General features: G+C 37.0%; 3 protein-coding genes and 2 long non-coding RNA genes across 5 annotated transcripts; 2 read left to right on the plus strand and 3 right to left on the minus strand.

Moving 5' to 3' along the window:
- The first annotated feature begins 2045 nt into the window (after window positions 1-2045).
- Window positions 2046-3631, plus strand: LOC147497012 (uncharacterized). Its single transcript, XR_015194992.1, has 3 exons — window positions 2046-2219; window positions 2932-3011; window positions 3099-3631. It is a non-coding gene; the product is annotated as an uncharacterized LOC147497012 (long non-coding RNA).
- A 660-nt stretch (window positions 3632-4291) lies between these two features.
- LOC147497013 (uncharacterized) lies at window positions 4292-5982 on the minus strand. Its single transcript, XR_015194993.1, has 3 exons — window positions 5826-5982; window positions 5075-5170; window positions 4292-4991 (listed from the first exon to the last, which is right to left on the minus strand). It is a non-coding gene; the product is annotated as an uncharacterized LOC147497013 (long non-coding RNA).
- A 5610-nt stretch (window positions 5983-11592) lies between these two features.
- On the minus strand, window positions 11593-12141 carry LOC147497014 (zinc-finger homeodomain protein 8-like). Its single transcript, XM_086562731.1, has 2 exons — window positions 11740-12141; window positions 11593-11694 (listed from the first exon to the last, which is right to left on the minus strand). The coding sequence occupies exons 1-2, from the start codon at window positions 12139-12141 to the stop codon at window positions 11593-11595; spliced, it is 504 nt and encodes a 167-aa protein (XP_086418857.1).
- Window positions 12142-25668: 13527 nt separating this feature from the next.
- LOC147497015 (uncharacterized) lies at window positions 25669-29437 on the minus strand. The gene is made up of 4 exons (XM_086562732.1): window positions 28517-29437; window positions 28130-28415; window positions 25900-26141; window positions 25669-25797 (listed from the first exon to the last, which is right to left on the minus strand). Exons 1-4 carry the CDS (start codon window positions 29435-29437, stop codon window positions 25669-25671), a joined length of 1578 nt encoding a protein of 525 aa, XP_086418858.1.
- Window positions 29438-47568: 18131 nt separating this feature from the next.
- Window positions 47569-48036, plus strand: LOC147497016 (uncharacterized). Its single transcript, XM_086562733.1, has one exon. The coding sequence runs from the start codon at window positions 47569-47571 to the stop codon at window positions 48034-48036; it is 468 nt and encodes a 155-aa protein (XP_086418859.1).
- Window positions 48037-62976: the final 14940 nt, after the last annotated feature.

The following is a 62976-nucleotide window of genomic DNA, read 5'->3' on the forward strand; positions in this document are numbered from 1 at the left end:
CAATTTGATCATTACATCTATTGTTTAGTACCTCTACTTATAAAATAACCTTAGCACATTTTTGCTTTGATTATTCCACATCATTAGTCCGGACATTCGAGGGATGAGGCTCTTGATGTTTAAGTGTTTGGGGCCTAATTGAAAGTTAGCAAATATCAGGTCCATATCTTCGATCAAGCTACATTTTGTAGTAGTATAATTGTTTAGATATATATGAGAATATGAGATATGATTTATATGGGTCATCCATCGGATCTCTTAAAGTATTATATTGACATGTAAATATGTATATATTTTTTTTCTTATTATTATCTGAAGTTAATGATATGGACTCTCGAAGGTGAAGAAAATCATCGTGTAATGTATATGTATGGTTGTTTTCATAATGAGATTTGGAGCAATATAATCGCGGGCTTCGCCCCGCTCCTTTCAAAGATGTAGAAGATTGGCCTAGTTGCTTCACACATTTATTTCCAGCAGTTTTTATTGTGTTTGTAAAGGCAAAAGAGATGTTACAAGGATGGAAATTTTCTTGTCACTTGTTCATCCTGTTAGAACAAGCTATGAAGTGCAATTCGAGGAAGCATCCAAGGGTCCCGATACCAACAATATGATGGCACGAGAACACTTACCATCCAAACCTCGTGCACTGAATAGTATGGTTCGTGAGCTTAGTAGCTACCCTTTTATTGGACATGTTAGTGGGCTGGTATAATACGCCATGACAAACATAGGTTCGATCTGGTCATTCTAACCGGATTTTAGACTAACTTTGTCTTGGGATTGGGGACCTTTAGCTAGTGCAAAACTCCCCGAGACCTTGTGCAATGTGGCCCTAAGTGACCCCTCGAATATATATATATACTTAGAAGTGAAGTTGTTTCCTAGTCCGTTATCTGTTGTATTTCTATTGTTAATTATTTTTTTTTTGTCTTGTGGGCAATTTCAAGGGATAAGACCAAGTGGTGGTGGTGGAAGGAGATTTTTGTTAAACTCTTGGGTGAAAATATGTACTTTGAATTTGATCATTTGTGTTTCATAAATGTCGAATGTAAATGGAGAGTTTGGAGAGTATCTTATATACTTCAAAACAAAACCGATTGAATAGTAAGGAAAGCCAAACTGTAAACTATCTAATGAAGCCAAATTTATTTATCGAAAAAAAAGATGAATCCAAAATTTGAGAAACAAATATAAGGAAAGACAAACATAATGGGTATAGAACTGAGATCTGACTCAACGACTAATCCAATAAATTATTTTCTTTGAAAAGGAATACACTTAAACAAACATATGAAATACAACGGATCGCAAAATCTGGAAAGACCCAAAAGAGGTACTTCCCCAATGCTTGAGGAACACTTAACTCCCCGACATTATTCTCCAATATACTAAAGCATGTTCGACTACCCTCTCATTTTGACCATTTAACCATTAACCACGGAAAACCAAAAATTTCTTCTTCTTCTTCTTTGTAAGAACTTTTTTAGAAATTGCGCACCTCCAAGATAAAAGCAGACCATATTGTGATAGAGAGTATAGGTAGTCGTTTTGAGATGTCATCAACAAGGCCCAGAGGAGGTCACCGCCCAATCGTTGATTGACATTATTTGTTCTTCCGGAAAATATATCCTCTTCAAAGCGATGAATTTTTGTGGGATCTTAATTGATCAATTTGGATATAGATTGTGGAGTTTTGGAGTTTGGATGAATTTGGAGTTCTAAGTTTGAATATATATGTTAATTAATAAGAACACAAAATAGATTTGTTGGTTGTAAGATATGAACTTTTGGGGGCGTTGTTATAGGTAGAACAATATTTCTCATGATTATGTGGAGATAATCTCCATGGTGTGGATATATATATAAATCGTTTTAAATAAATATTGTATAAATTGTATCTAACCGATATATATATATATATATATGGGCCGGCTAGGTGGACATCAATCTAACATCAAAATTTCCACCATTGGATTACAAAAAAATCAAACGCCCAGATCTAAACACTAAAAAATAAAATTACGAAGGGTGTTCTCTAACTCGCTCCTCTCCCTCTCTCCAATCTCTCATGGGTTCCTCTTCTCCATTTCTCATCCAATCAAATTTCAGCACATCAGAATGTGGTTATAAATCGAGATTCGACCCAAGTGCCTTTCGAGCTTTTTTTTTTTCTCCAGATTTGTTTCTCAACGAGGGTGGTGTTAATTTATTGATGGGTATGTTGGTTTTTGTTTGATTAGTTGATATTTGAGGTTGTTTGTTGATTCAATGGTTCGCTAGGCCTATTTTAGTTGATTTGTTGAGAATATTTGAGGTTGTCGTGCTGTTTTGCTTGTTTCTGTAGTCTAATTAAGTAATTTAATGTTGTTGTGGTTGTTTAAAAGAAGGAAGTTGGATAGAATCTACCTAGGGGAATGCTTTATATTGAATTTAGGAAAGAACTAGCTAATGAAATTGTTCTTTGCATTTTGTTTGTCGATCAGATTTCAGTTTTTGCGAGTATGTTCTAGATTTCAAATTCCATATTTGAAATTAAAGATTTACACAAGGAAAAATTTAGAGCTTATAGATTCCAGGTCGTAAAACGCCCACACAATGCCATCTGTATTCATATTTTGGTCATCACTAGTTATAGTTTTTTACCTGCTGGCGCATCCTTTTGGCTTTGTGCAATTCTTAATCAAAGCCATTGGCTTTCTCTTCAGCCCAAGTTGATTCTCATTCATCTTATCGATCAAGTTCTGAGTTCAAACTTTCAATTGCTAGATCAATTAAAAACATGAGCAGGATTTCTACCCCTCCATTTCTGCTGGAGTACTTATCCTACACTATTACACTGTATAAAGGTCCAAATTTGTTTGTTTGTTTTTTTTTTCCTGGAGTCGTAGTTGCACTTTGAGTTCTTGTTAACTTAGCTGCGTGTTTCAGGGTGAGAAGCTATTGTGAAGTCTTGGTGGTATGTTTTCTAAAGCAGGGAAGCCTAAGAAGAAAACAATTAAAGGGCCAAGGTAATTATCAGATCACATTCAATCATTGGACTTTACTAACAGGAAAAGTTTCTCTTTGCTTACCTGAATACTTGTGTTGGGTTGCAGATGATTAATTTAAAAGAAGGGGAAATCACTTGGAGCAAAGGGAGAAGTTGGGAGTGGCACCAGCTCCTAAGGGAAGATCGAACCCTCAAAAATCGGCATCTGAACCACAAATGCACTACATAACTGATGATATACGTATTTGTATGTGAAATGTGAAGGTCTTGGCGAGAAGGAATTGTTTCAGCTAGGGAGGAATTCAATCAAGTATATCTTTGCAGATGATGTGGTGAAGAAGTCTCTGACACAGATGTTTGATTCTACTGATGAACCTCATGGAATAAATCATAAGTGATGGAAGTAAAATTATTGACTTGTTTAAGAAGTGAAATTATTGTATTCAGACAGGAACTTATCCATTTTAGTGAAAACTCTAGCTGATATCGATTATCACAAGCTGATATCGATTATTTCAAACCCTGGAGCTTTACCTTGTTTGTTGTCAGTAGAATATTCCCTCTCTGCAGCTTAGTTATGTCAGAAATTTTACTGATATCTTGTAGTTAATATGTCAGAAATCTAACTAACATTCGATTGCTTGCGTTGTCATCTAATATAGACCGATTTCCTCCATTTATGAAGCCTACACGTATCCTGTCAAAAAAGTTGATTTTGGCAAACTCAAGTTATAAAGGGGAGGAAAGAGCAAGCACTTGCACCAGCTTGTTGGAGCAATTTTTCACTGCGAATTTGAATTGAGAGTTAAAATGCAGAGTGCCATCTAGCCAGGACAGGTTTTATTATTATGATTTTTAATGCAAATGCCAACCTTGAGTTTGTCTGTTTTCTGTATCTTCAGAGCTATGAGTTTTAGTCCTTGTAACGTTTGTAAACATTTTGTAGATCTTGATTATTTAGAATGAGCAATATAAGGTAGAGATATATGTGACAATCCAGCCAGGGAATGTAAGAAGATTTCGCTTGCATAAGCTAAGATAAGATGGTATTTGGTTTTTCATTAAATTGAATTAAGGTCCTTCCATTGGAGCATGTTGCACAAACTGGGAATAGCAACGGAACTTCAGTAACCTAAGCATAGTCTCTGCTTTTAGTGAAAGAAGGAAAGATACTACACTACGTCCATGCCTGATAGCTGATGCCTCTATCGAATCTCCCCCGTCTTTTGAACTATTTTTATGCAAGAATTAATCTTGGAAAAAGTAGGGAATAAATATGCAAAATTTTCCAAACCATACTAAAACAACAGTGTTCCACACCATCTTTTATTACGTTATTATATCGAGAGCAAACCATCTTTTATACACTGGCAAAGGTACATCTTCCAGCTTGTTCAACTTTGTTTTTCTAGTAGAAGCAAGTTATAGTTTTTCCATAAACATGTGGAACGGGGCTTGGAACTTGTCCATCTCCTCGGAGGTAAGGGTGACTAAAACGTTTACTCCGTTGCTGCTGGGGTTATTCTCTGGGAACACTACGATGATGTCGTTCCACTCACTTACAGGTAGAGGTCCTGCCCACTTGGGTTTTCCCCATGGATATTCCACATCGCCGAAACCCATATTCAACCAAGATGTCACGACAACATCGCCATGTGGAACCCTTTAAGCCATTGCCCTGACTCAATAATTCCCTAATGTCATCTTCTTTGACATTTGATAATGCATTTGAGACCATTTCCACTAGTTCTGAGAATGGTTGCTCTTCAAGTTCCTGAAAAGTCACTGTGCATGTGGCAAATATGAAAGCATTGCCCGTGTATGACGGTCGCAGTTAAGGATGTTGTAGTTTTGGTCTAATATTAACAGGGCAATGCAATGTTGAATTTCTCTCTGGATCATTTCCTGCATTTCTTGCTAGAGCCTTGCACCTCCAAATGAGGGCTGTGATCACCTTGTTTCTGGTAATACGTGCACCGGTATAGTCTTTGCCATTTTCCTGTGGAATTGCCTTCTTTTTTAAGTTCAAAATGTCCTACCTGCCATTTAAACGACCATCATGCCATAGTCAGAGTGACCTACCTGCTGAGGTCCCAAATCATCAGCCTCCTGTCAGCAGCAGATGACGCTAAGACAGTTTCATGTTTAGGGCTCCACTCAACCTGGAATACCTCTTCCCTGTTGAAAGCAAAACAAAGAGCAATAGTAAGAGACCAAACTAAAAGTCCACACGGCACAACAGAAATAGAAGGGGTAGAAATCCTGCTCATGCATTTAATTGATCTAGCAATTGAAAGCTTGAACTCAGAACTTGATCGATAAGATGAATGAGAATCAACTTGGGCTGAAGAGAAAGCCAATGGATTTGATTAAGAATTGCACAAAGCGAAAAGGATGCGCCAGCAGGTAAAAAACTATAACTAGGAATGACCAAAATATGAATACAGATGGCATTGTGTGGGCGTTTTACGACCTGGAATCTATAAGCTCTAAATTTTTCCTTGTGTAAATCTTTAATTTCAAATATGGAATTTGAAATCTAGAACATAATCGCAAAAACTGAAATCTGATCGACAAACAAAATGCAAAGAAAAATTTCATTAGCTAGTTCTTTCCTAAATTCAATATAAAGCATTCCCCTAGGTAGATTCTATCCAACTTCCTTCTTTTAAACAACCACAACAACATAAAATTACTTAATTAGACTACAAAAACAAGCAAAACAGCACCACAACCTCAAATATTCTCAACAAATCAACTAAAATAGGCCTAGCGAACCATTGAATCAACAAAGAACCTCAAATATCAACTAATCAAACAAAAACCAACATACCCATCAATAAATTAACACCACCCTCGCTGAGAAACAAATCTGGAGAAAAAAAAAAAAGCTCGAAAGGCACTTGGGTCGAATCTCGATTTATAACCATATTTTGATGTGCTGAAATTTGATTGGATGAGAAATGGAGAAGAGGAACCCATGAGAGATTGGAGAGAGGAAGAGGAGCGAGTCAGAGAAAACCTTTCGTAATTTGATTTTTTGGTGTTTAGATCTGGGCGTTTGATTTTTTTGTAATCCAATGGTGGAAATTTTGCCGTAAGATTGATTTCCATGAAATTGCTGTCCACCTACCGTGTATATATATATATATATACACTAAGTATCACCCTTGCCTACCGCACGGTTTGTTATGAGATTTTTAATATGTTGTTTGTGATATTAATTTTGGTACACCAAAGTATTTTCAAATGTTTGTTATGAGGTGCTCATTATGCTACTAAATGTGATTTTGTTAGGCATACTTTAATATGGCATCATAGTTTAATTATCGAACCATAAACCATAGACCACGTCTAATGTTTAGGGCTTGAGGCATTATTGTTGGTCCCTTAGGTGTACTGGTGTTCCATTGTCATTGCAAAGGATATTGTCCAACATTTCCACATTGAAGGAGGTGTTTGTAAGTGTTGAGAGCCTATTAAACAAGCTTCCAATTTGAAGCCGTCCCTATTTTATAAAACCAAAAACACATTCTGTTCTCGAACATGTTAGCTGCTATGGTGAGAGAAATATAGTACTTTAGTAAAATTAAGAGTTAGCTGGTGAGAGTAGAATTTAGGAGTTGCATCATCTCAGAAATTTAACACTACAAAATTTGAAGTTGGCAAGATATTTGCACCCAGAATGAGAAAAAACACTTGCTGGTAGTTTGAACTTGAATTCAAAGGAGTAGTTTTAGAAATAGAAATTGATTGCACCTAGTGGTTAACTGAATTGCAATGAAATGTATATAAGGCATATTTGCTTGCTAAGTTTGGTCAGCATCCTCATTTGACACTTTCCTACGACAGCATGCATTTTCACCCAATGATTCAACTTTCTCTTATGCTGCTTTCGATCCCTGGGAAAACTTGTTGGTGCATGAGTTAAACCATTTCCTTCATGTCCTTCTTGCCTTTAAGCTCCATGTCTATGATATTGGCTGCTTCCAGGTCAATTGGTTTGTAGTACTCTTAATTAGTAGCTACTTTAATTCTAAGTTTTAACCAAATAATATACGTATAGCTGCATGCATGTTATATAAAATACAAAATGAGGGACGAAAATAACAACCATGAAGCTTGCACTAATAGACTGTCCCCTAACAGAAATATCAGTTTTATTTCTTAGCAAAATGGCCTGTTAAGTTGATTATAGTATCCAAACCAACTACTAACTTCCAAAATCTAAAAGTATAAGATTGAACAGAAGTTTATTACAATGAACATCCACAAAAATACAAACAATCATGATATCCCTACAACCCTATCTACTTGTATATGTTTACTGGTCACACTGGCGAGAAGACCAAAATGCTCAAAATCAGCAGAGTAGTAACCAAGTAAACCATCGAAACAACAATTAGTCCAAATGTAACCACATCTGGAGTCTGGACCAAGCATTTGGCCACGTTCCTTCCAACACGTCAATTTTCAATAACGTCTAAATAAGCTGTGAAAATAAAATGGAAACAAAATCAGGAACAATAATCATATGCAAATCATCAAGGTGAATGCAAGCACGAGGAAAAAGGTGTCAATATATTTAACATGATTCTTAAGCGACCAATGCCTGACTTGCATACATATATTATATTCTTTTTAGTCATTAATGTGAAGCCCAGATCCAATCCCTTCACACTGCGCTGCCGTCAGCTAAGAACAAATTTCACCAATGTTTATATTCAAAGAAATCATGCGATAATTGTGATTTCTAACGCCAAATAGGGATTTGACATTTCTGCTGATTCATAATTCCAAAAAGTAGCCACAAAATTTTCACCAAATCAATCTCTTCCAAGTTCTATTCCCTACCATTCTCTAAACCACATTACTTTGTTTCCAAAATTAATACATGAGGGTCAATGCTCATTACTATATACATATAAATGGCGGTATAAAATTTGTGTGAAAAAAGACCTAAGAGTCACACTGATTATTATGTTACTATGTTAGGCCACGGACAACACCTGATTAATGTATGGTCAGTTCTACTCTAACATCTTCATATGTTTCTTTGTTTAACATCTTCTGTTTTGTGATAACTAAAAGAGTGTACAAAAGATAAATACTAAATAAATAGAAGTACATAAGCAATCATTAGACTGAATAATACTAATAACAAACGTTATACATACCATCCACAGTAGTAAGGGATGATGGTTTAACTTGGATCATATTTTACTTGCAGCAAATCAAATACGACAAAGTTTAACTATAAACTTGTAACTCCACCTACACCATCTTCCCTAAATGCTAAAAGTGGATGCACCAACCTTAAAATTGACTTTTAGGAATACATATTGGTTAAAGGGCAGTGCCACCAATTCTCCTCTCGTTAATGGACTAAATTGCTATTTTGTATTTGTAGGCTCATATCACGTCACTATTATCTTGCACCACATCAAATGACATATTGTCGGTCCTTTCCATAATAGGTCCAAGCTCTTGTTTTCAAGGCAAGAACCAAAGTTTTATTTGTTCAGGTTCTCCTACACCTTTACCTTGATTTCCCTCCCCGTACCTCCAAGTTAACGCCATTTCAGGAGTGCAATTTAATACCCATATGCATACATTTAGTGGAAGCTAAATGGTTTTGTTTAATTAAATTTAAAAACTAAAACGCCTTAGCTTGTGCCTCACAATTTAAGGGATAGAAAAAATGATGAGAATAGCAATATTAAAAATAACCAACTTACTGTCCAACAAATATACTTGGTATTCAAGGTGATATATGTAATGTAAATTGGGGTTTGACCACGTCTATGAAATGAAATGTAATGAAAAGGTGTACAGGAGTAAAAATAATGACAAAAAAACCCCCAATTTTTAGCAATTAGGAAGTTATGTATAGTAAGATAACAAAATTATCCATTGAATGAGTAATAAACCAAGTCAGAAAGGGGTAGAACAAATTCATTTCTTACATGGTCTTCCTCACTGAGGAATAAACTAATTGATTTCAATAGACTATATATTCTCAACGGCTCAAAGAAGAATGTTATTGTAAGCAAAAGTTTTTGACAGTAGAAGATGAAGACTTCATACTGTAAATTCAATCATTAAAGAGACTATACACAATATGTAATAGAACAGGTGGTCATTGTTTGTTTAACACTCCAACTCGGTATTTAGAGCATAAATCTCAATTCTATAAAAAAAAAGTCCATTCTTAAGCACAACAACAACCAAAAAAAAAAAAACAAGACAACAAAACCAAACCAAGGTCTAAGAACTCAAGAAAAGGTTGGGCATTCAACAACTTACATACTGTTGTTATAGTTGCATAAAACCTATGTCAAACCATATCAAACTATGTCTCAGGTTAAATACAGTCAATGAATATTGAATAGAAATTTGCAATTCCATCCAAAACATCAATGAGTAAATACTCAAATTCATACCTATAAAAAAGCAGCTTAAGCATTACTAACATTTTAGCTAAAAGTAAATTGTAAATCAGAATATACTAACCTTTCAATTCATCAATATTCCCAAACCAAAATTAAGATTGAAGTTGCGGATTTAAACATCAAATCAAACAAAAACACATAATATACCTTGCTTGATCAATTGGAATCGAAGCGAGAGAGTGCTGCTGTGTGTTTGTAGAATCGGATCCTGGAAAAAAAAAATCACAAAAACAATACATAAACCGTCTGTGTTTTTGTTGAACACATTCGATAATAAACGAAGAAACAAATATGAAAAACTGTATAGGAAACGAAAATTAGAGAGGAGTATACAAATGAAACAGGCAAAAAAGATATAAAAGGAGAAAGAAATATACGAAAATTTCTCTTCAAACATCTTTTAGCCAAAAAAAATTAATCTTACTGTCTTACCAGTTGCAATTGAAAAGAGATTGAGAGGTTAACAACGATGTTTTACTTTTGATTTATGGAAAAGAGAAGAGGTGGGGAAGATGATCAGTTGGGATCGTCTCTTGCCCTTCAGTAAATGTATCATAATGAAGTTTGAACCTGATCTGCCCATTTAATACAATCGTTAAAAATCGAGTATTAATATGTGGGCCTTGGAAATGTTTTTGATGACCTCCAAGATACACTTCAAAAGTGTTCATTGGGATCTTAAGCGTTTTTTTACATCTTATTTGTTTGATTTAAGCCCATAGCCGAAAGCCCATATTCTTATCACACTCACTACAGATAAAATATTTACACATGCATTTTCCGCACCCTTAGAAAATGCCCCACAATTAAGTAAAGAAATCTTTTAATTTTAGAAATTTAATTCATTCAAACGCCAATCACAAATTATGCCATTGAACACAAATTATGTGGTCCCTATGCTTATATTATGGAAATCTCTATAGATGTTAGTTTAAATATGTATAAATGTGTATTAAATTTGTTTTAAATTACCATAAAAAAAAAAACATTTCAAAGCTCAAAAGACATCTACGCAAATCCCCACGCACATCTAACTTAGATCCCAAGACGATCCCCACCACCCTTTGTCTATCCATTTTGTTTTAGCTATATATATATAGCTAAAAGCACGTGTTATGCACGTAAGCAATAAAAGATTTTGAAATGTGTGGGGCCGCAGCGGGATACACTCTCTTTTTTCTTTCTATTTATTTATTTTTTCTAGTGGGGTCCACATAAGATAAAAAAAAAAAAAAAAAGAAACAACAAAAAAGAACAAAAAGCGTGCGGACACCATAACGGCTTGGCCCCACCGTTGGTTTTTTTTAAGACTTTAACAACCACTTAATTACCATTATGCCATCACTTTTGGTTTTTCTAAGACATTAAAAATCGCGTAATTACCGTTTTGCCATCTATTTTTTTCCAAACATGTAGGACCCATTAATTTTTAAAATAATTTAACAGATAGTGAAAGTACCATTTTACCCATACTAAAGACAAAAATTTTAAAAAATGTGAAATGACAAAACTGCCCTTGGGATGTACACCAAAATATTGTTCATCAGATCCCTCGTTTATATATATACTAGGTGTAACCCATGCCTTCAGCACGAAGTAATATAGTCATTTAAAGTATATCAATTTCAATTGAAGAATTTATACTAAATAAGGTAGTGGATATAGTTAATTGATCGTGAGATAGTTAAATTAGTCAAAATTAATTTGTCGTAATGTTGTTAGAGACAAACTATACGTTGAAGTTAGTGGATATAAGAGCTTGTTACTTATAAGTTTGTGTAAGTAAAGCCTTGCTACTTACGCTTGTCAGACTTATAAAGAGTAAACATATATATTAAAAAAGGGTCTATCATGAACTTTTAAGTTGCTGGGAAAAAACACAGAAATAGTAGTCAACCACTTACAATTACAATAAGTAATCAGCACTGACAAAAACTAATAATCAAAGACGCCCTAATCCTGCATGACCTAATCGCACTCAATAAAGCATTGGGCTGGAGTTGTTATATTTGATATGAAGATGTTTTAGAACAAATTCAATAATGACTCAGAATTTCATCAACTTACAGGGCGAGAAAAATGGGCCAACACAATAATAGCGTCTATTTTAACAATAACAGTAATGTAAGACGCAGGATCAGTTGTCAGTTATTTTTTGTTGTTGTACATCCATACTTTGAAAACATGTTTCTTAACTCCAATTTCCCTACAAAACTGACTAAGAGCAGTAGCATCAGATTTATGTGTTCTCTAACCTAACATATCAACAAACTGTGTCATTCTATTCTGCTGCACCTTGGTGAATTTTGTTCTAAACCGTTTGCTCTTCACGCTATTATAATCACCACCCCCACCGACTTCTTCTAACATTTGATCATCAGGTTCTTCTAATGGTGGTGCTTGATCACTTCCAGCTGGACCGAAGAGCTCTTGACGGTGGAAATTTCTATGGCACCCACATGCGGCACATTTAAGATAAAAATCTTTATTTTCAACAACACGACCACCATGACTTATAGGTATGTAGTGACCACATCCATCTTTAGCATGCCCTCCAATTGAAGCAGCATGATTTCTCATGCATTCTTTATAACTCACAACCTTGGGTTCTGATGTAACGAATGATCCACTGTTGTTTGACGCGGTTGTTGTATTCGTGAATGGAACTATGCTTAATTCTAAAACCCTTTCTTCCATAATCTTCAAAGATAAATGAAAATTTTTTTGTTGGGGAAAAAAATGTCTATGATAAAATGAAATTTCCTCAATTTATAGGCGTAACGTGCTAGGGTTTTGGTAGCTGTTTCCACATTACTTTATTATAGTTTTATACCTAACAACAATTCGATTTTTCTGTATACAGCAACGATATTATTTTTTTAGACAGAAACTTCAATCTGTTTAACAAAAATATTTTATTTTGACAGGGCACATAAAGGGAAACTTGTGTCTATAGCCTTTAAGTGATATGTATGAGTCCCACTTTGTTAATTTCTTGAGAGAATAACTTTATTGAGTGCTTTACTTTTTCCCTTATATGGGCCCCATTGTACTGTAACTCGAGCCCAATGCAATCCTAACTCTAGTGGAGCGGAATGAAGTTGAAGTTTCTTTCATTGCGTCAGCTAATATTGAAACCCAAATTGACGGACCCCATATTGTGTTGGGCAGACTCAAAAAAAAAAAAAAAAAAAAATTATTACAAGTGTGCCATTGGTCCCAAAAAGTAAAAAAGAAAAACAAATATTACAAGTGTGCCATTGGTCCCAAAAAGTTGAATTCGAAAACCCCAAGCTTAAACGACCTGGCTAGGTCGTTCATTGTGCAAACCCAACGATGTGGCCACACTGTTTCAGACTTAGTCCAAATGATGTGGCCACACCGTTTGGATTAAGTTTCAAACGGTGTGGCCACATCGTTTGGACTAAGTCCCAAACGACTTGGCCACATCATTTGAGACTTAGTCCAAACGGTGTGCCCACACCGGTCAAGAGGCCAAAAAATAGAACTTTATATTTTTTTCAAAGTTCAAATCCCAAACGGTGTGGCCATATCGTTGGGGACTTAGTCCAAACGGTGTGGCCATATCGTTGGAGACTTAGTCCAAACGCCACACCGTTTAAGATTTGAACTTTGAAAAAAATATAAAGTTTTGTTTCTTGGCCTCTTGACCGGTGTGGCCACATCGTTGGGGACTTAGTCCAAACGATGTGGCCATATCGTTGGGTTTACACAATGAACGACCTAGCCGGGTCGTTTAAGCTTAGGGTTTTCGAATTCAACTTTTTGGGACCAATGACACACTTGTAATATTTGTTTTTTTGGACTTTTTGAGACTAATGACACACTTGTAATAATTGTTTTTTTTTGGGTCTACCCAACACAATATGGGGTCTGTCAATAACAAATACCTTAAATAATAACAACATAAAATATCCTCTTCATTATGACATTTTTTTTTTTTGGGTTGGGTTTAATGTATAATTTGGACGTAGAGATTTGAATGTGTGCATCCATTAAAAAATGTCATGGGTCAGAGACTCATGGTTCCTTTTTTTGTCAAATATTTTGGTCCCGCGGGGTGACATAGTAGTCATAGGTATTAAATGCACTTTGACGCCGCAACCTTCTTAAATTCCACTAAAGGCAGTCAACATTATGCTGACCTTTAAAACAACTCTTCTACTATAGCAGCTGTCGAGTTCCATCTATTAGAACAATATTGTATTCTAACTAATCTACATAAATAAGTGTATTTTTTAAATTATTTTGATAAGTTAAAAAATCAGGTGTTTCTATATTATGTTTTGAAAGTCTTAATCCAAGAGACGGGATGATACACTATTTTGAAATGCTACTGTGATGTTGGCTAAGTTCAGTCAAACATGGGATATATCAAATTATGGAGAAAAATGATATAGCTATTCTGAGTGAGTCTCACCAATATCTTGATAAACTTTTTCTTCACAAACTTTTTTGTCTTCTTGGAAATGTAATTTGGAAAATAGAATGTGATAATTTGTTAGTTAGTTGAAAACTGAATCACATTGACGTAGAAATATGACGTGGTTTTATAGTAACTTACACGTACGATTCAATGAGAGTTTAATTATTTTTGACATGCGCTGTACGAATGGTTGTTAACACGTAACTTTTAAAGATGGGGTTAACATTATTTGCAATAAGTTAGTTAGCAAAATGTTTATATCAACAGAATAATATAAGAAAATTATCAATAACAAAAAAAAGATTTTTAACTAAATATATTAACATGATACAATTGATTTATTTTTAAAAAATTAAAACAAAACTCAGGTTCGTTGAATGTTCACATACATTTTTTTAGGTCTAAACACCTATTGCTACCTTCCATAATAGTAAAACAACACAAATAAATATAGTTAATATGACGACCCTCTTTGCATCTTCGATCTCCCGAGCATAAATATCAACTTCGTAGCACATGGTTGATGTTAACTGTTTATTTAAACAAATAGTTACCAATATAAAATCATTAATGTGTCTATTTGTTCACATTGAAATTTTTTTAAAAAAAACACACACACACAGAACAACAAAGAAAGGAACAACATAGTAATCTTGTGTAATAAGCATTCATGATTGTAATCAAAGGCATTAGTTTAAACAATTGGGGAAAAAAAATAAAACAACTTATAATTTTTTTAAGCAACTATTTAGACCTACAATATCAAAATTTGGTATATATATAGGTCTCTGAAGAGCGATATATACCAGAAATATTGTTTTTTATTGGAAACATCCATATTTATTGGTGACCAACACATATATTTTTTTTACCTGACATTTATTAGAAGCTATTTTATATATTACAACATTATATTGTGACAGTCTAAAATTATCATTAAGACTAAAAAAATGAAATTGTGAAAAATAGTGCAAGTTAAAGGGTATATATTGAAAACTTGGTATATATAATAGATTCGAAATGATTTAATATTTGACACTGATTTAACTCATTTATTCATATTTGGTAGACGTTTTTGCTATATATGCTAAGTATATTAATAAGTAGTTAAAGAAATTATATTAAACAGGTAGAACAAAGTAAGACATACGAGCCATTATTAATAATGTTGTTCATTTGTTTGTTTTGGTGTATGTTTTTTTTTAGAAATCGTTGTTGTAACTATAAAGGCTTACAATATCCAAGTTGAAATTGGCCCGAAATGGGAGATAAATAAATAAGACGAAAGAGCAAAAAGAATTATTCATACATTGAGGAAAAATCAGATCTGGAAGGAGAAATGAACAGTAACCTGATGAGGCTTACGGTTGCTTGTTGTTGAGGAGATGAGACAAATTAACGTAGTTGTTCAGGAGCCTCTGAAGAAAACCCGAAATTGGCGAGAGCTTCTGACCAGAGATGGGAGGGAGAGAGAAAGGCGTTGAAGACAAAGTAGATAATAAACTTTTCTTTCAATGTTTTTTGGGTCTTCTTATGTGCTGCCTATAATAAACTTAACTATTTTAGAATTAAATTTTGCAATTAGCTTAACCATTTGGAGAGTTTAAGGTAGTTTTTATTTTGAACAAAAAAAAACAACATTTGTTATTTTTCACTGCTAAATTCAATAAATATATGAAATGTTAGCTGTGTTTCATTGCATCGAATTTTTCTTAACATTAAGTTATTTATAACAACTAATGATATATGAAAATAATCAAGGTTTATGAAGTTGTTTTTGTAGGTTTATATTTTGTTGGAGAATAAACTAACTGCGGAAGATGTAATGGTCAAATGCACATCAACTGTCGTTGTAATGAATGCTCTGTAGATACCTAATAAACACCATCATGTCTTTTCCAATTGTGTAGAATTGAAGCAGAGAAATAAACTGTTTAAACCTCAACTTACCCTTTATTTAACGGATATAATCAATTGTTTTCAATAAGCTAACAAAATTAGAATTTTGGATAAGTAAAAAAAATGGTGGTGTAATGAAAAAGTGTAAAATAATAACATAATATACAATTTTGTCGATTAACTTATTACTATATTTTTTTTGTACATGGAAAAGAACATGCCAAAAAAGAAAAAGAAATTTAACTTATAAACTTAATAGGTTGCACAGGTGTTAATGGGGAATATTCTTTGAGCAATTACTGGTTGAAATTGGGTTTTTCTGAAAGGAATGATTTTCCAACTTTGATGTTCATTACCGTCTTAATGAGCAAAGGAACATAGTCCTTTGTCTGTTCAAAGCCGCTTTTCTTGGTGGCCACATTTGAAAGTCCAAACTCATGATTAAAAAAAAATGATAGTTTTTTAAAAGCTGAGTGTTCAATGAAGGGGTGGTGGGAATAATTATTGGGTTTGGGGGAAGGAGCCAAGGATACATGTGGGGTTGCTGTTAATAGTATCTGCTAACTATGATTCGAAAATTGAGAGTGTAAGTACATATGCATGTGCTTGGTTGTGAATGAATATAATAATGTTTTTTTTTTAAATTATTTGCTAAATTTGTATAGAGAGTAATGCAAGGAGACAGACATTTGTAACCGCGACCAACAGATAAGTTATGCAGCAACAATGTTTTCAGTTATATGTTGTGTATTCTATATACAACATAAAGTCACAGATAATAAAAACCACTTGCCACACTATTTTGTACAGGGCGTTGTTATTTAGGGGTTGTATTTTGTATATTAATTAAAATTTCACAAAGCGAAATTAATTAGTTAGTAGAAATGGTTGGTTGATTATAAAATGTTTAAGTGTATCGAGGGGCGGGTTTTTTAAAATAGAGGCATTTTTTTTTGTTTAATATGGGGTTAGATTTCCTTTCAGTTGGATGACGTGGGAAATTTGAGACCGCACGATAATATGTATTGAATTTTAAACGATCAACATATTTGGTGTGTTTGTGCTAAGGTAGTAGGGAGGCAGAATTAGTTAGGTGCCTAATTGATGTTAATGATAAAATATTTAAGGAAAAAAGAATTTTGAATAGTTGTTGGAATGAATTGGATATTATATTAAACATTGAATGTGAAAAGCGAACCTGATATATAGAAATGTTTTTTTAAGAAATGCTTTGGCCCAAACACTATTTGGTTATATTGTATTTTTTAATAACAACAAAGTTGGGTATACTTTTCATTCGAAACGTTGGTTTACATATTATTTATATGTGTTGTGCGTTGGGAAAATTGTTTTATTTTCCAGTTGCCTTGGTAGAGCTAAAATGGATCTTCCAGATGTTGTCAGGTCACTTTCTCCTTACAACGATGAAGTTATGGGTGACGTTGGTGCATTGTCTGATTGCACTGTCATTGTTCAATCCGAGGCAGTAACATTTGCTATTACGGAGAAAGGTAAGTGTGAAGATATTAAAGAGTCTAAGAAGCGAAAGGCCGTGGAAGAGGTCTTAACACGTTTTCAGCATCCATGTGTTGGTAGTAGGTGTGGTGGAAGTAGTGTATTTGCTGCGGAATCAAACATCAATCAAGAGAGGATGTTACTTACTGATGGAGTTGTTTTAGGATGTGGAGCAAGCGCTGATAATGTAATTGTGAAATTTGTTGATGCTCTTAGTGGATTAAGCCTTGTAAGTTTAATTTAAATTCCTATTTTTTAAAACAATCTATTTTTGATGAGAAATGGTTTTATTTTCCTTTCATTATCAATTTTATTTAGGTGCAGCTGATTCTTTATGGTGTGGGACGTTTTTATAAAGAATCGGCAGATTTTCAAAGTGACTGCCTTGTTAGTTTGAAGACTGAAAACCAAAAGGTGGATGTGAAAACCAATGTTTGTAGCACCATTATGAAAGAAACTGAAGAAACGGCCATGGAAGATACCGAAAAAGCACCAACATTGAGGGTTGAAGATGCTCATTTGGAGAAGATGAGTCGTCGCATGGCTAAGTTAGAGGAAGCACTAACTCATTATCACATGCGTATGGAGGAGATGGAAGAAGTTATAACCACTATGAAAGCTGAGACTGAGGCACATGAATATGATCTCAGATGTTATGGTGGGTATCGCTCACAGGGTGAAGAGCAGATTCATAAATTGGAGTCCGAGATATTGTGGTTAGAGGCTGAGGTAGTCCATCTTAAGGAACCGTATGATCTCTCAGTTGCTCGCCTGGGGAACAAAGATATCGAGGTTGTTACAGGCCTGAATCAATTGGAAAAAATAAAGGTAGGCAGGAATCGTACCATTGTTATATACAACCAGCTGTTTGAGTTGTACAGGAAAAATTTGGAAATGGATCCAAAAAGTTTTGCCCCAATTATTGTTAAAGGTAAGAATGATTAATGGTTATTTGTTAACAATTTACATTATGTTTTTGTACTAAGAGAATAACTGAACTAATATATATATATTATATGCTTATTGTTAATGACATGTTTTTATCATGTTGTAAGTTTGGAATTTTATTGTCTAAATCTTGGTTTCCATGTAGATTAAGTTATAACCAATGAATTTTTTATATATCAAGGACCACTTAATACGTCGAGATGTATGCCTTTGATCATTTTTTAGAGCATAATGTCCAAGGTTTGAAGTGGTTTTCGTTTGAAGACATATATTGTATAAGTCTGTAACATAATAATGTGTGTTGTTGTTTTAAAGTTGGGTAGCGTAACAGTCTTGTCTTGAACTATAGCTAATAAGGAAGATTCGCCAACTATCAAAGGAGAAAATAGTTGTTAAACTATTTTGTTTTAAAAAATATATTTTAATAATTTTTATCACAATACAACTTTGACAACATACTATTCATTTGGTTGCAAACTACTGTCACGTCGAGTTATGATGTGATGTTTGTAGAGTTGGTATTGTTAAACTTAACATTTACTTTATAGAAAGTGTTTTTTTATGTTATGAGGACTTTAGCTGTATTATAAATAGTTTGCTATTAAGATAATACTTAAGTATGACCAGTTTTTTAGATTATAAACAAAATTACATGATGAATTTTAACAAATTGGAGATAACTTTTATTTTTAAACAACTTATAATAGGACATAGTACAATTTAGCAGCAATGAAAATACAGTACATTGGAAAGATGATTTATTTTTGTGCAGCCAACAGCTGGCATAATATTATTTGACAGTTTGGAAACACGTTCTAATCGCACGTAATAGTAGCATTATTGGTTAAGGCCTTGCTTCATTGGCAGATTTTCCTTTGATGCATCCATAACGTCTCCTTTCTGCTTATGGGAAAAATGGTATATTAGGAATTTGTTACTAGCAAAAATGAAATATGTATTACACATACCAAGTGGCTCAATTGTGTCAGATTAATTTGATTTGCCATCATCAAATGCCGTTCTGCTTTTGGATTCATTTGAGGATGGTTGTACACTTTTCTGAAAATTTTACATGTATAACTGTTAGGTTACATAAAAGTTTAGAGAATCAGGAATAATTTGGGACTTACGTTTTCCACCTCGGGCAACACTTTTGAAAGAGTTAGGTATTTGTTTTTCTTTCTTTTGTTGAAGTTTGTGACTTTGATTTGAAATGTAGCTTTATATCCTGCTATTTTGTTAAAAACTTGCAACACTTTCTCTATACCATTTTCTTGCACAATTATATATACATATATCTAGTTGTTTAATTCATGGGGGGAGTATAAATCATGCATAGGAAGCATAAGAAAAAATTTATTGTACCTCTAAATCCATATTAATCAGATCTTGTGCGGGTAGTTGTAATAGTAATGTTGCCTCACGATCAAGTGCAATAACGCGTGCAGAACATGTATCATCTTCTATTTCCATCATTAGTTGATACCTACACATATTATATAATTTGAAATCTGTAAGTTAACTTGTGAAGAAATAATTGGTTTGTAAGGGATTTAACCTTTTATTAGGGTCGACAACGCCGTGTTTTGGACATTCGTAGTTGTTCTCCTCGGTTATTTTTCTTTGGCAATGTGGACATGCATCGTAGTACCACCCATAGTCATGAAGCATGTTGGAGATTGTTGCTTTGCAAGTAAACTTCATCACCTGTTAGCATACATACGTGAAGGTTACATGTAGGGTGTTCTATAATTGAGTTGGAAGAACTGGAAATAATTTTTTTTAAAAGCATTGCAATTGCGACGAAATTTCGTTTGTTGCCGCTAGAATTTTAGCAAAACTTTTCATGTTTATGCCTGAGAATTCTTGAATGCTTTGCAGGTTTATTTATGTGGTATCTCGTAATCGAATTGCATTTCGAATTGGACTGTTGAAAACAAAATTGTTGTTAACAATGTTTGTTGTTGCACATATTTGGAAGTTTCTCTACAATATTTTTTTAGTTGAGTGTTACCTGTTTAGAACATTCAACACTTCTGGAATTTGAAGATTAACGTAAATCCTTGTAGCAGCTGTCGATGAAATTGTGTATTCAGCTGCAATTTGTTGTTTTTTTATTATTATATTCAAAATGGTTCAAACATAAGGAATAATGTCAAATATCTTTTCTTAAATAATCATATACCATTAAAACTTTTAACAGTTGCAGACGTCACAATGAGTACTATCTTGTTGACATGATTGTTGATCGTTTGGTCATCAAATGGGACCGAACAGTTTCCCCATAAGGTCACTTTCAGCACGTATCCCCTACAAAAGTATATCAAAAGTAAGGGAATTTAAAAATAAGTAGTATATTATAACTAACTCTTCATCTTGGAGCTCCATTTCTCTTAGTCTAGTCTCTTTTCAGTTTTTCTTCATTACATTTTTGAGTTCGCTACATGCGTAGAGGCGCCCGACGGCATCTAAAAAACAATAGTTACAAAAGACAAACAAACGTATGTATAAGAATTTGAAGTAAGAGTTAATGAATCTTTTGTAAACAATCGGATATGTTGTTACCTGTGAGGTACTTGTTATCTACTCTCGTTGACAATTGGCTGAAATTGGTAAATGAAAATCCAAATTCTGGCAATTCTATGTATCTGGATTCAATAATTTTTAGCATATAGGCATGAGATGTTAGGCCATATAATCCTTTGAATTTGGATGGAGAAAATCCTTCAATTTGATAAATGTTCATCTCAACTAACTGCCGATTGAATTTTGATATCAATTGTTTAGACACTCTTCCATGTATTTGATGTCCCTGTTATACATAACAACTTTAGTGAGTAAAAAATTGTTATGAATTATCTAAAAACTGTAAAAGTATGGTGATATGCGATATATACTTACGTGTTGGTTGATGAGTAACATGTCTAAAGACTTTAATTTATCTGTGGAGTAATCAGTTACTTTCCATATTCTACTAACCCTAACAATAATTTTCCAAATTCCATCAGTGGCAGTAATGTCGTTAATACAATGCAGTAACCGTAGCCATTTGTGAGATCGCTTGAGGTTTAGACCAGCTGTATAAGCGTGGGGGAAATGTGCTGAAATTGCAGAAATGATGATATGTAATTGTTTGAACAGATAGTGAGAGCCATTGGAAGGCTTAATCTTTCCCACAAAAGGTTTTTTAAAAAATTTACCACTTTGACCCTCTTTTTTTTTATTCAATATACAACATAAATCACAAATAGACTAAGTTAATTCAACTAATTAATGGCAAGATAAAATAAAAAATCTCGCAATTTACTTCTTTAACTATCCCTAGCTAAATATGCAAATAGGCATCTAAAAAACATTTTGTTTTCCAAAGTCAATTTCATTATTAATTATAAAAAAACCCACTAACATCAAAGACACACCATTAAATTACATTTAAGAAATGGATACATAGGTAACACTACTCAAGTGGGTGTGCACATCAAAAGAAGAAAAAGTAATCATCAAAATTTGTTTTTTTTATTATTATTAATATATGTGTGTTAAAAGTTAAAGAAATGAAGAGCAAGTGTACAAAAAATAAACACTTCTTTCAATGTTCTATAATTTTCTTGTTTCTCGAGCTGGTTGCTTCTAACTATGCTCTAATTAGCTACTTTATTTATCTCAGCATCTTTTGCGTTGGATGAAGCGATACTCCATAAATGTAATTTGTTTCAATAATTGCAGAAGTGATTAAACCTTAAAAACAAAATTGGGAAGTTCTAAAATCGGGTTTTGCATACCTTAAATTATTTATAGAATGATATGAAAATCTTACTTTTTGAATTATATGGGAAGTTTGGTGGGAGGGCTAACATAATATTTATAGCTGGGAAAAACTACTGCGAGAAATAGAGTTGGAAAGCGTAGGGTCTATCATGGAAGAGGTGCCAAATGACACAGGGTGGATTTTGTCTTCTTTACTGTCAAGCACTCTGCAAGTGGGAGCAAAGTACTTTAAAAGTATATCTTAATGTAGAGAATGTACTATTAGGAAGTCTATGCACCTTTCTTTTCACAATTGATTGTTCTGGCCTACAGTCTAATATGGACCATGTTCCAAATGATGTGGGGACTCCTTATCTTCTTTCTTGTCAACCACTCTTAACTAATATTCAATTTGATATTTATATAGTTAACCAAGTTTTGGCATACGAAGATTTAAATGGTCTTCTTTGTAAATGTTGCCTTTGCCCGACAACGGGTTATTTCATAATAGTGTCAATTTTTTTTTCCATGTGTATTGGTTTGTACTATTTTCTTGTCGTATCAATAGGAGCAGCAACCTTTTCGTCGAGTTTGTTTGATTATTAGTGAGTAAAAAATTGTTATGAATTACCTAAAAACTGTAAAAGTATGGTGATATACGATATATACTTACGTGCTGGTCGATGAGTAACATGTCTAAAGACTTTAATTCATCTGTGGAGTAATCAGTTACTTCCCATATTTTACGAACTCTAACAATAATTTTCCAACTTCCATCAATGGCAGTAATGTCGCTAATACAATGTCGTGGGACCGTTTCCTACATGTATACTCAGATTGTGTCTCAAACTGACGCTGTTTCTCCAAATGAGTATCTATTCATCTAAAATTATTATTAGTTTTTACTTGCAAAGTAGGCCTATTTTGTATCTTAAACATCTGGTCACTATGTAACAAATAATATCTCTTTAATGCACATGATTCTGTTTGGAGCCACTTCTGTGCATTGTATACACAATGCATAGTTCCAGCAAAAAAAGTTAGTAGGAAAACTATTTGCATAGTCCGGTTGTTTGTGTTTATTGAAAGTTAGTAGAAAAACTATTTATTTAAATTATTTGCATAAGTTAGTTGCATAGGTGGGTGGCTCACATTGAGGAACCAAAATAATTTGATTGCCTCAACAATGGTCAGTGTGTTGGGATGGTATAAGAAAAATGGGTTGGTGTTAGGCTTTTGGAAGTTAGAGTATCATCAGTTCTGGTTGGCCTGTTGTGAATTTCTTTTTTGGTTTCTTTAATATACAAAGTGTAGATTTGAAAATTGTGAACAGGAAAATAGTTTAGAAATTGAAGAAAATGAAAATGGCATTAAAAGACGTGCCCAGGGAAAATTAAGCATTGTAGTCCTTTCAGGGCATAGTGCAAGCATTGATTAATGCAACAACAACCAATATGTCCTAGTGCTTAGTAAAAAAACGGAGGTTCAATAAACAAAGTAGGCCTACTTTGCAACATGAAGTAATAATAATTTTAGATGTACAAATACTCATTTCGAGATAAAGCGTTACCTTGAGAAACAATCTAAGGACACATGTAGGATCTTACTTATTTTCTTTGGGAGTTGGTACATTTTCTTAAGGCAGGTTGTTTTGTTTTCCATTTTTTTCTCAACAATAATTGGATGTCATAAGTCCACTTCAAAAATTATACGTAGCAGTCCGTACTGCAAGAAAAGCATTATTGATTTGAACATGGTCGACTTTAAAATTGTTTGAAAATTGATTAAAGCGATATATGCAAAGCATTATTTTGGTTTCTCAATGTAAACCACCCACCTATGCAACCAACCTGTGCAAATAATTTCATTAAATAGTGTTTCCACTAATTTTCAATAAACACTAACAACTGGACTATGCAAATAGTTTTTCTGCTAACTTTCTTTGCTGGATCTATGCTTTTTGTTAGAACTATGCAATGGAAGATATCATAACAAAACAACACTAATCATTGTTGAGGCAATCAAATTATTTTGATTCCTCAATGTGAACCACCCACCTATGCAACTAACCTATGCAAATAATTTAAATAAATAGTTCTGCCACTAACTTTCAATAAACATTAACAATCGGACTATGAAAATAGTTTTGCCACTAACTTTTTTTGCGGGAACTATGCATTGTGTATAGAATGCACAAAAGTGGCTCAAAAACAGAATCCTGTGCATTGAAGAGATATTATTTGTTGTACAGTGACCAGATGTTGAAGATACAAAATAGGCCTACTTTGCAAGTGAAAAACTAATAATAATTTTAGATGAATAGATACTCATTTGGAGAAACAACATCAGCTTGAGAAACAATCTGAGTACACATGTAGGAGTTAACTTATTTTGTTTGGGAGTTTGTACATTTTCTTAAAGCAAGTTGTTATGTTTTTTTGTTTTGGTCCTCAACAATAATTAGATATCATAAGGCCACTTGGAAAATTAGGCCTAGCATTTTGTACTGCAAGAAAACCATAATTGTTTAGTTGACCTGTGTAAAAAAAAGGTACGAATAGATTTATTTCAGCTTTGTAGAATAGAGAACAGTGTAAAAACTTTAACAAAGCTTAAAAAGGCGTGCGAAGGAAACGTCAAGTATATTTATTTAAGTTTTCAAATGTAAATGTATTTAACAACATGGTAAATTACAAAGACCTAAAGCATTTTAAAAAACATCACGATAAGAAATTAATTAAGCATATCGATCTGTTTGATTTCTTATACACGCAATTGTATTTAACAATCATGTATGTTTCATCGGAAGATTAATCAGTTGAATCTATTCATGAACGAACAATAAAAGTATAACGCCCACCACATTTCAACGTACAATAGTTCCCTGAAGCTATTACATATACAATATAATTTTCCTTTGTAATAAATCTGCATGTTCATCCAACGGTCAAAAAATGTTTACCGTTGGGGGTTGTCTCAGTTGTTGTACTATAAGAGTTCAATCAAAAAATTATTCTTGAATAATTGTCTTTGTTCATGTACCTACCAACTTGTTTATCACTTAAGCAGAAATGGGTGGAGCTCCTATCAGAACATTTGTAGCACCGAAGGTAATAGAAAAACTTAATTCCAAAATCAATCGTTAGAAAAAAACTTAACCGAATGAAACCCAAATTTACCCATTTAAAGGAAAGGATTAATCCTTAATGATGATATTATGACATGTACTGATTTGTAACATTTTCTCAACGTTATTTTCTTTTACAGATTTGTCAGCTTTGTGAGCAAGAAGGACACACATGTCCAATTTGTCCCTACCTCAATCAAAGATGTAGGGAGGAAAATTACAGAGGCATTATGTATTTGGTCAAAGTTTGGGATCGTTCTAATGAGAAGAAGATCACACTTGTCCTAGATTATTGTTGTCTGTGTGGTAATGAATGTTGTTGTGTTGTTAACTATCCTAACTGAAGTTTTATACCTATTAGGGTTGATGTTAGCGCTGAATGTACTATTGTAAATGTGAGCTAGGTGCGAAATAAAAGATGTTGGTACTTAGATGAAGATCACATACAACAATTGAAAGTTTGAATTTATGTCATAAAAATATTAAACCACTTCCAAATTGCATAACTAACTGTAATTTAACATTACAAAGTTGTAAACTCTTAACTGGATGCAGAATCAGATGACGAAGGAGCTCGTGGGCATTGACGACGGGTTGTTTGAGGAATCAAAGTAGTCACAATAGCTTGAAGTTTATCGATACGTTGTAGAACCTGCTGCTGAAGGTCTCCCTGGTTTTCAAAAATTTGTCTCTGGTTACCCAAAATCTATTTCTGGTTTTCTAAAAATTGTGCTTAATTATGCAAGAACTGTAATTGTTCTTCACCATACACCTCCACATGATCTTGCAAATTCAGTAATTGTGCATGAATGAAGCCCTGACGTTCGTACATTGCCCTCATGACCTGGAAAAGAAAACGAATACCAACTGTAGGATTAACTATCTCCCTCAATAAATCTTCAACAAAGTAATCTACTTGGGCTGCAGGTGACTCCTCCTGTTCATGTTGAGTAGTGCACATCTTAACAAGTGTCCAAAAACCCGCAACGCAAGTTCTGTAGCTGACGACGTTGCCTGCCGTTGAAATTTTCAACCTAGCAAAACCAGATAAAACCCCAGCGTAACATGATTTTTGTGATTAAAGTTGGTAGGGGAGCATAATTCTTTCGAGCCTGTGTAATTGTGTTCCAAAGAAACTGAACCATATAAAATTTGTCTTTTTTGTTCTACAAAACCCATAGTAGGTGGAGGATGGTCTTAGTAATGTCGCATGCTTTTGATGTACCGACTACATTGTGAGCCAACCACTATGTCACTGCTAGTTGGTTGCGCCTTAGCGAGTTCTGGTATACACAACGTGCCCCTCAGTTGTATTCGCCATTAATCACTGTGTCATGCATCAATGTTTTAATAGTATCGTAGGGTGACTTTTGGAGTGTGAGTACATTGTCATTCATTGCAATGTGTGGACTCTTGGAAACCAGTTGCGGAGTGAACTCAAACTCGCGTTCATTCAAACGAATGAAAAAACAGCCATTTTCGAATCTACCATTATTGTAAAACATTAAAACTAATTCCAGGGAATATGCAACATCGGGGCAATGTAAAAGAGGTAACTAACCTCTACGCTGTAGCTCAATATCAAAAAAAGGTTGGAACATGCCTTTATTGTAATTCTGTAAAAAATTCTGCTCAGGAAACAATTCGTCTGTTTTGGGCCATTGGTAAGTTAGGTTTCTGATGAGAAAGAGAAATGACCATAGATGTAGGAAAATAAATATTGTCTTAAGGCATAAAACTGCTGGGGGTGGATGGGTGTGTGTATAGGTGATCTGTGTTTTTTTTAAATGGGGAGAGATAAGAAGGTTGGGTTTTTTTTTATATTGTTACACTTGTACGTGTGTCGCAAGTTTTTTTGTATTAAACATATTTGTGCCTCTTTTTTTTTTTAACAACTTTTTCTTATAGTTTAAGCATGAGGGATGTCGCATGAGGAATTTCAAAAAATTGTTACATTGTTTAGCATAGTTGGAGAATTACTTAACAAAAAAATCTACGTAGATATGATTGTAAAAGAATTATTTAATAAATAAAAATCAATTTGTCAAACAAACTTTTTTTTGACGTTTATTATTAAGTATAATATTAAAAAAAAATACTGCAACGTCATTAACTTCATAAAATTAGTGTGAACGCATGTGTTTCAATTCTATCAGTGGTTTGATATAATGGAGTCAGTTTTAAATAATGTAAGATCAATTATTGGCAAGGGATAAAAACCCACACGCATGTGTGTCAATGCTATCAGTGGTTTGATATAATGGAGCCACTTTTAAATAATGTCAGATCAATTATGGTAAAGGGATAAAAGCCCGCGTGCGACTTTATGATGCATGGTTTATTGTATAATGTAATTTAATATAAAATTTGGCAAAATTGGAAAAAGTCAAAGTAATAGGGTCCTTATAGGGAGTTAAGCATTGGACTTGATTCTTTCAAATTGACAGCACGCAGTTCATTATTTGAATGATACTTGTGTAATTAATATATTAACATAAATTGTTTTCCTTTGTACAATATCAAAGCAAAACTTCCGGATACACTATATTGGTAATACTGTTAGATGAACCGGGTGGTAAGAGAACACTGATCCTCTTCGAAGATGTGCATCTTGATAGTGCGACATATACCTGCTATGACTGAATGTGGGGGGTTTGTAGGTCAATGCCAACGTACTTCACCGATTGTCCTTGGGACTTATTTATTGTCATAACAAATGCTAGTCTTATTGGGAATTGACGTCTTGACATTTGAAATGGCATCTCAAGAGCAGATGGGGACAGAGATATTCTAGGAATAAACACAGTTTCTCCAGCTTTTGCCCCTAGTTAAAATAATGGCTTGAATCACTTTTTTTTCACAACGAAGCACGATTAGTCTTGTCCCGTTGCAGAGTCCATCTCTTGGTGCAATATTCCTAAGCAACATTATAGGGCAGCCGACTTTCAATTGCAGATTAAAAGGTGGTAAGCTGGGGGGATCTAGAGAGTTAAGAAATTCACTTGGATAACGGGATCCATTGTTTTCCGAATTGTTAGCATCGTCGATGATTTTATCTGCCGCTAAGTAAGAAAGCTTTTCTCCAGGAAACAAATTTAGAGTTGCTTCGTTGATTAAATTGACGTCGTCGTTTCGTGCAGAGAATATAGTTCGTTCATTTAGAAAAGCTGGTGATGCTGTGCCCGCCACATCCAAATTTGGATAAACTGAAGAAATGAGTTCTTCTTGATTTCCACACTTACGTATGCCTGTAGGTAGATCGACTATTTCTGTAGGAGTTATTCCAAGCTAAAAGTCAAGAAAAAAACAAATTTAGCTGTCACTCAACTTTGACTAAACATATATCTATAATGAAGCACCATAACTAAACGTTTGAATTAACAACTAACCTCGGCCAAGTAATTGGCAAAGTTTGCATTATTAGGGTCTGACACATCAAGGCACATGTTTTGGACCAAGTGCACAACATTCACATGCCGCCATAGCTGAGATCTCCTCAACGATGCACCTACAAATTGCTCCCGAACCCCTTTTGGTATAATAGGGAGGGTTTTTCTAAAATCACCTCCAAGAACAACAGTTATTCTACCAAAAGGATTTGAATTATCCCTGATATCTCGAAGCGTCCTTTTGACAGCTTCAACACAGTGTCTATGTTGCATCGACACTTCATCCCAAATTATTAAGCTTGTCTCTTTGAAAAGATCAGCATGTATTGAGTTTTTGGTAAAACTGCAGAATGTTTCATCCATCACATTTAAAGGAATTTTAAAAGTCAAATGGGCCGTTCTTCCGGCAGATAACAACAACGCTACAATTCTAGATGAAGCAACCGTTATTACTATATGGCCAAGACTGCGGCAAGTTGCAGCAATTGTGTTGTACACAAATGTTTTACCAGTCCCTGCTACTCTATCCAAGAAAAAAACTTCTCCCCGGTTGTTTACCACTGAATATGTTACCTTGGTATGGGCGTCACGTTGTTCGTCATTCAAACGCAATACATTCGAGGTGGCCTCTGCGTGGAGGCCACCATGTTGGAGCTGTCTTTGCTCCCAAATGAGTCTGTCTTCTGTAACATCATCCCAATTTCTTCTGGGTTTAGGCATGTCTGGGAAATCAAATAATGTTTTTCCTACTTCAAAAAGCAATTGGTTCAGCAAATATAACCCATAATTAGCTATTTGTTCTTCGGTTGGGTAAGGAATTGGAAAGGTGTTACGTATTTTTATTGCAAGGTCATCACAGATACTTGTTGCAAATTCATTCCACAATAGCACAGGACTTGTTGGGGAACATTCCAAAAGCATAATGCTGAACAACCTTCGTAGTTGGTAGCTAGTGTTGATTATAGACGCCTTTTGTAGACATTGCCTCCATTCATCATCGTCTTCTAAAAGACCACGTGCAACACATGCCGCTTTAAATGTACTATATTAAGATCCGTTGACAGTACGAAGATCTGAAAAGGATGTAGAACCTCTGACCACTGTCAAGAGTAAGCGGAGGTAGAAACGTTCTCCAGCATTTGGATTTACAAAGTACATTCTCCCAATAGTGCAACACTGGTCTCTCTTCTTCCAAATTTTTTTTTTTTTCCAAACATAGTGCTGTGGGAACTCCTGATAAGTAAATGCATGGGCCTCTGAATCTCGAGAACACTGTTCGAAAAAAACTGTCAGGGTTGATTTCTGTTTGTCTGCTCTAGCAAGAACTGCAGCCCTGGTGTCTCTTGGATTGAAAACGACATGATGCATTCCTTCAAGATGAACTGCTAATCTTTCAAATTTTGGGTACTCTTTGTGCAAAGGAAATTCAAGCAGGTGCCATGCTGCCTCCGGTGGTCCTACATACCTTGCATCGATATACTGTTGAATCTCATCATCAATGCCAAGTATCACCATAGTTTCCCTGTCGTGGCATTTGTAGATGTATTTGTGAATGCATTTAACGGCACGAACTGATGAACATACTTCAACATTTATATGGAAATTGAACATTTCTGATAAGAATGGGTTGTAAGGCACTACATCCCTGTTATCAACTTGATAATCCCGAACTTTGTACTCCTTACTAGTATTGCGCCTACGGTAAATAGGATACCCAACTTGATCCATTGTTGTTTCATCGGTGAATGTACGTGGATAATGTTTGGTACACTTTCCATTCTCCATGCATGGGGCATGCAAATTCTTGGCGCCACAGGGTCCGTGAACCATACACCTCTTGACAGTTTCAAAAAGATTTGGTTGGGAGACACAGGGAATTCTGTGCACACTATCTTATCAACCTGTTTTGCGTTGCGTACCTTATCAGCCTATTTGAGAAAGATGAGGGCATGCATGTGTGGCAGACCTCGTTTCTGGAATTTTATTGTATATACATGTGCAACGGCTTCGCCGAACACACCATTTATGAGTATTTCTTCCATGCTGGCTTTCCTTTTCAACTCGAATACATGTGCGACCACTTCTGGATGGTCTGAAGTAGTTTGGTGTTGCTTGAGTGCTCTTCTAATCTCTGGCTAGTTTGGGTTTATCGTAGCAGTAAGAAACACATCCGGATGTTTATTGTAATGCATTATGGCCATTGAGTCCTGGTAAATTTTGTACATTTGTCTTGGGCTCCCTGTATGACTCGACGGGAGAATGTAACATGTGCCAATCTCTTCTAGAGGCAACCCTTCCATGGAAATGTCCGTCAAACACTTATACAAATCCGCACGAATGTGGTCTTGGTTCATCTGAACATAACGCAAATGGTTCTATTCAGTTGCAGCCCAGGCATCCACTATCCACTGTTGAAATAGAGAACCTCCCCTCAAAATAGATGAGTATTCTGTGGGGCGACCGAATAAATGATAAGCGTAATATTGCACTTGAGTCAAACGGGCTTCACCTGGACAATTGTTAGAAATATCCCATTGGCCCAGATCTGGTGCCCAACCAAGGTCTCCTTTAGGGAAAAGAAGCACATAATGTAGAGGTGAATATGCTGGGTGACACTCACTTATCCTTTGCAGTCTACCTTCTTTATAATGCAGAATGATGGCTCATAACATGTCACATTTACTTTCATCCCCAGGCAAGACAACGGCAATTTTAGAAGTCGATAGAAGAGTGTACCGACGTCGATCAGTACCAGGAGTGTATTGTATGTATGCAGGAATATTATTGTCTACAATTGCATTTGACCTTAGGATGTCACTTGCATTTTTGAAAAACTTGGACCATGTATTCGCTTGAATAAACACCCCCTGAATAATACTTAACACCTCTGTTAACAAATGTGGATTGCGTTGCCTTCTATATTCCAGAATGACACTTGCATCGTAAATGTACAGTTGTGTGTATTTCGGGTCATTATCACTGTTTGGTAATAGTGAGCCAATTTTATGACACAATTCTCCATAAATAGTAAATGCTTTTGGACCACGGCCTCTGAGGACACGATCATTTGCTTTGACACCCAGACTTGTAAAGGCATTGCATGCGTTGTACCCTATAATATTTTTACGAAAATCTTTTGCTAGCCAATCACTACCTTTGAATAGTGATTCGAGGGGTCGGGGTCAAGGTTGAAGGCAAAGGACTTATATTTTTCCTTGGAGGCAACACGACCCAAATAAAGGCTTCTTCTTGGTAGACCTGGTCAATTGCTCAGCGCTCCAATGAAGGGCAGAGCAAGACTGACATTGGACGTTCATTTCACCAAGATCATGGCGCACATCTGGAACAACAGGCAAGGCCTCAAATGGGGGCCCAAACTCAAATACATCATAATCTTCTTCGTCAGACGTCTCTGCGTCGCCTTCAGAGGTTTAGTTAAAATCCACCTCCTTTTGAGAATGGGTTAAATCTATATCAGATGTACTCATAAAAGTAGTATCACATGGTCTGAAATTCAAAATAGAACTAATCAGATTTTATTGACCAGAAGACACCAAAAAAAGAGTTTCCAATAGTAATATATAATAGACTTACTGGTTATTATGCAACGACGGAGATCCAAGTTGGAAAGGAGAAGCGAGATTATGTGTAGAATGCGGAGAATAATAACACATATTGTCGGCGCCAGAATGTGATGCAGACAATTGTCTGACAAATTGCCTATCATTTGGACGTTGTAAAATCTGTGTCTCGTCATCAACGACATTTTTTCCTTTGTCGCTCTGGCGAGACGGGGGCAATATAGAATGTTGGGAATCTCTGAACACATTGTCTGTAGTGGATAAAGAAATAACACTTGCCACTTGAGAAACGCTCTACAAGCGTGAAGTTCTTTCCCTCTCTCTACGCACACGTTGAGCTAGTGCATATCGATTGGGTGGTTCAATTATGTTGGAACGATTGATCATTATTACTTGATGAAGGCCTTGATGGTTTTCGTCACAATTCATATCTTTTTGAGAATGTAAGTCTATCTCAGACGTACTCACAGGAGTAGTATTAACTGATCTGAAATTCAAAATAGAGGCACCAATGAGGTTTTAATCACAATAAAATTATAATATAAAAAGTTTATAGGAGTAATATTAGACTTACTGGCTACTTTGCAAGGGAGATGATCCAAGTTGGGGGCCGAAGGTAAAACTACGTACCGATTCTGGAGAATCATGGGGCCAGTCTTCACAGGTAGAATGTAATGCTGACAATTGATTGCCAAATTGTATCTCATTTGGACACTGTGATATCAGCATAGGATCATGTGTGGAACCTCCTGAAATGTAGTTTGTAACTGACAAAGGAATAGAAGTTCCAACTGGAGAAGTTAGCTGTAATTGCAAAGCTCGTTCCCTTTCTCTACGCACACGTTGAGCTAGTGCATATCGATTTGGTCGTTCAATAACAGAAGAACGCTTAACGGTGGAGACCTCAACTGGTAGTGGATGTTCTGTTGTTGGGCATAATGTTGGAGTTACAATCTTATCTACTCTTTGACGTCGTATTTGCAATTGGGGTGTTTTACTATAACAAAGTTGGCAATAGAACCATGATGAATTTGTAGTAACAGTAGCTTTAAAACCAATATGATTTTATTTCACATGAGTTGAAGTTTTACAAAGGAAAACTAAGTTTTGATAGTGGGTTGACCTCAACTTGTGTTGCTGTTTGTGTTCGAATGTTCTCTTGCACTATTTCTGGATTCACTGGAGCTGGTGTTTCACAATCCATGTTTAACTTATGGCGTAAATTTGAATCAGTTTGTGTGCTTGTTTAAATAAGCATACTGAAAATAAAAATAAAGTTATATTAGATATACATTGGAAGTTAGACTATATGTTGAGACAAAAATAGTCAGAATTAAATAATGCATGGACATTGAGTCGGGGAATCTTACCACCGCCCGACCAACTGTCCTTGTTACCTTATACCTGAAACTAAATAAAGTCGTTATCTTGAAACTTTAAAACCAATCAAGGGAAAACATCATTTACTAAATCCGTCAAAGCCATTATGTCTGAACTGAAAACTTTAAAAAAAAAAAAAAAAACTAACCTTGTATCTTCAATGGTAGACATTATCACCGAACAACACTGATGATCGTTGAGGCAATCAATTTTTCTTGGTTTCTCTATGATTTTTTGCGCAAGGAAAAATGACCTGTTATGCTGGAAGTTGAGGCGATGCGTAAGAAAATATAGTTTGGTAAAGTAATGAATATCATACCCACTACGACAGAAGCAGTTATAGGAGAGAATCTGGACGCAAAAGTAGACATGTGATTGAGGTAGGGACTATGATGGGGTATATATACAATTTGAATAAGAACACATAAAAAAAGCCGACCCATACCAATAGTTTTTTCTAATAAGTTTCATTCGTGGAACTATGCATTGTGTATAAAATGGACAAAATGTCGCTAAAAACATAATCATGTGCATTGAAGAGCTATTGTTTGTTTTTATTTTAGGTGGCTTTATTGGGAGGAACATGGTGTCCGTGGAGTTCATACGGACGTGAGTCGTTTTATGCTTCGCACTGTTAAATAATTTATTTACACATTACTGACTATTAGATGATTTGACATTTGTTGTAGTACTTTCTATATATATATTAAGTAACTGTATGATGATATGACATTTGTTGCACAGTGCAAATCATGCTGTGTTTTATTGTATATATATATATATATATATCGGTTTGGCTAGGTAGACAGGCAAAAACGAAACAACCATCGAACAACTCAAATACAACCGTTAGATCATCAAAATCCATCCAACCATTAAATTTTGAAATCTAAATGAAATTTCAAAATAGAAACAAACTAGCAAAATAGAAACAAAACACTTACAAAGGGTTTTCGCTCCTATTCCTCTTCCCAATTTTTCTCCAAAATCAAACAACCAAAATCAAAATCAAAATCGCTTCCAACAATTCAACCGAAAAATTCATACAAATCGTCCAAAATTTGGGAAAGCTGGAACAAATAGTTGTTTCTCACCAAAAACAAACCAAATTCAAACCCCCATTTTCGATTTTCTCACCAAAAACCTGATTGAGTTTTTTTTATTAACTTTCTTAGCGGTTGTCATTATTTAAGGTATGTTTTCATCATTATTTAAAAGTATATTGTTTAATTTATGCTAGGTTGAAATTTGAAGAACCAAAACCAAATTTTATTCATTATATTCAAAAGTATATATATTGTTTTATTAACTGCTTGTATGGTAATTTTTTTTTGGTAACTAGGTTGTGTTTATTGGATGTTAATTTTTAGATTTTAATTTTTCTGTAGCCGATTTACTACTAGCTAGGGGTATAATTTTTCTTTCACATCATATCAACATTGTTTCTATTTTTTTTTAATGTTACTGTTTTAGGGTTCCATAGTTATTACATGTTAGCTTAAATTATTTGAACTTGTGGTAATCAAGTGAGCGGTAGCGAATGTTCTTGAGTTGGCTTTTTGAGTCCAAAATCAAGTTGAACCTAGTTTTGTGAAGAATTGATTTTACATTTGCATATTTTGATATTTTTTAATTTTTTCCTTATACAATGAAATTCGATCTATAAATGAGGTGCCCTATACAATGAAATTCAGTATTTAATAGAATCTCGAGAACCAAAAGGAATCCTGGACGACCTTTCTGTGTTTGCGAAAAAAATTCTGAACATTTGCCTGACGATAAGAAATGTAGTTATTGTGGGTGGATGAAGAAAATAATTGTGGAAGCTCGTCGTCGTTGAATATCACTGATGAATTGAAATATAAAAATTCTTCTATTCTAGCTCCAACATTTCCCCAATTGAGAGTCGAGCTTCTATTTGCACAAGGAGGATAACGACTGATTCGGAAATTCACTCAATCGGAATGTTAATATTTAAGTTGTTGTTGGTCTTTCTTCTCTTAGCGGTTTTGTGTATTATTAAGTGGTTGGTTAAGGTGTTATTGTCTTAGGCTGGACATTGGATTTGAAGGTGTCAGATGTGTTATTGCTTGATAGTAGATGGAATGAAACTATGTCTGCTTTGAATGTTGTTGCTCTGGATGTAGTTCTCAATTTGTATGGGATGTAAGTGGTTGGTATTTCGTTTATAGTGTACCCTGAAACCCTCTTTCGTTTTCTTATTAATTTGTAGTGTACCCTGAGATTGCAGTATTTTCATTTTTTTTTGTCAAGATTGCAGTCCACAGTATTTTCTTGCCGTTTTCACATCTTTATCCAGCTACTGGTGAGTTTGAATTGGAAGCAATAGAGCTGCTGCTAAGTTTGATTCCCCTGCTGCAATTGGTGATCTTGCTATCTTCAAGGCTAAATAAGTTGGAGTTATGGATTCTTGTGCTGCTGATAAAAGGAAAGGTTGTCGTGTTGCTCTTGTGCTGTGTAATGAATAAAGGGAAAAGTTGGTTTATTAGTAGGACTAGTAGTATTGAGTGTAATGAATAAATGTGTTGTGTGTCAAATGTGAGTAATGAGACTCATACATCTGGTATTGGGTTATAGAAAGGCATGTAATGGTTCTGCGATGTTAGTACTATTCAATATATGAATACTATGCAGTTTGAATTCTTCTTTTGATTCTTTGAATTGTTTTGTGGAAATGCATCTTTGTGGTTGTAAACATCTTTTCCACATAAGATGTTTAGGAAAGAGTAAGACTTGTCCGTTATGTCCCGACGTACAGCTAGATGCGGTATTGCAGCAAGTTGAATAAATAAAGATATTTGACAGAAGTATGAATATGTATGCGTGTTATTCTGCTTATCAGTAAGATCTCCTTTTTTTTTCCGCAAGAGTGTATGCCCCTTTTTCAACAAGATCCTTGTGATGTATCTACTTTATTATCTTATATATTTGATTTCTATTTTTTCCAGCATATGTCATTATAAGTCTTATTTTGTTATCTGTGACTGTGTGTGTGTGTGTGTTCTGTCACAAATTAACTTACAATACAAGAAGTGCTAGAATAGATATTTGATTTCCCCACAAAAACCAAAATGCAGTTCGAAATTTGGGCTATGTGACTTGCAACATCTTATTGATTCTCTGACAGAACTTGTTCTGATTAGTTTCTAGTCTCTATATTCTTTGACAGAACTTGATTATTGAGTTTCTAGTCTCTATATTCTCGGACAGAACTTGCAACATCTTATTGATTCTCTGACAAAACTTGTTCTGATAAGTTTTAGCTTTATAGAGCTGGGATTGGACCGATCTCTGCACTAAAAATAATAATGTATGTAGAGATACAAAACTTGCAGAGATACAAACACATCATACAAAACTTTGATAGCCAAAACTTGCACCAAAACTCTAACAGCCAATACAAAATACAAAATACCAAATGCAATAATATGGTCATCAATACAAAATTCGAAATTGGATATGCTATTACACACCCTTAACTCTGACAAAACTGAAACTAAAAACTCTGACATAACTGAAAACTCTGACAAAACACACCCTTAACTCTGACAGAACTCAGCTTGCATCAATAACCAATCCTTCACAACACTAGCTACATTCATCGTAAGTGTCAAAGTCTTCCCAACAAGTAAAAACACAGCAAGATTCAATCCAAACCTACTGCAAAACTGCAGGTATGCAAGTAGTGCCTTTTCTAACAAACTAGAAGCCCAGATACCCTTCGAGCGAGTTAAAACCTATATAGTTCAGAAGCAACGGATTAGTATACACAAAATGGCAAAGAATAAATTCTTCTAAAGCATCGAAGGATCACAACCACAACATAATCACTTTCATATATTAAGTAGAGGATAAAAAAAAAATCAAAATGCACAAATCTTGTGCACCCCTCTAACATATCACAGATTACGTATTAACCAACAAACCAAGCAACCTAGCAACCTAGCTACCAAAAATACTTACATTTCACAAATTACGTCTTATTTTTCTCTGGACAATTTCTCGAGTCATGGTTAGCAATCTTTCCACAGTTTCTACACATTCTTCCTGGATTGTTTAGGGCTATATCCTTGGGGGATGATAAGCACCCAAAAGTGTATTATGAAACCCCATTGAGACATATAAATTTGGTTAATTATGTGTTTAATAATCATGAAATAAATATGTTTTCATATCAATTTGCGGTATTTGCGGTAAACATGGAAATATTGGTTAAACTGCGATAAAGCACGAGGAACGGCGTATATATGAATTCTTCCAAATCCGCACAGAAGCATCAAACTTCCAAAGCTCCTACCTCTTGAATCAGGACTCCGAATGCGACAAGAGAGCTGCTCAGACAATCAGGGCGATGAATTCTACGCATAGGCGGGAAGTTGTAAAACTGCCCAAAATACCGGACCGCCATCGGATCGCATATGGACCCACTATCTTGGGGCCACAAGATTGGATGAGTCATCAATCATGGATCATGTCAAGACAAAAATAATAAATTATTGGTGCAAAGTTGACACCTTGCATGTAATAAATTAGATTAGGTGTTAATAGTGAAAAAAAAGGCAAGGTGTCACTTTGTTTTAATGTGGTGGATAAAAATAAATTAATGTGGTTTGATGATTCACGTGGGAGGAAATGAGATTTCTCTCAAATGGAGAAGAAATTAGACAAGTGTGGGGGACACTCCATTTACTCCCTTGATTTATTTTCCTCACATGGCATTATTTTAGTTCCTTAGTGAAAAAAATCATAAGTTAGTTTTTAGTTTTTGTAAGAAGCTTGTAATAGTTTTAATGGAGGAAACACTTGTTTTCTTCTAGAAAATAAATATATCAGTGAGTTTGATTGTTTATCTTCTTCCTTTCTCTCTCTCTTTTGTGTTTTTTTTAGTTTATAAATCCTTGTCCCAAGGATCATGAGCTAACTTCCCTTTTGGGGAGTTAATCCAACTCATGTGAGGGTAAATCAATTTTTGTTGGTTTGGTAGGTTGTTAGGAAGAACAACTAGCTCTACACCCTATCCCAAAATGATAGTTGGTGTAGTGTCTAGTTAGGAATCAAAGCAATGAGCTTAGAGATAAGTCATTGTTTAGTTCCACTTGCTAGCATGTGTGAGCTCTTAAGTGAGCCATACATGCTAGGGACCAAATCTTTTCTTCCATTAGGGGCTTGTCTATGAGTCTAGGAAGGATCAAATAACCTTTTTCAAATCAACATCTAATGATAGTTTCACATGAGGAGGATTAACTCTCCACCTTTTCTTTCAAATCTCTATTTTGGTATTAAGTGCATGTTTTCAAACTTTAATGTCTTTCTTAATGTTTGTGTAGGAAGGAAATCCTAGCTTTAATATTATAACCTTACTCTTTAGTTCCCTTAATTGTAACATCCAATTTGTAGTTGTTCTAAACTTTAGGTTAGTTCGAATCCTTATTCAAAATCTACGAAACGAAGATCGTGAGTAAGGAACCTTGAGTGCTTTTGCATCAATTTAGAGAGTTCAAACCTCTAAGTAGTGTTAAATAAGCATATACCAAATGGCTCCGCTGCTGTTCTAAAGCCATAAAATGTGTTCTACAGATCGGAAGTTGCAAAAAGGGGGAACCCCCATTCTCTTATTTTCTTTCCTTTTCTTTTGTTATTACGTTTTTGTTAAATTTTCGGATTTTTGCCTCGCAATAGACCTGTTCGCTCACAAATTTTTCGTTCCACTTCCAGGTACCAAAAGTTAGGATTGGGAAACAACAATTCAGGTGATTATAAGAGTGTTGTACAAAATTGAAATCATTCTGAATTAACTGACACGCGGCATATCAGATCGAAGTCATCGCGCAGCCTAAATATCCGCCCACAATGCACGAAAAATTCGATAATCCTTTGGGATTAATCGCGTTTAATTTAATTGAAACGCGTTTGTTTCAGTTCAGGGGCGAAAAAGCGGGAAGCTACAGGTTCCAAATTTTCAGTATTATTGTAATTTTTTTTTATGTTTTTTTCTGCATGTATGCCATGTATATAGTATTAGGAAAAATTTATGGATTATTATTTACGTATTAGCCTAGAATTATGCATGAATCATGTGAATATGTGTGAATATATATATGCGTTAAGCGGTCATGAATTACATATTAATGTATATATACATACAAATGGAACTGTTTTGCATGGTTATCTATATATCTATATCTAAGTCACATGTTTAGCATATATATTACTGAATAAGTGATTATTTGCATGTTAGCATCTATAATTTAGGAGTTATACATAGTAATTAGGATGTGTTTTGGTATTTTGGCCATAACTTTGGCTACGGTTCTCTGAATCACGCGTGTGAGCTCAATTCGGAAAGATCTCGACGGCGTGCACGCTGTCTCCACCCAGCTTGGCTCGATGGAGGTCATTTTCGAGGTCAAAATCAACTGTTTTCCCCTCCAAAATCATCATTTTAGAAAATGGTGTTGTTTAATAAGTCGATTTTGTCAAGAAAGAGGAGAATATTCCAACGAGGGTTAAAATATGAGTTGGGTAAGTTGTTTCTAAACCCTACGGGGTAAAGCTGCTCTCTATAGGACATTCGCAATCTCAATGAGTATTGTCGAAATCGATTTATTATGCAATACAAGAGTCGTATTTTAGTTTAGGTATAATACTTTGCATGTTTAGTTTTGTCGCCTATTGGCGTAGATGTATACTATATTCGTATATGCTAATGTATTTAGATAACATTATGAGTGATTCAAATTAAGCCCATATCGTTGATATACGTTTACGTAATATCGATTTACAAATTAAGCGCATACATATCATTATTCTTGATGTATATTTGCCTGTACGTATGGAAATATTTATCGATGACACAAGCTTGCCTATTCGTATATCTATACGTATGAGTAGAGTATCTTCACATGCTACTGCACCTAGTATTGTATGAGTAGATCGTATTTGCATGTTTGTATTTTAACCCTTGCATAAATCTCTAAAAAAAAAAAATTAAAAAAAAAATAATAAATAAAATTAATACGCCTTTGCATAAATTTTAATTCCATAAATCTTAATCATATTCCGATGGTGTCAAGGAAACTTGAAAGATTGAGGTTACTTAATTAGAACCGTGCTTGCACGGAAAGCCTCCCTCATATCTCTCTTGTGACTTGGCTGTTGGTTTATGCACACGTATTCCTAGCTTCACTGCTACGTTAGCAGCAGCTTAGGCATATGTTGTTAAACTCTAATGCTTAAGATAATAATAAAATTCGAGTCCTACTAAATTCTTACGTAAGTTAGATCTAATTTTATGCTTGCATGAGATTAAGGTCTGGTTCCACTAAAGAAATTGAACATACCTATCGTCGAAAAAAATACGATAAGCAATTGCGTAAGTTTTCACCTAAAAATTGTTCTTCTACTGCTAATTACCTTCATCACAATCCTTCGTCGCCATCAACTTCTGTCATTATGGCCGACGATCCTCCACCAGCCAGAGAAGCCCTCTCGGATTTTATATCTTGCATTACAGAAGGACCTTCTTCCCGCATCAAACTTGAGGACATTGTCGGTGATTTTCGTATCCCACCAAACGTTTTCAGTTTGTTACCTATATATCATGGTTTGGAGCACGAAAAACCTTACAATCATCTTCGTCGGCTTCAACAAGTGGCAACAACATTTCACTATCCAGCGATCTCTAAGGAACAACTCTTGCTTCATTTGTTTCCATTCACTTTAGCGGAAAAAGCGTCAATCGGCTAAGCGGGACAACACCCCATCCATAGATACATGGAATCGACTAGTTCAAGATTTCATGCTTCGGTTTTACACTCGAAAAAAAACCTGAAATGCTTGAGAAAATTCAATTCTTTCGTCAAAATCCTCATGAATCCTTTACGAGAAGCATGGAGTCGTTTTTTATCGATCTTACGTTAGAATGTCCTCATCACCATTTGGAAAAAGTCTGTCCTTGTTCGTTCATTCTTTAATGGTCTTTTCCGATCATCAAAAAGAAACTCTTGATATAATGAACGGCGGTTGCTTCATGGACAAATGAGCTACTGAAGCTTATACTTTTCTTGAAAAACAAGCGAAAAAAGGTACACACTGGGGTAACACTGAGTCGTCTAGATCATCAAAGGATACTGTTACAAAAGCCACATCTATTTTTGAGGTAAAACCCGATCCTAAAATAAAAAATTTGATAGAATCCCTAACTAAAAAAGTAGATGCCCTTGCAGTTCAAGTAAACGATCAACTACCAAAACCAGTCATGAACGTTGACACCGCTCCTTGTGTCCTTTGTCTTAGTCTTGACCATCCTGATGCATATTGTCCCTTGTTATATGCTTCCCCTACTCAACAATCAGAGGAGGCATGTGCATTCAACATTCCAAATGCACCGTGGAGATAGCATCCGAATTTCGCTTGGCACCAAAATAACCAACAAATGGGGGCTCCTCCTGGTTTCGCTAATCCACCTGTTCGACCTACCAACAATTTTATTCCATACCGCCAAGGAAATAATCAACAATACCAACAACGTCAATTTCCAAATAATTCCAATGCTAATTATCAAACCAACCGCAGCCTTATTCCAGCTAATCCAAATCCCAACTATAATCAACAACTTCTAAGCAATAATCGAGAACTACTACCTTTAACAACTGCGCCAACCATTACGGATAGGACAAATGAGACTTTCTTGGCTTACATGAACCAACGATCTCAAATTTTAACATCTATCCAACAATCACTTCAAAGAATTGGCGTGAAGAAAAGAGTCGAAAAAGCGTGTTTCTGCACAAGCCAGCTTCCAAACCCTAAACCAGCAAACACAGCCTTTGAACTCACCAATGCCCCTGGTACAAGCACCCCCAACCAAGGTGAGGTGCATGCAATCACTACTCTACGATCTGGAAAAATTGTAGACAATCAAAGATACGTATGCCAGATGATCAACCAAAGGAAAAAGAGGGTTCCAAGGAATCTATTTCTAATAATGAACCTACGGAAGATTCCCCAGATTCAACAAAGTCAACACCTCCGAATGTAGGAAACAAGCAAGTAGACCCCTTTGCCAAATTCCGCCCTAAGGCACCGTTTCCTGCACGCTTGGCAAAGAATAAACCTGATGAGAATTTTGCTGAAATTCGAGAGACTTTTCAAAATTTAACAATCAACTTACCTTTTCTCGATGCCTTAAAATTATTACCAAAACATGCAAAATTTCTGAAAGATATGTGCACCACAAAAAGGAGAACTAATGTTCCTCAACAAGCGTTCCTCACTGAACAGTTTCCCTCCATCACCGAACACAATGGTATAGTAAAATACAAGGACCCTGGTAGACCAACGGTTCCATGCACCTTAGGTGACAAATACACGCCTCTTGCATTTATTAGACCTAGGAGCTAGTGTGAACTTACTTTCATATTATTTATTTAAACAACTAGGTCTTCATGAGCTCAAACCTACCACCATGACTCTACAGTTATCAGATCGTTCCATAAAGTATCCAAAAGGAATTGTGGAAAACGTCCTGGTAAAAGTCCAAGATTTCTTCTATCCTGTAGACTTTGTTATTTTGGATACAGAAGTGGCATGTGATTCCATTCCTATCATTTTAGGACGTCCGTTCCTCGCCACTACTAATGCTCTTATTAATTGTAGAGATGGTTCCATGACCATGTCCTTAAGAAATCTTTCGGTCGAGGTGAATGTGTTCAAGTTGATGAAACAACTTCCAGAGCCTGACATTGATGGTGAAGTCAACAGGGTTGACAACATTCCGCAAGAGTATTTCACAAACTCTTTTCCTGAAGATGAGGTGTACCAATTTCTTTCCTTTAGCGAATATGAGTTTGAGGACGATGATTATATACAAGAAGTAAATGAGTTATTAGAGTCAGTACCATTATTTGACCCTACAACAGTGATGTCAAGTAACTTGGATGATCATCAATCTGTTTACTGCATGGATGATGACCTCCCTCAAGAATCTTTAATACCCACTCCGCCCACCCCTAATTTAAAACCTCTTCCTTCGGAATTAAAATACGTACAGCTTGATACCGATGGTCGTCACCCAGTTATTATTTCTTCACAATTGACTGACGATCAGGAAGCACGTTTAATTAATGTCATTCAACAACATCGTTCTGCTATTGGATGGTCCCTCGATGACATTAAAGGCATTGAACCTAATGTGTGCACCCATCGCATACACCTGGAAGAAAATGCTAAGACGTCGCGTGAACCACATCGTCGCCTAAACCCTACAATGAAAGATGTGGTCCGAGAGGAAGTGTTAAAATTACTAGATGCGGGTATTATTTACCCTATCTCTGATAGTGTTTGGGTGAGTCCCGTATTACGTGGTTCCAAAGAAATCGGCATTACGGTTGTGTGAACCGATAAAGATGAATGCATTTCATTTCGTATCGGTAAAATGGTGAATATGCATTGACTATCGCGAAACTTAATGCCGTCACTCGTAGTGGTCACTTTCCACTTCCATTCATCGATCGGATGCTTTCGAGCGTTTAGCGGTCATGCCTATTACTGCTTTCTTGATGGTTATTCAGGTTATTTTCAGATAGTCATAGACCGATCAAGAAAAAGACAACGTTCAATTGTCCATTTGGTACATTTGCATATAGGCGAATGCCTTTCGGCCTTTGCAATGCACACGGTACTTTCCAACTTTGCATCTTCATATTTTCAGGTGATATGGTTGAGCGGTTTATGGAAGTATTCATGGGCGACTTCTCAATTTATGGAGATTCTTTCGATAGTTGTCTATGAAATCTTGAAAAGGTCTTTACACGTTGTGAAGAAAAACCTTGTTCTTAATTGGGAAAAATGCCATTTCATGGTTACTAAAGGAATAGTTTTAGGACACATCGTTTCAAAGGGACGGAATCGAAGTCGACAAAGCTAAGATAGAAAAATTGCTTCACTTCCTATACTAAAACATTCGAGACATTTGGCGCATTCTTAGGACACGCAGGTTTCTATAGAAGATTTATTCAAGATTTCTCGAAGGTTGCTAGACCTTTAACCAATCTCCTGCTTAAAGATGCCGTTTTTGATTTCAGTTTCAATTGCAAACAAGCCTTTGAGATATTAAAAACCGCATTAACTACCGCTCCCATAATTCAACCACCTGATTGGTCTAAACCTTTTGAATTAATGTGTGGCGAGTTTAACTATGCTATAGAGCCGTACTAGGCAACAACACCGAGAAGATAAGCCAGTTGTCATTTACTATGTGAGTAAAACCCTTAATGAAGCTCAACGTAACTATACCACCACTGAGAAAGAGTTTCTCGCCGTTGTATATGCGTTAGATAAGTTTCGTCCTTACCTAGTGGGTCCTCCAACTATTGTCTACACCGACCATGCGGCGCCGTTATCTATTAGCGAAAAAAAAGATGCAAAACAAAGGTTGATCCGATGGATTCTCCTTTTGCAAGAGTTTACTCTCGAAATTAGAGATAAAAAGGTAGAGAAAATGTGGTTGCAGACCATTTATCAAGATTTGTCGATTGATGTTGATACGATCATTGAACCTATCGTGATTCCTTTCGGATGAACACTTGTACTCTATTTTTCGTCCCCTTGGTGCGCCCGACATAGTAAATTACTTAGTTACCGAGGAAGTCCCTTTATCTTGGTCTCGTAATGACCGGAAAAAGTTCTTATCCACTGTGAAATTCTATTTCTGGGATGATCCCTACCTCTTCAAGTATTGTTCAGACCAACTAATCCGCCGTTGCATTCCTAACTGGGAACACAACGATGTGTTATCCTTCTACCATGAACAATCTTGTGGTGGTCATTTTAGTGGTAAGAAAACTGCGGCCAAGGTTCTACAATGTGGTTTTTATTGGCCAACACTGTTTAGAGATGCACATGAGCATTGCAAAGCATGCAATCGCTGCCAGCAGTTAGGTCGCATTACTCAACGTAATATGATGCCCTTAAATCCCATTCTAATTGTGGAAATCTTTGATGTATGGGGCATCGACTTCATGGGTCCATTTCCAAATTCTCATGGCTTCCTATACATACTTGTAGCAGTTGACTATGTGTCAAAATGGATTGAGGCATTGGCATGTCGTGTTAACGATCATAAAAGCGGTCGTTTTGTTAAGTAAAAGAAAATATTTTCTCTCGATTTGGTGTTCCAAAAGCTATAATTAGTGATGGGGAAAACATTTACGCAATAAAATTTTTGAATCATTAGTAAAGAAATATGGAGTCACGCACAAGGTGGCAACTCCGTATCATCCTCAAACCAGTGGTCAAGTAGAAGTCTCTAATCTAGAAATCAAATCCATTTTGGAAAAAAACTGTCAATCCATCTAGGAAAGACTGGTCTCTATGATTATCTGATGCCTTGTGGGCATACAGAACAGCTTTTAAGACACCTATAGGTGTATAGGACGTACACATGACCTAGGAGGTTAGTGGTGACAAAGGGACCGGATGCGGTATAGCGTGGGAAGACAGGTTGCACGGATCATATCCGCGGTATCCCAACGCCTCGAACGGAGGCTAGCTAAACGCGTGGAGAGAGGGAGAGCGGAACCAGAACCGCAAGATAACCGCTGCAGTACGTGGAAAGAGAAGAGGAGATATATAAGAGAGAGGGAGAGAGGGAAAAAGAGGGAGGAGAGCAAGAACTTGAGACTAGTAATATTATAAGTTGTAATCACAGTTTATACATTTGGCGTCGTCTGTGGGGACCGTTTGAGATAAAATGGCCACCATAACAAAAAAGGAAGTAGGAAGACCTAGAAAAGAAGTTGTTCGAGAGGTAGTAGAGGAAGAAGTGAGTGAAGAAAGAGAGGTGGGTAGAGAGGAAGACATATCTGATATGGCGGCAGACGCCACCAGACTTATGCAAGAAGAAATAGTCAGGTTAAGAAACGAGAACGATGAGTTGAGAAAGGAAAGAGACACCGCACAAGATGACATGGAACATGGGGATCGTCGGGGCGATGAGATGGAAGGGAGAATGAGGTATACGGTCTCGGGAGTAGATACGGTAGAGGGCATCACTTATTTGGAAGTGGTACGAGGCCATGATCGAGAAAGATAGAGAAGCTAAGCGTGTGGTAGAAAAAATGAACCAAAGTGTCGCGCTCAAAAAGGAGGTTGCTAACCTCAACAAGAATCCACTCGCAGATTCGGTTTGGAATTAAGAGGTACCTAAGAGATTCATCCAACCAAGATTCGAAGGTATGATGGGAAAGGCGAATCTAAGTGATCATTTGCATCATTTTAGACACGGATGCCATTTGGCAGGGAAAATAAGTATGACGGATCTGCTACCGCATGATGTTCCCCGCAAGCCTTAAAATACCGATTGGTATTACCGCCTATCTTCGCAGAGCATCAGTAGGTTTGAAGAACTAGAGCGAGCCTTCATGGACCATTTCATCTACCAGAAACGGAGGGTAGTGGATATCGCGGCATTGTTTAACATCAAACAGAGGTCAGCGGAGTCGTTAAGGGAGTTTCTGTGCAGATTCAAAGAAGAGACCCTGAGGGTGGAGAATCTGGAGGAGCATACCGCGGTCATTGCATTTCAGCACGGCTTGAAGCAGGGGACTAGGGTGCACGAATCAGTGTCCAAAATCGAAATCACCACTCTGCACGCTCTGTACCCAAAGGTAGAAAAATATATTCGGTACGAAGATATAATGCAAAGAAATGCGAGGGAACAAAAGAGATCGGGGAAGGCAGTGCAGGCGGTGGATAAAGACGATAGAAGGGATAGGGGTAAGAGAGAAGAGAGAGAAGGGGGATCCAACAGAGGGGAAAGGCGTGGACCGGCTGGGCCAGGAGATCGAGCGGGAAAGATATTCGCGGAAAGAAAGCCGCGTGCGTGAGATAGAACAAACACCTCTTAATAGGCCATTAGAGGAAATCTTGCCACTTATCAAGGGGTTGCAGCATTATGAAGGACCGCGGAATACACCTGGAGAGATTGAGGGGAAACCTTTCTATGCCTATCATCAGATTAGAAACCACGCCACTAACGAATGTTATGCTTTGAAGTGGCTGGTGGAAAGAATGATTGAGAAGGGGATGCTTAGAGAGTATGTCGCGGAGGTTCGTCATGCGGAGAGAGGACAGGCTCCCGCTAGGATCTTGGGAATAATAAATGTCATTTACAGTGGAAAGACACTCGGGAGGAATGCCCACCGTGACAAGATGAGAAGGACAGCGAGCTTACAACAGGTTAATGAGGTGGCAAGCATGACGCGGTTAGTTTCAGGAACCGCGATTGCCGAAGGGAACATAACGTTCACTCCGAAAGACTTGGAATCAGTGATTTCGCCGCATGAAGATGCGTTGGTGATTACCATAGCAATGGGTAATTATCTAGTGAAGCGAGTGTTGATAGACTGCGGAAGTTCAGTAGACATGTTGTTTATAGGGGCCATGGAAGAGATGAATTTAGATAGGGATCAATTGAGGGTTTCTCAGACTAATTTGTATGGCTTCAATGGAAGCATGACAAAGCCTATGGGAAAATAACGTTACCCGATAAAGAGAGGTCCGAATAAACGGTATTCACCAGATTTATGGTGGTAGATCTGGGTCCAAATTATAATGCCATTCTAGGGAGAAGATGGATTCATGAAATGAAGGCTATTCCGTCGACCTATTATCGGTGATCCACTCCCCCCTGAAGGGGGTAATGAAATAAAAGGGGATCAGTCGGCTGCCCGTAATATACACCAAGTGACGGTAAAAAGTATGGTCCGTGGAATAGGGGGTGAAAAGCCGACGAATGATAAGGGAGAAGCGTAGCAATTACAGGAGGCGGAACTCACTGAAGGATGCGAGTCTCATCAGAGGCCAAAAACTCTAGATGAAATTGAGATCGTGAACCTGGGGGTGGGAGAGGAAGAAAAGTTTACTTCAGTTGGGTCGGACTTGCCAAAAAGTGGAAATTCAAACTGACACAATTATTAGCAGAGAATGCTGACATATTTGCTTGGGCGATTGAAGATATCACAGGAATAGATCCAGAGTTCGCTTGCCATCACTTACACATGAAGGAGGGTGCGAAGCCTATAAGACAGAAGATGAGAAGCGTAAGACCCAAATACGCGGAAGGGATTCGCGAAGAAGTTATACGGCTTAGGGATGCGGGTATAATCAGGGACGTAGGATGTACGGAGTGGCTGTCCAACGTGGTCGCGGTTCCAAAAAAGAACGGCAAGGTTCGAATGTGTGTGGACTTTACAGACGTAAATAAAGAGTGCCCTAAAGACTGTTATCCTATGCCGCGGGTGGATGAGTTAGTAGATAGAACAACTGGTTTCAAGGTATTATCTTTCATGGATGCTTCCATGGGATATAACCAGGTCGCGATGTTTGGCCCAAATCAAGAAAAGACTACATTCGTGGTGGAAGGAGGTACTTATTGTTATACAAGAATGCCTTTTGGTTTGAAGAATGCAGGGGCTACATTTCAGCGGTTGGGGGAAAAAATGTTCGAGGACAAGATTAGAAAAGGCATGGAAATATATATTGATGATATGGTGGAGAAAAGCATGTCGGAAGAGGAACATTTGAAGGGTCTCCAGGAAACCTTTCACATACTGCGGAAGCATAGTCTGAAGCTGAACCCAGAGAAATGCACATTCGGGGTATCTTTGGGGAAGTTCTTGGGTTATATAGTCACGTATCGTGGAATAGAGGCCAATCCCGAGCAGATCAGATCCCTAGTGGAGATGCCGTCCCCTCAGAATGTAAAAGAAGTGCAACGGTTGGCAGGAAGAGTCGCAGCATTGAACAGATTTATATCTAAATCATCGGACAAATGCGCACCGTTGTAGACGCTTGTTGAAAAAACGCCAGATTTTGATGGACCATCGAAAGTGTGAGGAAGCCTTCGGGAGTTGAAGGTTTATTTAGGAAAGCCCTTTGCTATCGCGGCGAAGAGGAAGGAGAGATATTGTATCTCTATTTGGGGGTTTCAGAGTACGCGATAAGTTCAGTTCTTGTGCGTATTGTAGAGAAGATAGATAAGCCGGTTTATTTTCAGAGTAAAACCATGCTAGCCCACCGAGGCGATCTGATAGAATTGAGAAGCATGCTTTAGCGTTGATGTTCTCTGCATTAAAGTTGAAACCCTATTTCAATGCACACTCAGTGGTAGTGATAACAAATCTGCCTCTCAAGCAAGCGTTGAAGGCATAAAAGTCAGGGAGAATGCTAAAATGGGCGGTGATGCTTAGTTGTTACGAAATCAAATATCATGTTAGAACAGCGGAAAAAGCGCAAGCCATGGCGGAGTTCCTAGCAGAATTTCCAGCCGAGGATCCCACTTGGGGAGAGGAAATGGTTATGGATCAGGAGGAAGAATCTAGATGTGTGATAAGCATCCAAAAGTGTATTATGAAACCCCATTGAGACATATAAATTTGGTTAATTATGTGTTTAATAATCATGAAATAAATATGTTTTCATACTTTGCAGGTATTTGCGGTAAACATGGAAATATTGGTTAAACCCAATATAAAACCGCGAGGAAGCGTATATATATGAATTTTCTCAAATCCACGTAGAAGCATCATACTTCCAAAGCTCCTACCTCTCGAACCGGGACTCGAATCGACAAGAGAGCTGCTTTCGGACAATCGCATGATGAACTCTACGCGATAGGGGAAGTTGTAAAAGCGCCCAAAATACGGATCGCCATCGATGCACATGGACCCACTATGCGGGGCCACAAGATTGGATGAGTCATCAATCATGGAGCATGTCAAGACAAAGATAACAAATTATTGGTGCAAAGTTGACACCTTGCATGTAATAAATTAGATTAGGTGTTAATAGTGAGAAAAAAGGCAAGGTGTCACTTGTTTTTAATGTGGTAGATAAAAATGAATCAATGTGGTTTGATAATTCACGTGGGAGGAAATGAGATTTCTCTCAAATGGAGAAGAAATTAGACAAAGGTGGGGGATACTCCATTTACTCCTTGACTTATTTTTTCCACATGGCATTATTTTAGTTCCTTAGTGAAAATGAGAAGTTAGTTTTATTTTATTTGCAAAAGCTTGTAATAGTTTTAATGGAGGAACACTTGTTCTTCTAGTTCTTCTAGAAATATATAAGTGAGTTTGGTTGTGGATTCTCTCTCTCTCTCTATCTCTCTCTTTCTCTTTTGAGTTTTTAGTAGTTCATAAGTCCTTGTCCCAAGGATCATGAGCTAACTTCCCTTTTGGGGAGTTAATCCAACTCATGTGAGGGAAAAACATTGGTTGTGAGTTTGGTAGGGTTTTAGGATAAACAACTAACACTACATCCTATCCCAAAATGATAGTTGGTGTAGTGTCTAGTTAGAAATCAAACAATGAGCTTAGAGATAAGTCATTGTTTGGTTTCACTTGCTAGCATGTATGAGCTCTTAAGTGAGCCATGCATGCTAGGGATCAATTATATTTTTCGTTAGGGACTTGTCTATGAGTTTAGGAAGAATAAAACCTATTTCAAATCAACACTAATGGTAGCTCACATGAGGAGGATTAACTCTCCAACTTCTCTTCCAAATTTCTATTTTAGTATCAAGTGCATGTTTTCAACTTAATGTTTCCTTAATGTTTAAGTAGGAATGATAAAAATCTAACATTTATAATAGACCCTTACTCCTTGTTTCCCTTATTGTAACATCCAATTTGTAGTTGTTCTATACTTTTAGGTAGTTGAATCCTTATTCTAACTTTCTACTTTCAGCGAAGATCGTGAGTAAGGAACCTTGATTTCTTTTTGCTTGATTTAGAGTTCTAAACTCTAAAGTGGTCTCCAAGCATATATCAAATGTGCTGCTGCCCATTTGATATTAGCTTTTACGACCACTTCAGAGTTTAGAACTCTAAAATGGAAAAAAGAAATCAAGGTTCCTTACTCACGCATCTTCGCTGAGTAGAGTTAGAATAAGGATTCCCAAACTACCTAAAGTATAGAACAAACAAATTCAAGTGTGGGCAAAAAAGGAACTAAGGAGGAAGGTTATAATACTAGGTTTCTTCCTAACAAACATTAAAGCAAAACATTTAAGTTTGAAATCATGCACTTAAACAAAAATACAAATTACTAAAAAGAAAGGTGGAGAGTTAATCCTCCTCATGTGAAACTATCATTAGTTGTTTGTTTGAAAAGGTTTTGATTCTTCCTAGACTCATAGACAAGTCCCCCAATGGAAAAATAGATTGATCCCTAGCATGCATGGCTCACTTAAGAGCTTACATGCTAGCAAAGTGAAACCAAACAATGACTTATCTCTAAGCTCATTGTTTGATTTCTAACTAGACACTACACCAACTATCATTTTGGGATAGGATGTAGTGTTAGTTGTTCATCCTAAAACCTACCAAACTCACAACCAATGTTTTTCCCTCACATGAGTTGGATTAACTCCCGAAAGGGAAGTTAGCTCATGATCCCTTGGGACAAGAACTTATGAACTAATAAAACTCCAAAGAGAAAGAGAGAGAGAGAAGAATTAACAACAACCAAACTCACTTCTATTATATTTCTAGAAGAACTAGAAGAACAAGTGTTCCTCCATTAAAACTATTACAAGCTTTTTGCAAATAAAATAAAACTAACTTCATTTTCACTAAGGAACTAAAATAATGCCATGTGAGGGAAAATAAGTCAAAGGAGTAAATGGAGTATCCCCACCTTTGTCTAATTTCTTCTCCATTTGAGAGAAATCTCATTTCCTCCCACGTGAATTATCAAACCACATTGATTCATTTTTTATCTACCACATTAAAACAAAGTGACACCTTGCCTTTTTCACTATTAACACCTAATCTAATTTATTACATGCAAGGTGTCAACTTTGCACCAATAATTTGTTATCTTTGTCTTGACATGCTCCATGATTGATGACTCATCCAATCTTGTGGCCCAAGATAGTGGGTCCATGTGCGCAGTCCAATGGCAGATCCGTATTTTGGGCGCTTTTACAACTTTCCTTATGCGTAGAGTAGAGTTCATCGCCTCGATTGTCCGAGCAGCTCTCTTGTCGATTCGAGTCCGGTTCGAGAGGTAGGAGCTTTGGAAGTATGATGCTTCTACGGGATTTGAGAAAATTCATATATACGCCGTTCCTCGCGGCTTTTATTGCAGTTTAACCAATATTTCCATGTTTTCTTCGCAAATACCGCAAAAAAGTATGAAAACATATTTATTTCATGATTATTAAACACATAATTAACCAAATTTATATGTCTCAATGGGGTTTCATAATACACTTTTGGATGCTTATCACACTACCCCCAAAAACAAAGACTTTTGCTTTGTCCTCGAGCAAAGAAGAGACACTAAAATAGATAAGTGGCCAAAAATGTGTAATCCTAAACTAATTCTAGTTTTAGCAGAGCGATTGCATTGACCATATGCAACAAGGCTTTAAACCACTAGGAATTCCCCTAGTGGACGAAGTTATAACCTCGCGTGAGAGTTTTCGAGAAAAGATACTCACAAACTTCATTTTATACTACTGGCGACTCGATGGTGAAACTTGTTTCCTAAATTAATCTCGGATATCCATACATCTCCTTAGCGGGAGCGAGGATTTATTTCTTTGAAACTCAAGTTAATATGTATTCAATAATTAAAACATCTACATATGATTATTCATGCAGTGAACTTTTCATTGAAATATACTAGCAGGGTTGTTTCTGGATCCTTGGAGAGCATACCTAAATGGGTTCTCACAGGTATGTGTTGAAACACATATTCACTCAAAATTTTTCCACTCAGGTTTTGTTAACTCCATTGTGCGGTGGGCACACGTTTCCTTACATCTCAATGACGGTCAGAGGAGCCGATGTCGATCAATCACGTCTACTACTTATTATCACACCACCCTACTCCTAATTGAGCTAGAGGTCTTTATTAGGTATTGTGGGGCTTAGGTGATAGTGTACAAGAAAATGGAAATGGATATCAAAATTTACGAGTATGAGAGAATAGGGTCTTCATATATTTATACTAGAGAAATCCTTTTTTCCTTTCCTTCTTCTAACTGAGTTTTTCCAACCTTGTTCTTAAGCCTCTTGATACTAAGGATTTTTATTTTTATTTTTTTATTTTTTTTTTTTTATAAGGCTTAAGAACATGATTCTATTTTCCTTTTCGAAGCAAGTAAGCGACTTATATTTGGGACAAGTCTTTCTCTTTATTCTTTCCACATTTCATCCTATTTCTCATACTCATCACTTAGGTAGGTTCTTTTATTTGGTTTAATAGATGGGTAAGGAATTTTGTGGTGAAAGTGAAAGGTTTGATGAAAGGTTGATTGGGTGACTAGCGGTAATATTTGTAGCAGGTAAGAATTTTTAGCTATGTCGATCCAAAAAGGCCTAAATTCTCGCCTAGGTTCGGGTGGTGATCAAGTAAGTAGATCGTAATTTCCTCTAATCGGAAAAACTACTCCCTGTGTCATCACACACACAAATCACTCATATCAAGGCTTTTTGGTTAGATTCTCACAGGATTTATAGTTTAAGTAACTAACGTTGTTTCCGAAACTTCTTGCTATGTACAATCAATGATACTCGGTACATGAATATTCATGAAAAGATGTATAAAACTATTGCGTCGCGTATTATCTAAAATTTCTTAAAACAAATCCTAATTAGGATACTAATGTGAGATTTCTAGACAATTTTCATCATTGAAAAGGAAACAAGACTTTGTCACTAAGTACAATTATTAATATGAAAATAAAACTATATATATAGGCTACAAGATGCCTAATTCTTGCTATAGGTTTAAAGCACCCCCAAACAGAATGATGCTTAGTCCTCGAAGGATCAATAATTAAAGAGAGAAAGTACTGAGAAACCGTGGAGCAAAATTAGGGCTAGATTCTTCGGGCAGAGGTTGGAGATCATAATATATTATTCGGAAAGAACAAGAAAATGTTCAATAGCACACTAAACATAGCACCACGATATAATAAAACCACGGCATATGAAACATGAAAACAATAGCACACCAAACAAAAGGTTTAACTAGATATATGTACAATGGCAAACTCAAGTTTACCATCCAGACGAGGGCGTGGTGCGGCGTCCTCTTTAAGGAAATGCATTTCCTTAGCATCACGCCTAATAGATAATAGTCCCGCCATGAAATTTCGCCCATTCTTTGTCTCCGGATTCCCTCAAATTGGTCTTCATCTTTTTCGTCCTTTGGGTAACATCGAACATGCCTCGTATCGGCGGGACGCTTCCATTGACGAAACCTCAATGGCGAATGATTACGTTTCTTTGGGCACATGGAATCCACGCCGATTGATCATGAAAAGTAGCCGCAAACCGTGGGAAATGTGTCTTCATGATTCGCAAGCGGTGATGGTAGTAAAAGTATATACTTATCCCGAAAAGTCGCGAGCTCGTTTCAGGTTTGAGACAAACACAACCTAAAATGTTAAATAATGCATGACCCGAGAAGTGCTACCGAATACAATAAGCGAGCCTCATTGGCGGTAGAAAAATGCCAATCTCCCATAATGTTTAAGAGTACAAATAACATGGCGGTCCCCATGTTCATGGTCACTTGCTAATGGAATGGTGATGTTAGCCATGGCACATGGCCATCTCCTTCTCGTTTGATCTCAACACCATCACCATAAGAGTCGCGAAACTCTCTTGCCACCGAAAGGAACGGTAAGAATTATGAAAGATGTGTCGCCAAGATGCGGTTGGTTCGTGATATGGGAGGTCCAAAGATAGAGCAAAGTTGTTGTTGAGAAAAGATATGAGGTGTGTCATCAACTTCGGATTGTGAACCCGTCTAAGTAGAAACCATGCGCATGGTTGAATCTTTGGTGTATCATCCATATTAGCATAAAAGTATGCAGCCAAACTAGGAGAATAAGTTTGGTCGGGTTGAAGAATTAGGAAGACCACCCAATGTTTGTGATGTAATCATGGAAAAAGATGGCCATAGGCATTGGAATCCATCATAGACTGAAAGGATTGCTCGGGAATGAGTTTGGGAGGGACCATGGATGATGAAGATCTTTGTGATTGATGAAGATGCCATAGTGGATGAAGTAATAAACTAGGTACGGCAACTGGATGGAAAAATGAGTATGTAAGAAAATAGACCCTCCACGTAGCACATGTTAAAATTATATTAGTCACAATGGAAATGATGACAATCCTACTAAGCATTTCATACAAAAATAAAACAAAAGGATAAGATAAAATACATAGATGCAGCGGAAAAACGTAATAACATATATGATTATATACTTATTGACTTAGTAATATCATGGATTCCTCGATATTGATCTAGGAGATGCATATTTTGCAATTTGTTTAGGTCTTCTATTTGTGGCCGAAATTTTGCATCCGAATGTCCCCGGCTTTGCAGAGAGTACAGTTTGATTTTCCATTAGGAGGCGTGATTTTGCAAGGATTGAGAATGAGTTTCCAAGATCTCTTCTACATTCAACATCATGAGTTGCTTGGACGATCTTGGAAATCCGAAGAGTTGTGGATGATGATATTACGACGGCGTGTAGTTCCCTCAAACCGATGAAGGAGTTTAATGCCGTCCCATAGGATTAATAATATTCACCATGGCATTTTCATCAAATAAATGGTCAGAATTTGAGCTTGGGGTGTTCGCTTCATCTATCGAGTATTAGGGGTCCAAAACCACAGAGTAGTCCGTTTGAAAGACCTTTATATATGCTCTTTGAAGGGGGTGTCTCTGGAGAAATTCTTGGATAACCCCAACAGCGCATCATAATCTGCGTAACCAAAAGTGGGTAAAAGCTGCTGACCTTCTTGTTTTCTTGGTGATTACGTTCCGCAGGTGTTGGATCATACAAAAGTCATCTCCACGAGTTTGCAAAATCCAAAGTAGGTGAAGGCGAGGCTTTGTGACTTCAGTTGGTGTGATGTACCTAACACATTATGTCCCAACCGATTGGAGCACAACACGTTGATTCCGTTTCAAAAGGCGTTGAAGAACAATGTGATGTGTATTTTTCGACGCCGCCATGAGATACGGTAGCTCGCAATGATAAAGTTTTTATGAATCAAATGATGACTCTTGAAAAAGGGACTCGGTTATTTATTGGGATTTGAAGTATGTAGGAGATCATGTCCTTATTCAATTCCAAACGTTGTCCATAGGCATTGAAGTAGAATCTTCCATCTTCATAACCATTAAATTGGTAGAACATCAAAACCAATTCTCGGGAATAACTAGTCGATGAATGATATAGAAGAGGCGTCCCACCGCTTAATTTTAATCGATTTTCGTCAAAAAATAAGGAAAACGGCCCCTCTCGAAAAGATTTCATGTAGTCTTTCTCTGGCCGTTATTTTTCTTGGTTGAGCCATTATTGAGGGAAGGATAGTGAAAATTGTATGAATAAGAATGGCTTAAAAAAGAAGAGATTTATAGCCAATCACGGAGTCCAAGTGTAGTTAATGACCCATGTGATTATGAACAAAGATCATAGGGGATCCACAAGAAGTCTTTGTCATGTCGGATATCCAAATATAATTAATGAGATTGTTGAATGTTTAGAAAATACGGAGGAAAGTTTCAGGGGGTAGTTAAACTTACACGTAATTTCAGAATTGATGATCATAACTTCAATAATAGAATATGGATAGAATAATCAATTTCGCATCATCTGTGACAAGTGTTATGTGTACCTTGTAGCGTCGTGATTTCCTCCTGAACACCATGTGTATCCATTAATGATTTTGTTGAATTTTTGGATGGCCTTTTCGTTGTTATGGTTTGCTTATTTATTTACTTATTATTATTATTATTATTATATATATATATATATATATATATATTTTTTTTTTTTTTTTTTTATTGTTTTTATTTTTTATGATTTTTTTTTTTTATTTTTATTTTTTTTTTTTTTATGAAATATTATTATTATTTTTTATATATATATATATATATATATATATATATATATATATATATATATATATATATATATTAGAGACCTAAAAGACAACTAATAGACACAACTAATTAATACGGAACTTCTCCATTTAATCGAACCTGCATAACAAATGTGAGAATTATTTAACACACCATACTAATATACAAAATGAAAATCAGAAAAAGAAAACGGTTACATAGATCTAGTTATGCTTTGATCGCTTTTTTATGCATGAGTGACAAGAGAATGATGATAAACACCGGTCATCACAATTAATGTGATAGCCCATTGGCGTTGCTCCTTTTCCCATCGCTTCTAGTTTATTCATTATTGTCAAGAAATTGAAAATTTGTGAAGAAGAAGTTGTGAAGATTGAGTATGGGAATGAGTGAAAGAGGAAAGGAGAGTTGTATTTATAACTTGGTTTTCGACCGTTGGGCATGTGACCGTTTGGATCAAATCCGTTGGGTTCTCAACCGTTGGGCTTGTGAGAGTAGGCCCAATGAATCAAGGAGCAAACTCATATTTTGAAAGTACTATATTCGCATAACATAAATAATTTCTCATTTAAACCGGCCCGGAGATACAAAATTATGAGAAATCAACCGATATATATTAATTTAGCACTAAAAATAAAATGATGCATTAGGGAAATAAATGACATAGTCATTTTTTAAACCAAAGAAAATAAAAGCTTATCAGGGAATCCTCGGGTTAGTGTAAGATGAACCCGGTTTTACGTCTTATTAATTTTAACTTCAGCCGAGTTGGGATCAGGCGTGAATGTGGCCTATGGGATCAGAAAGCAACCGATCTTGGAATTGCTGCTGATTAGCCATCATCATTCTCGAATTGGCCTTGGCGATTTCTCATTATTGCGTATGTATCTTTAAAAGCGGTGAAGGTGGTAGAGATGCGTTTCTTGGGGAAAGGTACGCCAATTTCTTCAAGCCTACAAAGTGAAGCGGGGTTCGGCGCCATATAATCCGGAGGAATGGCCAAGCGAGGCATCAAACAAAATCATCATGGACAATTTAAAGAGAAAATTGGAAGACCGAAAAGGGCGTGGGCTGATGAATTGAATCATGTTTTATGGGCTTATCATTACTACACCGCGGACTTCGACGAATGAATCACCATTCGCAATGGCATATGGAGTAGAGGCTGTCATACCGGTGGAAATGATAGAGAAAACGACAAGAACCAGGGCCGTGGAAATGGGTCTTAATGAAAATATATTAGCCACTGAGTTGGATATAATTGAGGAAAAAAGAATCACGGCTCGCGATCATTTGGAGGAGTATCATAGAAGGCTCTTCTGAGAGGTATGATAACGAGTAAAAAGTAAAGGGGATTCATGGTTGGGGACTTGGTGCTGCGAAGGGTTACTCCGGCCACTAAAAAGGAGAATGACGGCAAACTAGGACCCAACTGGGAAGGACCGTATGTCGTGACAGCAAAGGGAAATTCGGGTACTTACAAAATAGAGACCCCGGGAGGGGTAACGGTTGAGAAACAATGGAATATAAGAATGCTGAAAAAATTCCATGAGAGGAGCAGTGTGTAGCTTTCAATGAAACAAGCATATTTTGTGTAATGTATATATGTTATGTGCGGAATTCTAAGTCAATGAAACAAAGATTGCATTCCTGGCTCAATAGCATGCATAGTGATTAATCGAGAGCAGTAGGGGATGAGCCTTCGCGGACAACATGTCCGAATCAAACTAGGGGCAAAATAGGCTGCCCTATCGAGGGCTTCATGACAAACCGTTCAAAGACAGCCCGGGGGGACGAGCCTTCGCGGACTACACGTCCGAATCAAAATAGGGGCAAAATGAGTTGCCCCTATATCAGGGCTCACGCAGCCGTTCAAAGGCAGCGGGGGCGAGCCCCTTCGCGGACTCATGTCCGAATCAAACTAGGGGCAAAATGAGTTGCCCCTATCAGGCTTCACAGCCGTTCAAAGACAGCGGGGAGGACGAGCCCTTCGCGGACTACACGTCCGAATCCAACTCGGGGCAAAATGAGCTGCCCCTATAAGGCTCCACGGCCGTTTGAAAGAGAGCGGGGGACGAGCCGCCCGCGGACTACACGCGTCAAATCAAAGCTGGGGGCAAGATGAGTTGCCCATATGGCTTCACAGCCGTTCGAAGACAGCGGGGGGGACGAGCCCTTCGCGGCTGTAAGTCCAAATCAAACTGGGGGGCAACCACGACTAGCTTCACAGCCTATACAAAGCGAAGGGGGGTGGGGCGAGCTCGCTGGATCTGAAGTCCAATCAAACTAGGGGCAACCCCGACTAGCTTCCACAGCCTATACAAAGCCTTGGGGGACGAGCCTTTATGGATCGGTTGTCCGAATCAAAGGGGCAACCCTAACTTGCTTCACGGCTACCAAAAGTGAGCGCGGGGAAAGAGCCCTTCCGCGGTTGTTTGTCCGAATCGAACCGGGGCAACCCTAACTTGTTTAAAACTATACAAATAGTAAATGCAGGAGGAAAGAGCCCCGCCAATGCTTGGCATCAAATAACAAGGGACAATCATAGCTAATGTCCAAATTAACAGAGTTTGGAGATGCAAATGAAAAGGGATTAAGTCAAAGTAACATATTGATCAATGGCTCCATGCATAACGAAAGTTAAAATCGCCAGAATGTCGAAACCACGACGGATAGTGAATTACAATGCAAAAGGAGCACAAAAGTACTAGCTACAAAAGCCATTGTTCCTCACAAACACAAAGATAATTGTTTAACTATTACAAAACCAAGGCCATCCGCAAAGAAAGTAAGCCGACATGTGTTACTACCGAGGATCGGTGAGTCGGTTCTCGAGGAGAAGTATTTTCATCTTCACATTTGGGATCTTTGGCATCTTCATTCGCTATCTTGGAGAAGGGACCTTGGTGGTGATGGAGTCGTAACACCGGTGGTAAAGCGTCTCAACGGCTTCGATCGCCGCAGTTGGTTCTACAAGGGACGGTGTCTCTATAACAAGAGGAGGCGGTGGAAGAAGTCGGCCGGCAGCGCTAAGCTGATCAAGTTGTTGTTGCAGTTCGCGTGCGATCTTTTTCGTAGCAAGCCCCCGAAATCGATCCGCGGCCTCTTGGACAGCCTTATCCACAGCAGCTTGGGTGGCAAGCCTCTCCGTCTCTCGGAGGCTTTCCATTTTTGAATTGACACCCGCTACATAATCGCGGTGTTTGTCCTCAGCTACCTGGAGCTCCTTATGAAGCTTGACTGCCTTGATCCGCACCTCGTCCCTCTCCTTCTCCAGCTTGGCGTACCTTGCTTTCCAGCCATCAGGGCCGTGTATCTCCTGCTTCGCCCCGCGTCAAGTTCTCCGGTCTTTGGGTCGGCCCGTGAGCACATAGCCGATGTCTAGACTTAGCTGCAGAGACATATGGGGTATAAGAGTAGCACAAAGAATGGAGAGATATTATAGACAATAAATCATACCTTTTCCCATCCAGTGTAAATGGAGGCCCTGTGAGAAGCAACGGTACCAGCATCTCCATAAGCTTGATCCCGAGGCAGGTGAGAGCTGAAAAATAAGGAGGCGGCAACGGCTGGATTTTCCAAAGCCGAGTCTCGTGTAGTCACATCGCGTCCCCTAGCCTTGAACTTGGGATGCCACACCTCGGCAGCCCCAGAGGTTAAAGGACCAGAAGAAGAAGAATCCTATCTAGGGCGTGAAGATATCACGCACCGCGGAGGTTCATTGCGGGCGCCGATGGTTGGGGAGGAACAATGGCAGAAGTTTTAGCCCTTTTGGGGGGAGGGCTTTTGTTTGACACATCAGCGGGGCATCCCCATCGTGAGTCGCCGTCCCAAAGCTTGTACTTGTTCACATCCATGGGCGGAGAAGGGAGCGATAGTAGGAAGCAAAATCGTCCTCCCACTCGGCCCATACGAGTAGGAAGAGGGAAGGGGTGTCCGCGGTAGTAGTCTTGTTTTTAGTAGCAAGCGCACGTTGAGCAACGGCTTCGTGAATGGGAGATTTTTTGGTATAGTTGAAAGACTTGTAAAGAGGCGTTTTCTTTTTGAGGTGGGGATGGTTTGGGCTTTCTTTCTTTGGGGGGCGACGATGGGGGCCTTGGTATTTGCCAATGTCTTTTAGAGAAGGGTCAAGTAATGAGGAGTGGCTTTTTCCGGATCAATGCTAAGGACTTCATTAATCGTGAACTCCCGAAGTTCGCGGAGGATTGGAAAATTTCTGAGTAAACACCGTTGTATATCTGGGATCGCGAATCGGGTCTCCAACCTACATCACCAAGAACAAAGACAAATTAAAGACAGGTGAGAGATAAATACCGTGACTCAAAACGGCTTACTTACCACTTGTTAGGAAATGGAGATGCCTCAGAGAAACTTCCGGAGGGAGGTCCGCGGATAAAAAATTACCGGACACATACAACGGGTACTGATGCCACACCTTGTCAGAAGTGGCAATGTGAAGAAGGAAAGATTTCTTTTGAGGACGAGTGTAGAAGGATTGATATCCCACACTCCCCAGTTTAGTGCTTTTCTTTATATAGAAGTGGACAAGGATATCACGGAGTTGTATTTTGGGGGAGTGAGTCTCATTGTAGTGGTTGGCGGCATACATAACACGCCAGAAGTTACCTATGCCCTGGCACGAAGGAATGTTGAAATGGTTACAGACCTCGACGTCAAGGGGAGTCAAAGGGAAACGTAAGTCGGCTGCTATCTGTCCTACAGTAGCTACTAGATAACCAGGGCGCGGTGATACTAAGTGAGGAAAGTGGGTGACGCCAGACACATGTTCGAGAATAATGTCACCAGGAATGCCGTAAGCAGCTTTAACGGCATCTAGATTGGGTCTGCGGTAGTAGGACGGCGGTGATGGCAGAGAAGGTGTCCTACCCGAAGTAGATGGAACAGCGGTGGGATCGGTAGAGTTTGAAGCGAGGGATTCAGATCCGTCCGCGGATTGATGACTAGATCTAGGGTAGAGGATCAGATTTTTACCCGATGTGGTGGCGGAGGATTGGGTGGAGGAGATGACCTCACATTCCGATGAAGGCATAATGGAAACAAAGCAAAGAGGGAAATTCAGAAAAAAGATAGATCGCCAATCTAGGAAAAGAAGATAATGAGGAAGCAACCCCAAAATAAACAATGAATGCACAAATAACGAGAGGAAAGGAAAGGAAAACAATTTAAGACAAACTCTGTAGCAAGAGGGCCAAAGCAATGGAGGGCGTAACCAAAACGTGCCGGAGGTTGCGTGAAGAAATTGACGACAGGAAAACGGGGGAAGAGGTTGAAGAAGGTGAAGTTGAAAAGAAAAATGGTGAGGGTTTACTATTTTGAGGGTTTTGAGGGTTGGGAGAGAGGAGAGAGATGTGAGTGGGATTTGAGGGGGCAGGGACAAAATGGTAACTGACCAACAGAGAACCAAAGGAATAGGGACGCGTGTAATCTCGATTTTCGAAGGGGCAGCATACGAGGCGCGTGCGCCGTATTTTGCCGTATTTCGAGGTGGCGTGG

This window comes from Coptis chinensis, chromosome 5 (genome assembly GCF_015680905.1).
Source record: "Coptis chinensis isolate HL-2020 chromosome 5, ASM1568090v1, whole genome shotgun sequence".
In the NCBI taxonomy this organism is placed as follows: Eukaryota; Viridiplantae; Streptophyta; class Magnoliopsida; order Ranunculales; family Ranunculaceae; genus Coptis; species Coptis chinensis.

Coding starts and splice junctions, on each gene's coding strand:
- LOC147497014 (XM_086562731.1), bottom strand. CDS start 12,141: ATGGAAGAAAGGGTTTTAGAATTAAGCATAGTTCCATTCACGAATACA. Junction 11,695..11,739: donor TTAGAACAAAATTCACCAAG/GTGCAGCAGAAT, acceptor ATGTTAGGTTAG/AGAACACATAAATCTGATGC.
- LOC147497015 (XM_086562732.1), bottom strand. CDS start 29,437: ATGCTTTTGGAATGTTCCCCAACAAGTCCTGTGCTATTGTGGAATGAA. Junction 28,416..28,516: donor TTGCCAATTACTTGGCCGAG/GTTAGTTGTTAA, acceptor CTTGACTTTTAG/CTTGGAATAACTCCTACAGA. Junction 26,142..28,129: donor CAATGGATCCCGTTATCCAA/GTGAATTTCTTA, acceptor TTTCAACGGCAG/GCAACGTCGTCAGCTACAGA.
- LOC147497016 (XM_086562733.1), top strand. CDS start 47,569: ATGATTGAGAAGGGGATGCTTAGAGAGTATGTCGCGGAGGTTCGTCAT.